The 63,019-nt window shown below is 34.5% G+C and overlaps 3 protein-coding genes and 1 long non-coding RNA gene across 4 annotated transcripts; all 4 read left to right on the top strand.

The window, feature by feature from the left end:
- The first annotated feature begins 3,549 nt into the window (after positions 1-3,549).
- On the top strand, positions 3,550-4,548 carry LOC131622795 (uncharacterized). The gene is made up of 3 exons (XM_058893829.1): positions 3,550-3,655; positions 3,796-3,954; positions 4,044-4,548. Exons 2-3 carry the CDS (start codon positions 3,819-3,821, stop codon positions 4,238-4,240), a joined length of 333 nt encoding a protein of 110 aa, XP_058749812.1. The 5' UTR covers positions 3,550-3,655; positions 3,796-3,818; the 3' UTR covers positions 4,241-4,548.
- Positions 4,549-6,771: 2,223 nt separating this feature from the next.
- LOC131622766 (uncharacterized) lies at positions 6,772-12,426 on the top strand. The gene is made up of 9 exons (XM_058893810.1): positions 6,772-7,106; positions 7,186-7,365; positions 7,455-7,536; positions 7,626-7,739; positions 7,833-7,994; positions 8,109-8,312; positions 10,497-10,894; positions 11,071-11,361; positions 12,009-12,426. Exons 1-9 carry the CDS (start codon positions 6,816-6,818, stop codon positions 12,216-12,218), a joined length of 1,932 nt encoding a protein of 643 aa, XP_058749793.1. The 5' UTR covers positions 6,772-6,815; the 3' UTR covers positions 12,219-12,426.
- A 6,168-nt stretch (positions 12,427-18,594) lies between these two features.
- Positions 18,595-19,305, top strand: LOC131622794 (uncharacterized). Its single transcript, XR_009290007.1, has 3 exons — positions 18,595-18,667; positions 18,754-18,849; positions 18,936-19,305. It is a non-coding gene; the product is annotated as an uncharacterized LOC131622794 (long non-coding RNA).
- Positions 19,306-26,179: 6,874 nt separating this feature from the next.
- Positions 26,180-27,917, top strand: LOC131622793 (uncharacterized). The gene is made up of 2 exons (XM_058893828.1): positions 26,180-26,640; positions 26,741-27,917. The coding sequence occupies exons 1-2, from the start codon at positions 26,223-26,225 to the stop codon at positions 27,076-27,078; spliced, it is 756 nt and encodes a 251-aa protein (XP_058749811.1). The 5' UTR covers positions 26,180-26,222; the 3' UTR covers positions 27,079-27,917.
- The last annotated feature ends 35,102 nt before the right edge of the window (positions 27,918-63,019 follow it).

Here is a 63,019-nt window from a genome sequence, read left to right as displayed (position 1 = left end):
GCCCTGTTTACTGTTCTAGATATTTTTGTAATACGTGTAGTCCGCTCAGCGAGGTTTGGCCGCTAAGCGGCCGTAGCAGAAATTGTGTTTATATTTCTTCATTTGTAACATTTCTAGGGCATGGTTTTGGAGAGTTTTTGGTTCCAACTCCATCATTTTCATTCTTAGATCAAGATTAGCTTAGAAAATAACACCGGGTCATGCACTTGGAAGATCGGAGGTGGATTTCTCTTCAACCGGAGCTGACAACCCGCGAGATGTTTGGTTTATCTCTTCTATTCTCTGTCTATTTCTTTTGTGTTGGGTTTTGTTTGTATAGTTACTCGAATCTTATGTATATTTACCGATTATAATGTTATATTTAACTTGCTTTACATATCTGTGTTGATGTTATCCTGGATTTTTGCTCTATGCTGGGGATTTAGGTTGCTTTAGAGATAAACTTCTTGAATCTTTATCTAGGATGATAATCTGTTGGTTCTGAACTCTAGAGATAGATTTAGAGCTAGCATTCACTGTTTGTATCTGTTCTTAATGCTTTCGTGTTTGAGCGGCGCGCGAGAGATCGCCGACGCGAGAATACAGATGTTCTCGCAGCTTCGCGTTAGAGATAACCTTAGTTGTGAGATGATCTCGTTTGTGCTCCATAGATGGACGCTTATGTGAGAGATACGTGATGACATAGATGAGTATCATAGGTTGAGTATAACGGGTTGGTAAGTGTATGTTTGTTAAGAGTGAATATATTTACATTCTTGATAAGTTCTTTCTCTTCTAAGAATGTGTTTATTCTTTTACTGTCTATATCTTTGTTTACTTTTTGCTCATTCAATCCCGAGCTCGAAACCATAGAAACTATTGAATGACATCTCTCCATCTCTGTGGACGATAATTCCTGGATCAATATTTCCAAATCTTTTTTGTTGCTTGCCCTATAATGCATTCAACAGCATCTCTTAGGTCTAAGAAAAAAATTGTTTTGCCTGTTGCTTCAAGTGGGATTGCAAGTTTGTTGTTACCAAGTGGAAGAACAACTCATTCTAGATTTAAGATTCTTGTACCTACCTTAGAAACTTCTATTTGCAACATTGAAAAACAAGATGATCTTGCTGAGCTTCTAAAGATGACAGATCTTATCATATGGGATGAGGCTCCTATGGCTAACAAGTTTTGCTTCGAATCACTTGACAAGTCCTTAAAAGATATTATGAGTGGAACCACACATGCATCTAAGAGAATCTTTGGAGGTAAGGTCGTTGTGTTTGGTGGTGACTTCCGACAAATCCTCCCTGTTATACCAAGAGGTACTAGATTTGATATTATCCATGCAACAATCAATGCTTCTTATATTTGGGATCATTGTAGAGTATTGAGGCTTACAAAGAACATGTGCTTGCAAACTGGTCAACCTACTTCAACAAATGATGAGATAAGGAATTTTTCCGAGTGGATTTTAAAAATTGGGGATGGGACCATGTGTTAGCCAAATGATGGTTATGCTGATATTCCTATTCCAGATGAGTTCTTAATTACTAGCTTCACAGATCCCATTAAAGCAATTGTTGAAGATACGTACCCTGATCTCATGGATAACTATCTTGATTCCAATTATCTTCAAAGTCGTGCGATCTTAGCTTCAACAATCGAAGTTGTTGATGATATCAACCAATATATAACAAACCTTCTTCCATGTATTAAATTGCACTTATTTCAATTTATTTCGGATAATAATAGAGACATTTTTTATACGTTATAAGACTATTGTTGCCAAAATATATGGACTAAATTTAGCTATTTTTCAATGCATGTAGGAGAAGAGAAAGAGTACTTTAGTAGTGATTCTATTGATAGATCTAATGCAAACAGCTTTGATGCATTCGAGCATGTGACACCTAAGTTCCTAAATGCCCTTAAAACTTCGGGGTTGCCTAACCATTCAATCAGGTTGAAAGTTGAGGCCACTATTATGTTAATGCGCAACCTAGATCAGTTTGAAGGTTTGTGCAATGGTACAAGGGCTCACTGTTACCATGCTTGCTCCTCATGTCATTGAAGCCAAGATAATTTCTAGAAAAAATATTGGTAACTTATTTTATATTCCTAGAATGTCTTTGTCCCCTTCACAATCACCATGGCCATTCAAATTGGTCAGACGCCAATTTCCAATTATTGTTTCATTTGCCATGACTATTAACAAGTCTCAGGGCCAATCACTTGACAATGTGGGTTTGTACTTGCCAAAAGAAGTTTTTAGCCATGGCCAATTATATGTCGCTATCTCAAGAGTTAAATCCAAAAAGGGGTTAAGGATTCTTATTCATGACAAAGAGAAACAACCTATGATCTCAACAACTAATGTTGTATTCAAAGAAGTCTTCCATAACATTTGAAAGGTGTGCTTTTATAAATAGAAGCTTATTATGTCGTTAACAAAATAATAGGCCTTATTGTTGTTTGGTACATCTCCCATATATAATTTCTTTTGATTTCCTTGCTATTTCAGGTCCAAACATCCTCTTGATTTTGGAGATTCATGTTGCAAAGATGTTTTATTTTATTAGCCTTTGTTACATATTTTGTAATCTCAGTCAGCTTCATATGCAAAAACAAGTGTTGTGACTTTAACACTCCTATTGTAATGATTTGACTTTATCAATTTCAAATTTCTTGGTTTACCGTTTTTGCGTATGAAATCTTAGGTGTTTTAATTATCAGCTTATTAAATTAATTAGTTTTTTCCATGAATTAACAAAACATATCAATATTACCCGTGCGACAGCACGGATTTGTTACTAGTTTTAAGGTTAAAAATGCATTATTGTATGGAATACTAGAAAATGAGGTCTCACGTCTAAATATATGTGTGGATTAAAGAAGACCTTATACAAACATAAAGAGTTATCTCAAACAATGATTTCTAAGATTCACAAAAGTATTAGTGTCTTTGAATTATAAGCAAAATCAAAGAGATTATACCTTTTTTTTCTTGAAACATAAGTTTTTTTATATGTGAAATTAGTTTTGTTTTCTTCTTCGTATAATACTCCCCCCGGTCCTATTTATAAGAGACATTTGACTTTTTAGATACATTCAATAATTAATGTATTTGGTTTATATGTAGTCCAGATACATTAATTATTGAATGTATCTAATAAGTGAATTGTCTCTTATAAATAGGACCAGAGAGAGTAATAGATTAGTAATCGGTTGGAGGCTTTATATTGACCAATGATCATAAGTTGACTGAGTAGTCAGGGGGGAAACGTCAGCATATGAGTGTAAGAATCAAAGGATACTGACTTACTACAATTTCACAACACTATTAAGAAGAAAAGTAGTATGGCCTAATAGATGATGTCTTAACTTTATTAATTTTCAGATTCACGGAGGTTCAAGTGGAATCGGTACATTCGCAATTCAGATAGCCAAGTACCGAGGATCAAGAGTATTTGTTACTGCAGGTTCACTATTTCTTTCCAATGAAATTTACACTATTGAAATTTCAAGTGATGTTTGCAGAAATTTTATTCTAGATAATACTAAGCAGGTAGTGAGGAGAAGCTAGCTTATTGCAAGAGTATTGGAGCCGATGTTGGCATCAATTACAAAACAGAAGACTTTGTTGCAAGGGTGAAGGAAGAAACTGGTGGTCAAGGTATTACCTCTAGGAAGCACGGTGCAAATTCCCAGCACTCTTAAACATTATATGAATTCTATAGCAGGACTTGATATCTTTGTTTTTTAATCGGTTGCATAGAGATGCATCGGGTAATATTATCATTAATGCGGTTGCAGGTGTTGACGTTATACTTGATTGTATGGGAGCATCCTACTTTCAAAAAAATCTTGATAGCTTAAATTTTGATGGAAGACTTTTTATTATCGGCTTTCAAGGGGGCGTGTCTACTGAGGTAGATCTACGTGCTTTATTTGGCAAGCGTCTCACTGTACAAGGTATTGTAATCTTTCGATTATACCTTTTTAAATAGATATTTCTCTTCAAGTTTAGTTTTCGGCATGTTAGATTGGTGGATTATGTGCAGGGGCTGCTTTGCGTATTCGAAGTCCTGAAAATAAAACTGTGATCATTAGTGAAGTGAAGAAGAATGTTTGGCCTGCAATTGCAGAAGGAAAGGTTAAGCCTGTGATCTACAAAACTTTCTCTCTTTTGGAAGCTGCGGAGGCTCACCGGCTTATGGAAAGCAGTCAGCATATTGGAAAGATATTGCTCCTGCCATGAAATTGGCTTATGGAAAGCAGTCAGCATATTGGAAAGATATTGCTCCTGCCATGAAATTTGTGGTAAACACTCGACAGATGCACCCCAGTCCCACAACATACTTGTGGATCATTTGAGTTTAGATCTTTGTGTGTTCTGCTTCAGTGTTAAATATAGTTGTTGTTTAGATTATTATTATTATAATGATGTCTGGATTTGAGATTATATGAATGTACCATTCAACCACATATGGACCCAATGAAAATTATAGTACCTCTAAAATAAACTTGATAAACTTGATACCTTTATGAATGAATCCTTTCAAGAAGCGTCATAACATATTTGGAACTCATTATTTCTTCCTAGAAACCACCTAAACTTGATACCTTTATGAATGAATCCTTTCAAGAAGCATCATAAGTTATTTAAAGAACTTTATTAAGTAATGTAACAAATAACATAACAAACACACTACCTTATATATTTATACATCAATAGATATACAAATCAATATCATGATTCAAAAGAAAAATCAATCAACATATATTAGTTTGGTAGGCTAACTTTCAACAATGACTTTAGTGACACTTAAAATGATTGGCCAATTAATCTCATTGTATTTGGTGCGTTCATGAAGACCGAGTTAATGATCAAAGAGGTTTTACCTTTTTTATCTAAATTACTCTAAAACGAGTTAATGATCAAAGAGGTTTTACCTTTTTTTATCTAAATTACTCTAAAAAAATTGTTTTAAGTTTTATGCAAGTTTCAAGTATTTTTCTTCAGTTGCGTTTTGCTATTGTTGTTGTACTCTTGGATCGAAAGTCTCCTTTTGGAGAATTATTAATTTCATATTTGCTTACTTTATTCTAGGTTCCATTTTTCCATTTTTATTATGAATTTTATGTTGTTTTAACATTAATTATGTTTAAGTAGATTTTGCGTAGAGTCTGAGACACGAGGATCTTCATATCGACGAACCTCATGCGAATTTCTTGAATAATAATTGTAATGAGATAGATGTAATTTTTTTGTAATTTATGTTTTAAAAAATAAATAAGTTTTCCATGAAAGTAGAAGCATGAAGATACCGTTTACGAACCAAAAGGGAGAATACTGTATCCAACTTAGTAAGTCAAATGATAGGTTATGATACTTGCGAGAGCGAATCATAATTGATCGAGAGAATACTTTTGATTTCTATTTTTTTTCTTCTAAAATTTCATGTTGCAAAAACAGAGGTTTTACAAGTTTTAAAGTTCAATGGACGTGCCAACGAAAGTGGGCATTACCACTAATTTTGATATTTTTTATAAAATTTAAAATTTTCACTATGATTAATATGACAATTTGTATGAGTAAAGTCACGAGATAAGAATCATTTTCTTAGACTCTTGTTTTAATATTAAAGAAGACAACTATTTTGTAATTTTGTATACTTAAACTAGTTTCACGAAAAACTTTAGATACATATAATAGAAAAAGGTATTTTGATCGTTTAATCTTTGTAGACCCGATAATTTTTATACTACTCGATATAGTCGTTTAATCTTTGGCGCCCGGGACCATTTTTTTTCAATATCATAACCCATTTTTTCTCCGTTTAGACTAAGGCACCTTTTAGTTTTTATTAATTTTTCTCGTTTCCGGTTGTATGCAAAGAGCTTGGAGTTTAGGGAATCTCGTTAATTTGATTAACGAAATCGGGCATTATCTCCATGAGATACATCGATTAATTCGAGTCCAATATGCGATGACCGATGACGATAATCGCCCGCTTAAATAATTCGCTGTATCCTCGAATGAAGAACCACAATCGAGCATTGTTCGTGCTTCCATAGAAGCGAATAATTTTGATTTGAAACCTTATCTACTGCACATGGTGTAGTAGAAACGTTTTTCTGGTTCTCCAACTGACAACCTAAATTTGCACCTTTCCATCTCTAAAATGCAATGGATTAGATCTTCAAATCTTAGTCTTATTTTAAAATAAATATATTACTTACAAGATTTTAGATGTCAAGTAATAAGCGTGAAAAATGAATTCCCACATGACACTCTCATTTTTCATTTTTAGAATTAATCTTTTCCTTTTAATTATCATTAGTTACAAAGTGAGGACTAATAACTAACTTAAAAGACTTGCTTCTTCCATTTTTCTCATCTCCGAAACCAATGAATTAAAGTCGTGACATGCACAAATTAAAATACACGTGTCAATAGTTAAATCAATACATTTTAATTAAATTAAAATTTTAATTTTTAAGTGAGTTTAATATTTCGTCGATAATAACATTATTGTTGTGTCAAAAAAAACAATACATAACATGATGATAACTAACTAATAACTAACTGCATAGCTAGACACAGTTGTCAATAACTAACTAATAACTAACTTGCATAACAAGACACAGTTGTCAGTAACTAACTTTCGAAAGTTCTAGAATCCATTCAACTTGGTAAGAGTCGGAAAATTCTAGAATCCTTTCAAGTTCACACATTCATAAAGTATAATACTGTACTTGTGTTGTAGTAACATTCAGAAACCGAAATTACAAGAAACTGTTGATCGTAACAAACACCAAGAAAACCGAAAATGAACGTTCCAACATTCTCAACTCCAGGAAAACCGAAAATGAAGGCTGTTGCTGTTCACAACCCAGGTCCTCCTCGAGTTCTGCATGTTCTAGAAATCGACCAACCTCGTCTCAGAAACGATGAAGTTCTCATCAAAGTCAAATTCGCCGCCGTTAACCCAGACGACATTTCTCTCCGACAAGGCGCTTTCCCTTTCCCCAAAGCTGCAACTCTTTTCCTAGGTTTTGAATGTTCCGGAATCATCGAAGCTGTCGGTAAAAAAGTCTCCAAATGGAAAATCGGTGATCAGGTATGTATATACATTCATGATTCATCTTTTCATTATTCAATTGTTGATTTCATTCATGTTGATCGTGAAATTTTGATAGGTTTGTGCTCTTCTGAATGGAGGTGGATATGCTGAGAAAGTAACTGTTCGTGAGGGACAAGTTCTTCCGATTCCAAACGGGGTTTCTATGAAGGATGCAGCTAGTCTCCCCTTCGCTGCATGCACTGTCTGGTTAAGTATCTTTATCACCAGCAGATTATCTAGAGGAGAAACCTTGTTGGTAAGCATGGTTCTTGCCTTCTTTAGATCTGTTATCTTCGTGTTGCGTAATGGACTAATAGTTGATGTGTTAACTTTATGAATTATCAGATTCATGGAGGTTCTGGTGGAATTGACGCATTTGCGATTCAGGCAGCGAAATTGTGTGGAGCAAGAGTAATTGTTGTTGCAGGTTCACTATTTCTTTTCATCTTATTGAGTTTTTTTTACTCAGTTTCCGTGTCCTTAAGCAGAAATTTTATTCAAGATATTACTATGCAGATGATCAAGAGAGGCTATTTTATTGCGATAGTCTTAAACTTAAAGCAGATGTCTGCATCAATTGCAGAATTGAGGACTTTGCTGCAAGGGTAGAGAAAGAAACTGGTGGTCGAGGTATATATGAATTAAGCATGGTGTAAATAAATTCTTGATATCTTTGTTTTTTTGATTGGTTGCTTAGAGAGAGACTCGTCGATGTGGTTGCAGGTGTTGATGTGATTCTTGATTGTATTGGAACACCTTTCTTTCAAAAGAATATTGATTGCTTAAACTTCAATGGAAGGCTTTTCGTGATCGGCACTCTAGGGGCGACGTTGTATACTCAGATGGATCTAAAGGATATAGTTACCAAGCGTCTCACTGTCCACGGTATTACAATCTTCATGTATAGTTTCATACTTGTGTTCGAAATGGAAGTATTTTGCGCGCACGATTCAAGTAAAAACATGGGTTGATGAATATGATTTGGTGGATTGTGTGCAGGGGGTTACTTGCATAATAGGAGTTATAGGAGTAAGCAATTGATCATTGAAGATGTGAAGAAGAATCTCTGGCCTAGAATTGGATATCGAGATGGAGAGATAAATCCTTTGGTCCACCAATGTTTCACTTTTTCTGATGCAGGTGAGGCTCACAAGCTTCTGGAAACTGGTGACCATATTGGGAAGATATTGCTTGAGCCATCATGCTGAATACTAGATAGATGTACATGAAACAACATATTTTGGATCATTTGTTTGATTGATGTACATGAAACAACATTGTTTTGGATCATTTGAGTTTAGACTTTTGTTTGATTGATGTACATGAGACAACATTGTTTTGGATCATTTGAGTTTAGACCTTTGTGTGATTGATGTAACATGAAACAACATATTGTTTGGATCATTTGAGTTTAGACCTTTGTGTATTCTGGTTTCTGTTAAATAAAGTCATGGTTTACAATTTTGAGCTTAATGTGTTACTAAATGTAGGAATCATATGTGAATTTCTATGTTCTGTTTTTTATTTTCTTAGTTGCTTATCCATCTTTCATTGATTACTTGAAAATTGAATGCTTTGATAGCAAATTTGTGTGAGAGGAAATAGTCTAAACGATGTTGATTAGTAGATTATAAATATTGAGTGAATAAAAGGACATGGAGAATTGTACAAGATAGTTGGTTGTTTATCTCCATTCTATATTTGTTCATAAATAAAGTCAGGCTCTATGTTTAAAAATCTCAAATTGATTTTGATATGTTATGTTGTTTTTAAATAAAATTGATTTTGTTTTTTAAATTCATTTTAAAATGAATTTAGAATTTATAGCTTTTTAATATTATAACATTGAATTTATTTGTGTAACTTATTTTTATATAAATATACTTTAGCATAAATTACTTTATATTTTTCTTATTTTTATGTTTAATAAAATTAATTTTATTAAATCAATTTTGTTTTTTTTGCAAAATCTAATATACCAAATTTATGTCGGCTGAACTTATAGACAAAATTCAAGAAGATATTTGAAGTGACAAATTTTTGATGAAATATCTAGTTGCCACTTTTTTCCACACTATATTTCAAGTCGGTACTATAAATAATTAAATATATTGTATGAATTTATACTTTCAAAATTATTTTTGTTTAAAAGAGTATTAAAAATAGAAGTTAATGGAAATACAGCATTTTTATATTGTTAATGAAATCATAATTTTTTACTGTTTCTTTAAATTATCTATAAATTTTTTTATTTTTTTAATTGTGATGGGTAGTGACCGTATAAAATATTTTACAATGATAATGTACTATTTTAAACTCTTAAAAATATTCATTTATAAATACACTTTTATATTAAGCATTATTATCTACAAAAGTGAAAATAAAGATTAACATTGAGATGACACTTAAAATAACCACCATCTTTTTATGAAGAAATAACCATATTTTGTATGCCACAAGTTAATTTTATAAAATTAAAAAATACAGTACATAGTTATTCACATTTCATAAAAAATTTCTTAAATTATTTTTAAAATTAAATATATTTAGAATTTCAAATAGGATTTTTCATAACATCTTTACATTTATAAATCTTTACTAAAAAAAATACATAGTTATCCAATAACATTTCATAAAATTATTTCTTAAATTATTTTTAAAATTAAATATATTTATAATTTCAAATAGAATTTCACAACATCTTTACATTTATAAATATTTACTAAAAAAAATTCATAGTTATCCAAACATATTTCATAAAATTATTTCTTAAATTAAAATTAAATATATTTATAATTTCAAATAGAATTTCATAACATCTTTACATTTATGAATATTTACTAAAATAAACCTTTAACCTTTTCATAACTTCTTTAAAATTATTAAATTGAATAACATTTCTTTTGTAGAGTCAAAATTCAAAAAATAGTAGAAAATATATTCAACTCATTTTTTTGGTATAGAACTCAAATTTTGTTATTATGTTAAACTCATTCCAAAATCAATTTTTCTACTTAGCTTAATTAACATTAATCACATCTTGTTAATTTCAATTAGTCCTGGTTGCTACAACACGTGGAGGTTTATTTTGATATAGATTACTTAGACATCAATTATTGACCATTTCCCTCACTTGTGGTTCAATTGAAACATTGAAACAAGGTTTTGAGTCAAACAAACAACCTCAGCGGCGATTACATTAAGGTTAGTGTTTCAATCCTTATTCCTCACGAACTACGTTGTTATGTTCAGTTGTCAATCACAAATGTTTTTTTTTTTGTTTTTCATATTGTTAATGAAATTAGAGTGACCCATTAAGCCCAAACGAAATAATCATCACTGAATTTTCCTTTACAGGTTGAAAGATTGAAGCTTTTGTCAATTGAGTTGTGTTTGTGATGGATCTAACTCAACTCAGTCCTGCACAGATAACTGTGTATGGATCTGCATTCTGTGTCATGCTCTCTATGCATTTCACTCTGCAGTTACTGTCTCAGCATCTTTTCTATTGGAAGAATCCAAAAGAACAAAAGGCTATTGTGATTATAATCCTCATGGCTCCTATTTATGCTATTGTTTCCTTTGTGGGTCTCTTGGATATTAGAGGGAGTAAAGAGTTTTTCACTCTTTTGGAGTCTGTTAAAGAATGCTATGAAGCTCTTGTCATTGCTAAGTTCTTGGCTTTGATGTATAGTTACTTGAATATCTCTATTAGTAGGAATATTGTGCCTGATGAAATTAAAGGAAGGGAAATTCATCACTCATTTCCTATGACACTTTTTCAGGTATGGCCTGATGTGTTGATTTTGTTCTACTTGCATGTATCTTTGATGTTCGGTTATTATACGAGTGAATCAACGATTTAGTCTTTGAAATGATAGGCCTAAGACAATTCGGTATCTGTTATTGAGGTTATGATGGTGTATTGATTCATATTAGTGTTGTTAATTGATTTTTGCAGCCTCATTCGGTTCGGCTGAACCACCATACTCTGAAGCTTCTGAAGTATTGGACATGGCAGTTTGTTTTTACCCGTCCGGTGTGTTCTATTTTGATGATTACGTTTCAGCTACTTGGGATCTATCCGAATTGGTTGAGCTGGATCTTCACCATCATTCTCAATGTTTCTGTTTCGTTGGCATTGTATTCTTTGGTGATCTTTTACCATGTGTTTGCTAAAGAACTTGAACCACATAAACCTCTAGCGAAGTTTCTGTGCATCAAAGGAATCGTTTTCTTCTGCTTTTGGCAGGTAAACTTATTATCATTTATATAATCATAGGCTATGAAGCACGGATACAGACACGGACACGACACTAACACGTTGACACCGATAATAGTTTGAAAAAATGAATAAATTGAACGTAAGTTCTGATACTAACACTCACACACGGACACACCGGTGTCAGTGTTAAAGAGATCATAGGACGAGCTGAATACAGTTATGACGTATAGAAAAGTTAGAGCAAGAAATTTACAGACTACTTTCTGTTAGGCGTAGATATATACTCTTAACGTATAAACAATCCAATTAAGTTAGTCTTTCAAGTGATTCTCAACTTTGTTTTCTTTCTTTTAACTTTTTTTGTGATAACACGTCTTGATCAGATTAAAGTTTATATGATTTGGCCCATAATCTGAGCATCTTGTTCTTTGGAGACTAATGATGACACAAAATCTTGAGACTGCTGAGGTTTTTTGCTAGCTAGTAACATGTCAAGCCAAAACTTTTTCCATTTTCTGAGTTTTATTTCGGATATTTTTTTAAGAAACGAAGCGTCTTGTTATGTCTCAAATTTTACACACGAAAGAGTTTTGGATTTAAATGTTGGTATCATACTAGTTACAATTTATTAGGATTTTTCTGACGGCAACTTTGTTTGGGCTGTTGTTATACAGGGAATGGTGCTGGACGGTTTAGTAGCAGCTGGCGTGATTCAATCTCGTCATTTGAAATTAGACGTAGAGCACATCGAGGAAGCAATGCAGAACATTTTGGTTTGCATAGAGATGGTGGTATTTTCGGTTCTTCAACAATATGCTTATCATGCTTCACCATATAGCGGAGAAGTTGAAAAAATGCTTAAACAAAACAAGAAAAATGAATGATACCACCATCTAGAAACATGAAACATGAAAACATTGATGCTATATTGCTATGTGGATGTGTTGTTTTGATGAAGAGTATTATTATTATTATTATTATGTATAATTGTACTGTACTAGGCTGTTCATACTCCACTGCCATAAACTCGCCTTCGTTTTGGTGACTGTAATTTTTCAGCTCTACTAAAGAAATTTGGCTTATATTTGATCACTTGATATCTACTGTCATGTCTGTTCATAGGATGATAGTTTCTGTTTAGAGATGTAACTCTCATATTGTGTGCGGTATTATTTCAAATTTTACTTCTATGCTCGAATTTGGTGTCATTGAAATTTGATTCTATTATCAACCTCAAACACAAATGGTGGTTTCTCAAGTTCTCTTATACATGGTGAATCTCCAAATTCTACCACCAACCAATTCAGAGTTTCAAGAAATTTACTGTTGCATAGATTTCAGATGAATCAGCTGCAGATTTTTGCTTCTTCGTCTGACACCAGCCATTTATGGCTATTTACACAATTTGAATGCTTTATCTGGTTCTTTTCATGTTGGTAATGGGTCAGTTAGACTTATTGATTTGGATGGATTATTGTCTTAGTTCAGTTTTGTCCTTATGGATGAGTTGAGAATTGGGGTGGATTCTATTAGCTTTTGGGTGAGAACCCGACCAAAATCACTGAAATATACAGTCTCTCAAGCATGAACTGTGTAAAGCGAAATGCTTTTAGGAGTAGTGACCGATTGAGAAATCGTAATGCACACATCAATGGGGAAAAATGCTTCGAGTGAAGGGTTTTGCAATACAATGTCACCTTCGCGATTAGAGGAGTTGTTATTATTGAGAATGTAATTCTTTGTGTCAAAACACTATTTTGACAAATGCTTTGTGTTTCGAAATTGTATTGATGTCAAAATGTCGAAAGAGTTAGCTTCGACATAATTTCTACTTGACATTATTTTAGTTAGTTTGTTAGAGATTAATCTCAGTCTATAAATAGGGAGGTATCCTATCATTTGAAATGAGTGAAGAAAAGTTGAATAAAATTTCAGTTTTAAATACAGAGAAAAATTCTGCAAAAATATTCTTCTTCCCCTTTTCTCTCAAATCCTAATTTCTATTTTCTTCCCCAAATCATTTTTTCTTTTCTTCTCTCATAATCATTGTGCAGCGGAATCATCTTGCAACTAAGGTGTGTCGGGTTCACTCGAGTGAAGAGTGAAGAACAAGAGGCGGAATCAATCAAAAGAATTGATTTTATTCATTAAGATTGATTCAGAATTCTTCAAGTTTTGGAAGTAATTTCAACAGTTATGATCTATGATCATCCTCTGTTGAATTGGCAATGTAAAATGAGAGGGCACCATTTCTTTTATAATTACAAGCTTAACGTATCATGATCGAGGTTTGTTGGAGATCGCAGGTATGAAGTTGTCAACCAAAAGAACTATCAATTTTTAATTAAAAATGAGTTTTGTTTGACAAGATATACCAACTCACTAGACCTCCAATAGAATGAGATTTTAGGTTCGACTATCTAATTTGTCTCAACTCTTCTCATAAAGTTTTTTCAAAAAATTTAAATGAGGTGAGTCTAAATCGAACGAATGACTTATTTTACTACCTTTACATTTTTGTTTCAAGAAAATGCCACAGCAAATTCTTTTCTACCTTTAATTTTTTAGGTGCCATAAATTTAGTTGAAGTTTTAAATTTATATTATAAAAGTAAATAAAATATAAAAAAATATAATATTAAATAATTAAATATCAATTCAAATAGTAAGAAATCTCTTTCCACTTAACCATAAGTTTTGAAGTTAAAGAGTGTTTAGATGAGATGATAAGAGATCTCTTTTAATTTAATCAGAAGTTCTGAGTTCGAACTCAGTTTTATACATAAAACAATGTTAATTATCTTGAGAGAGAGTTTTACAATTTATTATAGTCATATCTGACTCGAGAAATTAGACTTACGTGCAAATGACCGATTTCTATAAGAAAAAAATTTAATATCAAATACATATCCAACTGAATTCTAAAATAACAAAATGTTGACCAACACTGTATAACATTCAATTCAAAGATATTAAACTTAAAAATATTTTTCATTATATTTGATAATATCCATTAAACAAATACAAAGATGTGTTTTAGAAGAAAGTAGTAATTAAAAAGACCTGACATCATTAGTTAGAACCTTATTCAACTACTAAACAGATAAGGTTTATTGTTACCTATTTAAAAAGTTTGTCTTGTTATCTCTTTATCCTTATGTTAAGGGGTGTGTGGTCGAATAATATCACTTATTTGTGATCTTTATCAATTTTCATTTTCTGAGTTCATTTTGAACAGTCAAGCACTCTAAGTACATGTGTGAATTGGTTGATTGCCGACACATAGCTGCTGGAATTATTTCACCTATTTTCCACCAAATACGCGTTATTGTGTTATATTTTATTTTTTTTAAATAAAAAACTTGATATGAATTTATAAAAAATAAAAATAAAATAATTATCTTTTCAAATATAAAACCGAAATCGCAATTAATATTTTTTGGAATATCAAAGATCTTATTGTTCTAAGTTTCCTTTTCCTTGCCTTAAGAGATAATTTCCATCATTTATATTTGAGTTTTTGTCTCATCTTTTGAAGCAATTGCAAGGTGATTTCGTCATTTAGACCAACTAGACAAGACAATTTTATAGATAAAGTTAACAAAACTCTTAATTTTGTAGTAGCTTTTTGTTTTTTTATGGAACCGACAATTTTATCCCTTGGCTAGAGTAGAATTCAGATAATTTTTGTAGTAGCTTCTTAATTGGTGGTTATATTAGACTCTATTTTGTTAAAAATAACGGTTGACTGATAAACTATTTGATAGCTGATAATTTATGATTGATAACTGATAGTTTGTAGTTTATAACTAATGACTGTAGCTTATAGTTTATAATTAATGACGGATGACTTATAGCTGATAAGCTAATTGACGTGTTTGGTAAAATTAGCGGCCCAACTAACTGATTAATTAAAATGACATAAAAGACATTTAATATGTAATTGTTTTATTTTAAATTAAAATAAATTATAAAGGATAAAAGTGAATTTTAGTTAAAATAATAAGGATAAAATTGAAAGAAAAAATGATAAGTTATAAGTTATAAATGAAAACGTTATTTAAAATAGTGTATGAAAAATAAGTTATAAAATAGTAAAATAAACTATAAATTTGTGATAAAAAAACAGTTACTAAATAAGTCTTTTATTATTATATAAATATATATTATAAGCTATAAACTCAAAAAAGCGCCTGTCAAACGGAGCTTTAGTTTAATTATAATTTTGTAATTTTAAAATATATAGTTTGTTTTTTAAAACAATAATATCTCTTAATTAATCCAAATTTTTTAGATAGTTTTTCCTTGAAAATTGTCAAAATGTCCTTTTCTCATTATATTATATTACACACAATTAACCTTAAAAAAATAAGTTATTATCTTTATCTTCTTTTCTAGGATTTGGAAATTTACAGTACACCTTTCTTACTCCTATCTAAAAAGATTCATACTAAAATATCTTTTCAATTTTTATTTATCCTCTTTTTCTTTTCTATGATGTTAAATATGATCCACATGTCATGTCACCCATATCCATCCATGCCTAAGATATATTTACTATAAGAATATGATTATATGATATTGAGTGTCATGTATACCAAACCTATAACTATATCAAATAAATCCACATGTCCTAGGCATGTTCCCTAACTACAAGTCAATATTCTTTATACTGACTTTATTTTGCATTCAAATTATAGTGTACCTACATGTCCAATTTTGTTAGGTCACAAATGTTTAAGGCTTTACGCCACATACATGAAAGAGGGATGTCCCAAAAATATTATATATATTATATATAGTGAATCATTTGCATGGTTTAGACGGAATTGATTATTTATTATGTTCTTAAATCTTTCTCAGAAGTATGAGCATTAGCTATTTTTTAATGTTTATAACTAATATACACAACCAAATTGATGTAATGCATATGCACTTGCAATGGTTGACCTAAGCATTATGAAACCTACATAAATAATTAAAAAGTTCTATTTTGTGAATTAATAGATATAAACACAAAAATATGGATGTGCAAAATATGAGATTAGATATTTCGTTGATTTGATGTATCTTTCATGGATGTAGATCCTCTCCTTCTCTTTCTCTCATGCTTCGATTCTGCTACAATCTTGACCATTCATTTGTCTTGTTTATTTGTCATTTATGAACATTATTTTTCTATGTAGATCTCTCAACCATTGGATCATAAAAAAGAGGGATGGTTGAACTGAAAAAACAGGAGATGATTCATTCTCATCCCTCATCTAACTCACACTCTGAATATACTAAATACGAGTTTAGATGTAACGTCGGTTTGATGTATCTTTTATTCATCTCTAATATTCAGTTGGATATATGTAGTTGTTGAAAATATATTGCAATAGAGAAATAAAAAATGTATTGATAAAGATTGAATTTAGAAAATTCAAAACGTGTGAATTCACACTAATTTTTAGGTTCAATTTACCCCACCAATTATTATATATTAGATATAATAGAGATTAATAGCGAATTTCCTTCATAATACTTTGAATACTTTAATTGAATTGTACAAACACACTAAATTTATCTTTTGATAATATGTTATAGAAAATATTTCTACACTTTGCTCATACATTGATAAAGTAAATGATAATTTAAAATAGACATGATTATTCACGAAGTCCCTTAAATTAATTTAATGTTTCAGTTTAGTCTCGTAACAAAAAAATTTACATGTTAGTCCCCTTAAAAACACTTCCGTTAGTTGAGTTAGTCTTTTCCGTTAAATTTTATGGAAAAAACGTTAACTTATGATGATGTGAAATGACAACAAAATAATTAATGCAAATCTGAGTTAACATTTGTATTAAAAAACGTGATTTAAACCATAGAAATTTTGTTTTTGGAGGTTAAAAATCCTTACAAATCATTAGTAATGTGTAAAAAAACACAACTCTTCATGTTCTCGTGGAGAATCAAACCTACATATTGAATAAAGCCACTCTAAAGGCTAAAACACTTCCGTAAATGACAAACACATAGATCAAACAAATATCTAAAATCAAACAGATAGATAAAATTAGAACAAGAGAGTGAGAAGAAAAATTTTATTCTTAATTCTACCAACTAAAAATCTACTATTATTTTCTTCATCATATATAAACGTTCACTAGTGCAAAAAACACATTTTAAATCAAACATTTTAAATCATATGTTTTCCACTTGATTTAAAAATTTGAAAAAAGTAGGACACGGGATATATATATTAAAGAGAATAATATTTAAATCAGTTAATCTGATTTAAAAAGAATTTTTTATAATTAAAAAAACTAGTTAAAAGACAAAGCCCAATGCATCTATTGTTTAAAGAATGTATTTCCAATTTAAGGCTTCTATGTGCTTTTTATAAATTTGAATTCTGATTTGATTTGATTTTCTATGTGGGATTTGAACTTCTGGCTTTTGTATGCTTTATGTGAAAGTTTGTTTTGCTATATTTAGAATTTGGAAAGTGCAGCCTTTTGTATGCTTTATGTGAAAATGCAAATTCTGTCCTTGTATGCAAATTATAAGTGCTAATTCACTTAGGATATTTTACTAATAAAGCTTGTAATAATGTTGATTTGAGATCCGAGGATTAATGCAGTATCTTTAAGTGGAGGTGGAAATGGATTTTGGGAAATTGTTCATTGGAGGGTTGAATTTGATTGTTAGCCACTTTTTTATGCTGTGCCTTTATTCCATGTTGATATGTTATTGATCCAAATTTGGTGCTTGGCTTTAGGTATATAAAACACCTTTGTAGTCAGTTGGACAAGACTGACTTGTATGGTTTCATTGATCCATATTTCATTCAACCACAAAATGACCGAGCTAGTTCTTAGTCTTATATAACTGAAAAGCTGTTTGAGAATGACAAAGACTGTTTTTTTATACCATACCTCAACAAGTAAGTGTATTTGATCTTCATAATAATTTTTACTAAATTAGTTTTGTTAGGTAATCACATATATTAGAAAGAATTGAAGTTGATTCATTTAATTTTTGTTTCCATTGAAGTTGACTCGTTTAATTTTTGTTTCCCATGGAATGTAGTCATCATTGGCAATTACTCATTATTGAGCCAAAAACACAAAATGTAGTATTTCTATGTTCGATGGGGTTGAAGCCAGATAAAAACATTGTTTTTATTGTTGATTCGTAAGTATAATTTATTTCCTTACATATAATTTACGATGTTTTAGAAGACAAATTTAATGATTATATTTTATTATCGTAGAGCCATAGATGGATATAATAGGTTGAAAGGTTCGAGAAAACAGAGAAAGCCAACATGGACCATTAATCTCAAAGTAAGTTAACAATTTCATAAATAATTTAAATTTTATTAATAATTTTTGTATATGGTATTTACTTACTATAATTTATTGTATTGTAGTGCCAAAGACAATCTTTCCATTTTGAGTGTGGCTATTATGTTATGATACATATGTTGAATATTGTATCAGCTGGGATTGTTAATACATGGAATCAAGTATGTAATACATTTTTTTAATTATGTGTCAATTGTCTTCTTTAATGTTAATACAATATTCTAATATTTTTTTAATATTTATTCAGATATTTGGAGATTCAACGCCATTTCATGATGATGAAGTTACGAATGTTCAAGAACGTTGTGCAAATTTTATTTTAGAATCCATTTGAAGTAACTTGGTTAGGTAAAAAATGGCAATCATGGGCCGGTGCCATTTGTTTTTGTGCTTCTTTGTAGGCATCATAGTTTGTTTAGTTTTGCTTAGACTAGCTAGTATTTTGATACTACTTTAATTAGGTTTTGGCAAGAGTTATTTTGTTTGTGGTACTGTTTGTGACATCATTTCTTGAATATTTTAAAATTGATGGAATTTATTTAAAACATTGTTCCATGGTACTATTTGTATTAATGATTGTGTATGAAGTACTGGATTAGTATTTGGTTGTGATGAAATTTTGTATTATTCAGAATGTATTGTACCATGTTGACGAAGAAACAAGAATTAAAACACTAAGTCGATTTAAAAACATGATTAATTAGAATGTATTGTATTATTCAGAATGATAATTAGTTAAAAAAAACAAAATTTTGATTTTAAATCAGATTAATTGATTTAAAATAACTTTACTAAATCACGTGATTCGATTTAAATTTGAGATTTTAAATCGGATCATATAGATTTAAAAAACTGCGATATTTTTTGGATTATTTTTTAAATGTGTCAAACCGATTTAAATAAATATTTTTAAATCATATTAACCGATTTAATAAAATATTTTAAATCGGCTGATAACCGATTTAAAAATGAAAAACTTTCTAAATCGGTCAGTATTAAATCGGAGCATTAACCAATTTAAAAAGTCATTTTTACCCGATTTAAAAAGTAGTTTTTGTACTAGTGGTTGGAAGTTTTCTCAATTCTTTATTGTCCGCTCCAGCTAGTATCTGGCTTCTCTACATGGTTCATAATACAAAAGTCAAAGATAATACATTTTCTAATAATCTAAGAACTCGTTAAACAAACTAACAAGTTAGAGTAGCATGTAAAAGTGTCTCCATCTACAATAATTTGTAGTTCTTTAACTTGAAAAGAAGTTTCAAAAAGTATCTATCATGCCACATAAAAGGAAAAGAGTTAAACATGGATAATGTTGTTTGTGCAAAACATACCTTAGGTTCATAAACACAAGCCAATGCTCCAACAATTAGGCTCCCTAATACAAATCCACCAACAAAAATACTTTCACTATTTTAATGAACTATTATGGTGTTACCCCACTATTTTTATTTTTATGCTTGTATGCATAATACTGATGTAAATGCACCATAAAGATATGTACTATTTTCTATCTTGCTCGAACTATATAAGAGACGAAGACTTACGTGATGCTTTAGCTCTAATATAGGAACCTAGAAAAGCTTTAGTGGAGCTCATTTTCAAGAAGTATGTATCACCTGGCTTCAACATGGATCCGAAATTAAATAAATTTGAATATCATATTTCTAGAAAATTGTTAAGAAATGTGGTTGGGCCTAACTCAACCTTACAAAACCGACTTTGTAGGGTGAAGATTGCCCTTACTTATAAGAACATGTTCAGGCCATATATTGCCCGATGTGTGGTTGGGCGTAACTCAACCCTACAAAACCGACTTTGTAGAGTGAGGATCGTCCTCACTTATAAGGACATGTTCAGCCATATATTATCCGATGTGAGACTCTTAACAAAAATCAACAAAAACCATAGCACTGAATATGTTAAACTTTTATAAAAACTAAATCTTTACAAAAAAAATCATGAACAAGAACAAGACCTATTTGCAAAATCTGAAGAAAAACTCATAAAAACTGAAACTTTTAAGAAAAAGGAATAACAACAAGACCCATTTGCTAGATTTGACGAAAAATTCATAAAAGTGAAACTTTACAAAAAAGCGCGAACAAGAACAAGACTCATTTACTAGATATGAAGAAAAACCCAAAAAAATAGAAATTTTAAAATCCAAACTAGTCAGAGACCCGTGCTGTCGCACGGCTGCATTATTTATGGTATAGTATTTTTTGAATGATATGAAAAAACTATGAAATAAAAAGTTTGACCAAATTGTATATATAAAATAGAAATTAACCATTAGAAAAAAAAATTAATTTCAACAACATATATTTTGAGGATGGATAAATTAATTATGATATTGTGTAAATAACTAAAAAAATATGTAGTAATTTAGAATCTTCAAATAATAATCATAAATATATTTGGGGGCGACCGTTGTTGAACTGTCGCAATTTTCTTTTAAGGGCAGTTGGGCCTACAACCGTCGTAAAATGTTTCAGATTTCAAAAAAATTATGTCGCAGCCTAAATGTCGCAAAAAAAAAATTCTTGTAGTGTGAGATGGAGAAAAAATTAATATTTAAAAATAAAGATTTTGTCTCTTGAATTAAAATAATGATTGATTAACTAAAATAAATATTGTCTTGTTAGTGACCCGTGAGATAAATACATTTTTTATCATGCTAATTAAATTAAAAAAATACATTATACAAATAAATCTAAAATGAATTACTTAATTATTAAATAATTATACAAAGAAAAAATTGAGCCATGAGACGGAAAGAGAATAAAAAGAATTTTAACATTTGAAAAAATAAATAAAATATGTATTATGTTGATAGTGACCCGTAAACCACAACATAATATCATTTAAATTTATTTAATATTGTATCATATATATTTAAAAACATATAAATTTAAAATGAACGATTCAATTATAAATGAATAATAATCATAAATATGCAACTATATTATATTTTCAATTGAAATTGTACTTTATAAAGAGAAAGAGAATGAGATAGTGTATTATGTTTTTAAAATTAAAAAAATAAAATATTCAAATAAATTTAAAATGAATTACTTAATTATTAAATAATTAAGCAAAGAAAAAAATCGATCCATGAGATGGAAAAAGAATAAAAAGAATTTTAACATTTGAAAAAATAAATAAAATATGTATTATGTTGATAGTGACCCGTAAACTACAACATAATATCATGTAAATTTATTTAATATTGTATCATATATATTTAAAAACATATAAATTTAAAATGAACGATTCAATTATAAATGAATAATAATCATAAATATGCAACTATATTATATTTTCAATTGAAATTGTACTTTATAAGGAGAAAGCGAATGAGGTAGTGTATTATGTTTTTAAAATTAAAAAAATAAAATATACAAATAAATTTAAAATGAATTAATTAATTATTAAATAATTAAGCAAAGAAAAAAATTGATCCATGAGATGGAAAAAGAATAAAATGAATTTTAACATTTGAAAAAATAAATAAAATATGTGTTATGTTGATAGTGACCCATAAACTACAACCTAATATCATGTAAATTATAAATGAATAATAATCATAAATATGCAACTATATTTTATTTTCAATTGAAATTGTACTTTATAAGGAGAGAGAAAATGAGGTAGTGTATTATGTTGTAGAAAGTTGGTAGACCAATGAGAGTGGAACACTTGGTGCAAAAGGTAAAAAGGTGAAGAGTCATTTACTAGATATGAAGAAAAACCCAAAAAAATAGAAATTTTAAAATCCAAACAAGATATTTCATCTGGGCTTTGGAGATACACTGATTTAGTTTCAAGTAAAAAAGTGTATAGTATTATATGCTAACATTAACTTTTTTAGGAATTCATTCAATTTAAAACTCAATTTCCAAAATAAATGAAAAGTGAGGAAGGAACTCATTCAATATCACCGGCATTTCCTTCCATATTTATATACATGTTAATTGTAAGAATATTATCTCCTTCCTCTATAAAAAACAGGCTTAAAGCATGTTGCTGACAGAATGTATTATTCAATATATGGAATCAAAAAATGGTTTCATATATTGAATAAGCCAAAAAAGTCAGGTAAGATATTAAAAATCCATCAAGAGTGTCACATAGGTAAAAGTTAACGTTTTTTAGAAAATTTAACGAAAATGACCAATTTGACTAACAGAACAATTTTTACAGGAATACTATGTAACATTTTTTAGTTAAGGGACTAAAGAGAAATATTAAATTAAGTTAATGGACTAAAATATGCATTAAACCTTTAAAATAATTCTAATCAGTGGCGGAGCCAGCGCCCTGCGAGGTAGGGCAGCTGCCCAGGCTCCGCCGCCACACTTCAAGTAGTTCTCCCGTTCACAGTGGCCACGACACAGACAAGTTACGATTCATTCTTCATCACGACGACCACTGCATGGAAAGACTAAGATTTATTATCGATCACGACGACCACCGCACAGACAGGGTAAAGTTCATTCTCAATCACAGTAACTAGCGCATTAGCAAGGTGAGATTCGTTCTCGATCTCGACGGCTTCCACACAGTTTACCAACACCGTCATGGTATTTCCTTGTGTTCTCCTCATTGTCAGTCACTTTTGGGATGGAGCAACTCAATTATTTATCTACAAAAGTAAGTTCTTTGTCGCCTTCTCATTAATTTAGGGTTAGTGTTCCAACTCTATTTGATTCTTGATATGAAACCCCCAATTTTTTATCAAACTCTAACCTCAATTTTACCATATTTTAGCTATAGCTTTTATTTTTGGTTGGTTAAATCAAGGATTTTTATGATTTAATGATTAAAGGTATTGTTAGTTTGTATGGAGAATTGAAAATTGCTGGAATATTGACATCTTGTATTTCCTTTAAATGTTGTTAGTCTCTGCTGAAAATGTGTTTTAATGACTACATCTTGAGCTATGAGTTAGAAGATGTTTCACAAGAAGTACCAATTTTCTTCCAATTCATTTATACTTTTTGTTATATATATATATATATATATATATATATATATATATATATATATATATATATATATATATATATATATATATATATATATATATATATATATATATATATATATATATATATTGCCAATTGTTTAATTTAACTTTAACTATGTCATCAAAACTATTGTTGCTCTGCTGTTTGTCAGTTATTTATATCCCTCAATGGAGGTTAGAGCTCATTGACAAGTATTGTAAGGGATGGATGCCTCTTACAGCACTTCTAGAATTTATCTAATGATTCAAATCAAAAGGCAATCATAGAAAAACCTAAAAAAAGGATTTTGGTTGTTCCATGTGGAAAGAAAGAAAAAGAAATATACAAACATAGGTCCTTCCATGTTTTATGTTTCTTATTGCACAACACATACTATTTCTTCTACTTTATTTTCAATCGAAATGACATGTTTCAATGTGATTTTCTATTGAAGGTGTGGCAGGCAATTTGCTGAGGAGGTATTCTCTTAGCTCTATCTTTTACTCACCGAAGAACCACCTCTTGATGAGCCAAGAACTAATGATTTATGTGTTATTTTCGGGGTAGACAAAATTTCAACCCTTGGAAAAAGCAAAGAGGATGACGAAGACGCGTTAATTGATTCGGATGATCAACTACAATTTCCTCGCGAAGAGAAACAAATTGACATTTCAAAAAACATAGGAGACAAGGTGCATGTCAATATCAACATAGGTTCAATTTGTGATTATGAGTGCAAAGGTATGTGCATGAAATGCGGTAAAAACCTTAACACTGGGAATTGCAGTTGTAGCAAAGAGGATGTAAAAGAAGAAAGCTTCGGCCCGTTTCGAAATTTAAGAGAAGATGCAAATGAAAAAAAATCATGAAGTTCATGTTTAAGATTTATAACGGTGTTAGATAAAACATTATTGCGAAAGTTGATTTCTACATATGACCTCAGTTAGTGGGATAAGACTTGGTCGAAAATTATGAGGTCAGTGGCGGAGCCAGTGAAAACTTGCCCAAGCTTCATACTGTGGGTACCTCGACCGCACGATGCACGATGACATCAATTGGAGGCCATTCAGCGACAACACTGTTGTTGTCGCCTTTGACAGCATCTCGTTATATTCACGTTGGTTGGCATGCGGGACCAACACCATGGTGAGGTATCTCCCTGAGCAGTGCATGCAGCAGTTTGGATTTGTGCAGATGATACCAAGGTCACCTTTTGAGGCTGCTCCCGACACAGTTACCCGAGTGCAGCTCACTGCCATATTTGCGGATTGGGAGTGTCATGTGGTCCCGGAGGAGTATCGTCGCATGCAGGTCACCCAGGACTGGCACAGTGTGGAGGGGTATGTCACATGGTTCTATCGGGTGTCACATCCTCTAATGACATCCGACGCTCCCGGCGCTCCTAGGCCATCATACGAGGAGATCCTGGAGAACCAGCAGGCCGAGGATGACGATGCCATTAATCTCCTGCCGATCTGCCAGTAGATAGAGCTGCTTGGGCGGGACGCGTTGGATCGAGGTATCATTGATTAGGGCGGTTCAGAGGCAGTCGTCGTGGTGGAGAGGATCGTCGGTGATGCGGGCCGTGCGGCGGCATACAGGAGGCAGAGGAGGTCCCAGGGAGAGAGGGTTAGGCATACCCAGTAGGGGTTCGGGTTTATTTTTATTGTATTCGGATTGTATATTTCGCACACTATGACTCGGTCTGTATATATTATTTGGATTTTATTTATTATATTAGTATTTTACGTTGATATGTCGTTTGTTTTGTTCGGCGTTTTCGTTTTGTATATATTACTCGTTTTGTATATATTTTGTACGGGACTGTTAGAAAAAGCATAAAAAAAGATAAACTTCTGCATAATTCGGAAATGCACATTCGAAACTCCCCAAAATGTGAAAAAATGTGTTTTCGGAAGTGCATCTCCGAAAACACCTCCATTTGATGTTTTCGGAGATGCACTTCCGCAGTCTGGAAAAATTTTAAAAAAAAATACTTCAAAGATGCATCTCCGAAGCAGAGATAAGTTGAGGTTTTTGCTAGGAGTGACTCGAAAAGGTGGATAAAGAAATAATGTTATATGTTTGCAAATCCATCCTACACAACCGTACTGGAACAACTTATACCATCACATCAAAAATCGGTGTACAAATAGTTATGATTTCCCTTTACTCTTATTTTTAATTATAAAAATTTGCCTTCAATCACTTCTAATAGAAGAGAAATACACATACAATATGCTAGGTTGACAACATGACAAATAAGTTCATTATATATTTATAGTAAAAAATAATTTGTTGAAAAATGGATTCAAACAAAAATATATACTAGTTGGTCACCAGTCACGACGTCACTATGTAGTTAATATGAGAACAAAATGAGAAGCAGTCGGCCCCACGCGTAAATCAAATGGCTGACATTGAATGTAGATTCTTGTCCGTACACTACATTCCCTCTCTATAAATTCCGTTCCCAACTTCACTCCTTCAACACTGTGCTCTCTTCTTCAAACTCAACAACAATGCTTTCTCTCAAACTTCTCCTAATTTCCACCGCCGTTATTTTCACTGCCTTGGGATTCAAATCCTCTCTTCCACTAGCCACCACAAACCTCCATCTCCTATGGACTTTCTTCCTTCTCTGCTTAACTCCTCCATATCTCTTCTTTACCGTCAACACCATCATCATCCTCATCCTTGTTTCCTCCAAATTCCATCATTCCAACGCCCAACCAAACCATCCAATTCTGGACCCCACCATTCCTGACCATTCATCCACGTCCAAAGATCAACAAGTTGGAGAAGTGACGAAAGAAATCGACCTCGGAAATTCGCTACCGGAGATGATAAACTCGCCGGATAATCTACCACCGATGATCAATAAACCTCTCGTTTCATCGAGGTGCATTCACCGGAAGCCTCTTAAATTTAACCCCGAAGGTATGAACAATTTCTTTATAATTTTATTTTTATAAAATAAGAAAAGAAAAAAAAAATTGTTGTCGTTTTTGTAAAGTGCATGGCGTTTACTTTGTTATAGGTGGGAAAGCGTTGAAGGTGGCGGCGAAGCAAAAACGGCACGAGACGTTGGAGAACACGTGGAAAACGATAACGGAGGGTCGGTCAATGCCGTTAAGTAGACACGTGAAGAAGTCTGACACGTGGCAAAACCGTTATGAAGTGGACCCGCATCAACCAGAAGATTCTGTTAGAGATTTCAACTTGAACAAGACTACTGTGAGGTTGAGAAAAGAACCGTCGCTGAGTCAAGACGAGTTGAACAAACGAGTGGAAGCGTTTATAAGAAACTTCAATCACCAAATGAGGTTGCAAAGAGAAGAATCGTTATTAAATAAATCACTACCAGAATATGATTAACCGTGGTGCAAGTTAAATTAACCTATATGTTTAAAAAATACAGGAAAAAAACGTGTAAATTTTATAATAGTAGGGGATTTCATTTAGAGTAATATTACATCGTATTCGTATTTATATCTAGGCATTTTTTATTTTTTATTTTGTTGTGCATGTGAGTTTAGGTAAGATAATAGTCAAAGTGTTTATACCTTATGGTTCACGTGAGATGAACGTGGATAAAGTTCCAGCATGTATATTTCTGTCAAGAAACAAAATACAGAATGTTTTTAGGGACATCGGAATAATTGTTGTTCGTGTTTGTCTCTAGTTAATTGAATGAATGGAAGACTGTGATTATGAATGCAAGAACCGGAGGATCAGTAGCACGTCCACCACACAAAACATTCAATATTATGAGATCATGTTAATTAAAATAGTTTTTTTTATCAATTAATTAAAATAAAGTTAAAATTGGATAAAGTCGCTATTTTCTCTTTCAAACAAAATAAAGATAATTTTATCAATTTTGACATGGTGAGGACTAGGTTACCCCATCAAAACTAAGGGTAAATTACCCATATTTAGATAGACAAATAAGATTATGCCATTTGTATTTCTTTTTAAATATTAATAATAATAATAATTTTATCAGATATTTTAATTATATATTTTTAATTGTTTTTATCTTTAATATTATTATACTTTGTCTATTTTACCCTTTAATTTAAATAAAAAAAGAGTTAAGATCTTCTATTTTGTATTGATTGAAAATCAAATGCGTTAACTTTTTCCCCCTTCCACCATGTTACCGATTGAAAATCCCTAACAACCTCTCCTTCCACTGTGTTTCCAATCTGAAATCCCAAGAAATATCAAGTGAGAGCATTTTTTAAATGAGAGATGAGAGGAAGAAATATCAACCATTAGATTCATCAAGAGAGAGAATGTTAATACATTAATGAGGCTATTAATTTCTCTCTCTTGATGAATCCAATGATTGATATTTCTTCCTCTCATCTCTCATTTAAAAATGCTCTCACTTGATATGCTCCCTATATATATATATATATATATGTATATATATATATATATGTATATATATATATATATATATATATATGTATATATATATATATATATATATATATATATATATATATATATATATATATATATATATATATATATATATATATATATAAAGTGAGATATTATTATTCTAAGAAAGTGTAGAAGAGACTGAAGAGTTACTCCTAATCTTAACAATTGATGTTTATTAATCTAAACTTTAATTGATCATTTAATTTAATTATTTTTAGAAATATTTTTTTATATAAAAAAATTAATTAAAATTGTTAGACTAATGAAAATCAATTATTAAGATTTGGAAGAACTCTTCTACACTTACTTTTGGAGTAAGAATATCCCATATATATATATATATATATATATATATATATATATATATATATATATATATATATATATATATATATATATATATATATATATATATATATATATATATATATATATATATATATATATATAAAAGACAGAATCAAATGACACTAAGGTGTCAAACTTAGTAATATGACACCTCTGATAACTCTTCACCTCATGTTCGTATACTAAAATTACCTGTTGGATTGAATAATATTATCATATAGATCATGTCTATAAAATTTAATATCAATCGGAAATCCCAATTATTTAAGATGTTTGCATGGTGCTCACTAAGCCAACTATCAAATTTGAGGTCTATGAAGCCCTTATGTCAATGAAGTAATACAAATCCTTGTGATACAAGAGGAAGCAAGAAAAATGTACAAGTTGCACAAAGCCTTTTATGGTCTCAAACAGACACCTATGACATGGAACAAGAATATTGACTCAGACTTAGTCGAATTGGGATTCGTCAAATGCAAGTTTGAGTATGATGTTTATCTTCATGTTGTGGCACAATATATAACAGTCATTTGCTTATATATCGATGATTTGGTGGTAACTGAATAGCATGGAAAACTTGTCGAAGTTCTAAGAGCTGATGATGAGGGAATTTGAAATGTCGGATCTGGGAAAGTTGTCGTATTTCCTAGGCATAAAATTTCAAATTACCAAACAAGGTGTGATGTTGCATCAGTATGTCAAAGAGATACTAAAGAGATTCAAGATGGATGATTTGAATCCTGCATCTTTGTCTATCGAACCAAATTTGAAATTGGATAAGCATGGAGAGGAGGACAAAGTCAATGTAACTTTACTCAAACAAATTTTATGATCTCTGAAAGCAAAAAAGCTACGATTACTTGCTATTTAGATGTTGATTGGTGTGGAGATAAGGAAGATCAAAGAAGCACAATTGGTTACTTCATTCAAGTATTTGATGCCACAATCTCACGGTGCTCGAGAAAGAAACTTGTCACTACGCCAAATATGATCTTTTGCAGCACCCCTACGAGAGCGCTTTTAGGGAAAAGCGCTCTTATAGATTTCGCTAAAAGCAAAACAAAAAAAACAAGGGAAAAAGCGCTGGTAAATGGTGGGGGTACGAGAGCGCTTTCTAGAAAGCGCTGGTAAAGGGGGGGGGTACGAGAGCGCTTTCTAAAAGCGCTCTTATAGGGGGTGGGTATGAAAGCGCTTTCTAAAAGCGCTCTTATAGGGGGTGGGTATGAAAGCGCTTTTAAAAGCGCTCTTATAGGGGGTAGGTACGAAAGCGCTTTTAGTAATAAAGCGCTGGTATAAAGGGGCATATGAAAGCGCATCTGAAAAGCGCTCTAGTAGCCTTTTTTTAAATTTATATTTCATAAAATTAAAACACCCTATTAGTTTCAGAAAACAAAAAAGGGTCTTCTTCTTCCTCGCTCATCACCCAGTCTCTCACATCTCTCGTTGTCTCTCACAAACCTTTAACTCTCTCTCTACAACACATCTCTCGCCGTCTCTCACAAAACAACTTGCCGCCGCCTCCGTTCGTACTCCCTCCGCCGCCCACTGTTCGTATTCCCTCCGACGGTTGCAGTTGCAGAGCTGCCGTTCGTACTCCCTCCGTCGTCGTACTCCCAAAACAACTAGCCGCCGCCGCCGTTCGTACTCCCTTCGAGAAAAAACGCAGGTTCGAACCCTATCCCTATGAACTGATTTTGGATTTGTGTTTGGTATTTCATACCTTGTTACTTTCTGATGGCAATGTCAAAAAGAAGTTCTGCTATTGTGGTTTTGTGGATTGTACTGCTATTGTGGTTCTGCTATTTTGGATTTGTATTTGGTTTTGTGGATTTGTATTTGTGGATTGTACTGCTATTGTGGTTCTGCTATTTTGGATTATACTGTTTTGGAATTCTTGCTGGCTAGAGTTGGAGGACAGATTTTTGTTTGTTTGAAGGGTAGAGAGTGTTTCTAATGCAGGTTGATTGTTGTTTGTGGTACTGCATTTGGGATAAATTCAATTCTATCTCTTTGCTCACTTATTTCTAATGTTTGCAACTTTTCCTATTTATACTTTAGAGTTGAGCATTTGAGTGCAGTATTTCAGACTTGTCCTCTGTTGTTTTTTCCACTACTTTTAACTCATAAAAATGCTTTGAAATGTGGTTGTACGAAGGTATATAGATGCAGGAATTTTGGTGTTGCTTTAGTGATTGATAATGTGAATTGTATTGCTTATTTGGTGGACATTTGATGCTGGAAATTTCTATGATGGTTGGTGGTGTTGTTAACATGTAAATTGAGAGAATGATGAGTTTCAATGGTGTTGAAATGCTGGAAATTAAATGGACAATTGATAATAGTGTTGTTTTGAGTTCATTGCAACTGGTTAGAGCATGAAAAATGGTAATGACATTAGTGTTTTGGTGCTAATTAGAGCAGGTCGAGCAGCTGAAAATTAATTGGTACCATGTTTATGTGAATTATTGTGCATTTTAAATAATTGAGTTCTAGATTGGGTTTATTTTGATATTTGTTAGTAGTGGTGTATTTAACTGCATCGTGTATATGTTTAATTTTACAGTTACTTTGAAGTCTCTGGTTTCTACTTGTACAACGCCGATTCAAACCTACCCATCTCCCACATCAAGTCTAACTCAGGTTACTATCCCTTTCTTCTTGCTTATAATTTGTTGTTTTCTGCTTAATTTCAATTTCAATTTATATGAGAACCATAACTTGAAGATGATGGATTATTATATTAGAGGGTATTTCTCAACTGTTTCTACTTTTTATTTTTAAAAAAATAATCTTTTATACTATATTACTTTCATATTTTATGATATTTTTGTAGTTTAACAAATATATCATTTTTTTCTTACGCTTTCCATTCAATCATGTAGGAGAGAGAAAGTTCAAACTTTCTTGAAAAACAATATTGATTAGATACTAATTTTAACTAAACAATCGATTTCAATTAAACAAAATTATTATATTGCTTATAAAAAATTATTATTATATCAATTACAACTAAATTAGTTATACAACTATCAATTTCTTCCTATCTAGATTTCCTCTTTTATTTATTTTTATAGATTTTTGAGCAAACAATTTGCTTTGGGAGATTTGACCCAGTTTTGACGTATTTTTTGCAATTTAGTGTCTCTCAATCCATTTTTTGGTTTGTGAACTTATATTACCTTGAAATAAGGTAATGTCTTCTTTAAGAAATCGGGTATTCTGATTAGGTATTCTGATTAGGTATTCTATTATTCACACTTTATAGGATCTCACTAGGTATTTTGATCAAGACATAATGATGATAGCTATTTATTATCTTGACAGAATTCCTTAGTACCTGATAGAGAAACCAAGAAGCATTTGTTTAGCTTAATTAAGTCATGGATAAGACATGGATGAGATCAAACCGATTGTCGAAAGAGTACGAGAAAGGGGTATGGAAATTCGTTGAGTTTGCGGTTGCGCACTCCGAAGACCCGCTTCGAATGCCGTGTCCTTGCTTGGGTTGCTGTTATGGGGATAAGGTTGACGGGAAAAAGTTGGGATCCCATTTACTACGGTTTGGAATTGATAGAAGTTATACATGTTGGACAATGCATGGTGAGAAAAGTAACGGGAATGCTGGGTCGAGTTGTAATAGGAAGTATGCTTCAAACGACGATTGCACAGACACATACGATTGCGATCGAGTCGAAGAGATTGCAGAAGCGCTTGAAGAAGATCTTGCGGATTGTCCCAAAATGTTTGAGAGGTTGGTAAGCGATGCAGAGAAACCGTTGTATGATGGTTGTTCAAAATTCACAAGATTGTCTGCGGTGTTAAAGTTGTACAACTTAAAGGCGGACAATGGATGGTCGGATAAAAGTTTCACAGAGTTATTAGCCCTTATGAAAGATATGCTACCAGAGGATAATGTTCTTCCCAATCGAACGTATGAAGACAAAAAGATGTTGTCCTCTATTGGCATGAGCTATGATAAGATACATGCATGTCCAAACGATTGCGTTTTGTTTCGAAACGAGTATGCAGCGTTGAATGAGTGTCCTAAATGTGGTGCCCCTCGATATAAGAAAAAGTTGTCTCCTGCTAAAGTCTTATGGTATTTTCCTATAATTCCGAGATTTAGACGCATGTATCGTAGTGAGACCGATTCAAGACACTTGACTTGGCATGCAGATGAAAGAATTATTGATGGAAAGTTGCGACATCCGGCAGACTCACCACAATGGATGAAAGTTGATACTGAATATCCTGAATTTGGAAAAGAAGCAAGAAACCTTCGGTTGTCATTGTCTACTGATGGAATGAACCCGCATGGTATTCAAAGTATCTCGCATAGCACATGGCCTGTGATTCTTATGATCTATAACCTACCTCCGTGGCTATGTATGAAGCGTAAGTACATGATGTTATCTATGCTAATTTCTGGGCCTAAACAACCAGGGAATGACATAGATGTATACTTGGCACCCTTAATCGAAGATTTAAAGTTTTTGTGGGAGAACGGTGTGGAGGTTTACGATGGGTATAGGAAGGAAAGTTTCAACTTGAGGGCGATGTTGTTTGGAACAATTAATGATTTTCCAGCATACGGAAATCTATCCGGGTACAGCAATAAAGGTCAAAAGGCGTGTCCCGTTTGTGAAGATGAAACCGATACGACACGATTGGAGCTTTGTCAGAAGAATGTCTTTCTCGGCCATCGTAGATTCTTAAATTCTAATCATCACTACCGTGGGTGGAGAAAAGCATTCAACGGAAAGGCCGAACACGGTACAGCCCCGCCTTTTTTGTCAGGTGATCAAATTTTTGAAAAGGTGAAAGATGTGAGCACTCAGTTTGGCAAGCCTTTTGCACATTCACTTGTCAAGGGTGGGTGGAAGAAGAAGTCAATTTTTTTTGAACTTCCATATTGGAAGACATTGTACGTAAGACATTTCCTGGATGTTATGCATATTGAAAAAAATGTATTTGACAGCGTCATAGGTACGTTACTCAATATACAAGGAAAGTCTAAGGATGGCCTTAACATAAGGAAGGACATGGTAAACATGGGAATGAGAACTGAATTGGGACCCGTGACGAAAGGAAGACGAACATATCTGCCACCTGCTGTTTACACTTTATCTAGAAAGGAGAAGAAAACATTGTGTAAGTTTCTCAGTGAAGTTAAAGTTCCAGAAGGCTACTCTTCAGATATTAGAAGACTTGTGTCCATGAAAGACCTCAAGTTAAAGAGTTTGAAGACGCATGATTGTCATGTTATAATGGAACATTTTTTACCAATAGGTATACGTTCTATTCTTCCAGAAAAAGTAAGAAGCGCAATAACTAAGCTGTGTTTCTTCTTCAGGTCAATTTGCAGTAAGGTGGTCGATCCCGCGATCTTACCAACATTGCAAAAAGAGATAGTTGTTACTTTATGTGATCTTGAAATGTATTTTCCTCCCTCGTTTTTTGACATAATGGTTCATCTAGTCGTGCATCTTGTGAAAGAGACACAATTGTGCGGACCAGCTTATATGAGATGGATGTACCCTGCTGAACGTTATATGAAAATATTAAAAGGGTACGTGAAAAACAGAAGTCGACCGGAGGGCTGTATTGCGGAACGATACGTTGTTGAAGAAGCGGTTGAGTTTTGTACTGAATATCTGTCAAATGTTCAATCTATTGGACTCCCTAAGTCTCATATTGTCGAAAAAAAAGAAGGAAAAAGGCTAATTGGAAATAAAGTTGTGACAGTATCAATGGTCGAACGGGATCAAGCGCACTTGTATGTTCTGCACAATGAGATTGAGGTTGAGCCGTATGTTGAAATGCACAAGATTGTTCTCCGAGATTTAAATCCAAATAGAAATGAGAACTGGATAGTACGAGAGCACAATCGAAGTTTCATACCGTGGTTTAGGGATCATATTTATTCAAAGTATCGTTCAGATCCTGCTTCAGTAACAGAAAGGTTGAGATGCTTAGCCTATGGTCCAACTGTAATTGTGCTTTCTTATAGCGCATACGCAATTAATGGATACACATTTTATACCAAAGAACAGGATGATAAAAGTACTATGCAAAATAGTGGTGTTACCTTGGTGGCTGAAGCAATGCACATATCAAGTGCGAATGACTTAAATCCGAAATTTGCAAATTTGTCATATTTTGGGGTTATCGAGCGCATTTTGGTGTTTGATTACGCGAAGTTTCAGATTCCTGTATTTGGTTGCAAGTGGGTTGAAAATAATAGTGGCATACGAATGGATAAGTCAGGATTTTTACAAGTGGATCTCAATAGGGTAGGGTACAAAGATGAGCCTTTCATTCTAGCCTCTCAAGCTAAACAAGTGTTCTATGTCAATGATCCTTCAAGTACGAAATGGTCTATAGTGCTTTTATCTAACAAAATAGTTGATGAAAACATTGAAGATCAAGGTGATATTGGTGTTGGCATTGATTCTTGTACAAGAAGCGATCAAAATGAGAATGAATCTTGTACTAGAAATGATCATAATGAGGGTATTTGGATTAATCCAACCGTCCGTGTTGTTAAGAGACGCGTTGAACACAATCCTACCAAGAAAAGAAAGAGACGTTAGTGATAAAGGTAATAGTTTTATTCACTTTGTACCGATTGTTTTATTCAATAGTATAGTACTTATTCAATTTGTTTTATTCAATTTGTACCGATTGTTTTATTCAATTTGTACCGATTATTTTATTCAATTTTTACCGACTAATTTGTTTTGAACCATGTATCCGTTTGTCGACTTCTTTACATGTAAATATACTATTTTGACGACTCCGGAGCTGCTCATGCACTTATCTTTACATTTCGGGACTGTTTTTTTATCGGTTTTGCTTCTGCCCGTAATCAAAAGTCGGGCTTAGGGTCTGAATTTCGGAAAACCGACTTTATTTTTGAGTCCGTGGGGACGTTTTACCATAGCCATGTAAATTTCGTTCAATTCCGACAACTTTATTTTTTGACGCTTATTTTGATTTGTACCGATTTCGTTTCCGATTTACTTGTACATGCATGGTTTGACTTCCATTTTACTTGTATAGATTGTTAGCTTATTAATAGTGTACTAATGTGCTTTAGTTTGTTTGATACAGGTTAAATGGCTCCGGATAGAGATGCTCCACCTGAAAACTCACAAGAAAGAGATGCTCAAGAAAGAGATGCCACGGATACAAATGCTCCACCTGATACTGAAGCAAAAGAAGTTGCACGAGGCATCACTATCATGAAGGGAATCGTTCGACATAGAGACCAAGGATTAGTATACCGATTGGAATGGAATTCTGATAAACAAGCAATTGGTCCTAATTCTCCAAAGTTGACAAGTTATATTGGTACACTTGTTCGTATGCATATTCCGGTCTCCGTAGCTAGATGGAATATGAAAAGCAAAGACTTGGATGAGAAAAAAGACGCGATTTGGGACGAGCTTCAGGTATATATCATATATGGTTAATTGTTGTTATTATCTTGACGATAAATTGTTTAAATTACTTATACTAACACACTATGCGTATGTTTTTTTGCAGAGGACTTTTGAGATACCAGATGATCGTAGACGCTACATACTTGGTTTGGCCGGCAAAAGATATAGAGGGTGGAAAGCTTTTTTGACAAACACTTATCTTAAGGATAAAGATGGAAACTTTCTTGAAGAGGCACCGGGACGGCCAAAAAAGTATGAGATCTTCATTGGTGAAGAAGATTGGGCTAAGTTTGTAGAGCAAAGAGATGAAGATTTTCGGAAAAGGAGTGCCAAGAATAGTGAGAGAGCATCCAAACCCGCATATCCATACAAAAAAGGGCGTTTGGGATATGCACGCTTGGAGGATAAAATTGTAAGTAAATAGAAATGCGTTTTAATTAATTGTCTAAATGTGTTTTATTTGATGATTTTATCATTTGTGTCAATGCATAGTTAGAGGAGACTAAAAGTGAGGAAACCTCACTTCCTGAACATGTGTTGTGGAGGGAAGCTCGTGTGGGCAAGGATCATGCTGTCGATCCCGAAGTTCAGAGAGTTTTTACTGAATGTGTAAGTATAATACTGTGTCTTTAACTAAATCAAATGTTTTTTAATATATAAATGATTTTTTAATGTAAATGAATTACAGGAGACCTTGTCGCAATCGGCATCCACCGGTGAGGGGAGCATACTTAGTAGAGCACTAGATGCTCCTGAGTATCCCGGTCGGGTGAGGGGTAAGGGTCATGGTGTGACTCCAACCTCTTTTTACAAGAGTCCTAGGAGAAGAAATCCTTCAAATGAAGAAGTGTTGCAAAAGTTGGCGGAATTGCAAGCACAAGTCTCTGAATTGCAAAGAGATAAAGAGGCGTATATGAGAGAAAAGTGCAACACTTCATCGGTGAAAGAAACTAGTGATAAGGCTAGTATCAACTATCAAAGGAAATTTCCCGAGGTAATTATAATTTTTTTTCCTTTTAAATTGTTCTATTTTATTAATGATAATGACTTTATATTTACTATTGGTTTAGGGCATTTCATCTTGCCAACTATACTTATCGGAACCGAGTTATCGACTAGTTGGCAAGGGAAAAGTGCACAACACTTTGGGAGATTTACTTCACCATAGACCGCTCCCGGATGGACACCTGAAAGTATCGGTGGATGTTGTAGTAGATCATGATGCGATGCTACCGGTACCTGACATGGTCTCAGAGACGACATTGCTGCGAGATGCAATAGGATCATTTGTTGCATGGCCCTCGGAGCTCATTACCATTAGTGATGAGGTATATTGAAAACGATTATGAATCATTTAGTTTTCGAATGTCAATTCTAAACCGTTTATTAATTATTTTTTACATTTTAATTTTAGACTGCTCCTATAAAACCCACAGTTAAGGGTAAAGGGATTTTACAGGAGGAGGAGTCCGTTGCATCACTAAAAGAGGTACATTTAAAGTGTTAATAATTAATCTGAATCTAAATCTGCATGATTTTATATTTTACATAACTTATATGATTTTTAGGCATCCGCTCGAGAGTCACAACAAGTGACGCAGCAAGTTCGTACCGTACCACCCACTGGTCCTCCGAAGCCAGCGGGAAAAAAAGGCGGTGCTTTTGTGCCTCGGTACCGGTCGACGCTCGCAACAATGGTTGATATGTCCGATTTGACGGATGGTGCTGCACGTGAAATCGTTATGGATGAGAGTGTCTTCGGTATTGAATTCAAGTCACTTATTACACTTGATGACTTGGAGGAGATTTTTAAGCATGATCAACTAGGCGTCAATAACATACACTCATACATTCGGTAATATTCCCTCATCCGATATATTATTTAATTAGTCCCACAATATAATTTATTTACACATTTCAATGAAAATAATCTAATGTTTATTATGTTTTTATTTAAGGTTGTTGTATGACAGAGTGTTGCGCGGGACTCCGTTGTCTAACAGATTCCGTTTCGTGTCTTCCGCCCACTGCAGCGGAATGGCAATTGATTCGGAACCGGAATCAGTTAGACAGTGCTTAGTAGATAGATTCATGTCCACCGGCAATACAGAATGTCTGCATCTTTGGGCGTATAATACTCGACCAGTAGGGTTAGTTTCTCATTCTTTGTTCATCTAATCTCTGTTTCTTTTGTGTATAGCAAAATTTTCATATAACCTATTGTTTTTATTTATAGAGCACACTGGTTGCTGCTTGCTATCAACCCTATAAGGGAAGTCGTGTATTATCTGAATTCGGTAAATGGTGAATGGACCAATTATCCGGCCATGAAGGACATCGTTGATTTGTAAGTGGGATCGTTCTAAATATATATTCGTGTATATTTATATATATATTTACTTATTTGTGGGATTGATCTAAACATATGCTTTTATATATTTGTTAATTAGATCAATACAAGTGTTCCGAAGTCAACGGGACGCACAGGTATCCCGAACTAAATCTAGCAACATTACTTGGATCCAAGTGCAGGTACATTATTTTTCACAATGTTGCTTATAATATATTTATGCTACTTGATAAAACAATGCACAACTATAGAATCTTATTTGTTTTTCTATGTAGTGCCCGCAACAGAAAAACAGTTACGATTGCGGATACTTTGTATTGAGGTTTATGAAAGAAATCCTTCAGGCAAATCAATTAGAGATTCCGATCACGGTATGAATTTATAACTTAAGATAATTTCATATAATTTATTACATTTAACTAAATGTATCATTCATATTTTGTTTTTGTTTTGTAGTACCTTGACGAATTCCGTGCCACTGGATACCCGAGACTTAAGTTGGAAGAAATAAAAGAGGATTTGTGTCATTTTTATATTAAGCGCTTTTTCATGTAGGATTTGTGTCGAATTGAAGTACTATAATATTATTGATGTTGTAATGATGTATATATATAATATTGGATATTATAATGGTATTATATTAGTATATATATATATATTGTCTTACTGATGGCTGAAATAATATCGTCGAAAATAAATTACAGGTCGAAAATATTACAGGCTGAAAACATATTACAGGTCGAAAATATTACAGGTCGACTGGGAGGATTAAATTACAGGCTGCACATTAAAATACCTCATTTGGCTACTAAAGCGCTTTTTAAAAAAGCGCTCTTAAAGGACAACATACTAAAGCGCTTCTATTTAAAAGCGCTGCCAAAGATTACTAAAAAAGCAAAAAAAAAAAAAAAAAAAACAACATACTAAAGCGCTTTTGTAAAAGCGCTCTTATAGGGGGGGCTATAAGAGCGCTTTTTCTGGAAAAAGCGCTCTTAAAGCCCACCCTATAAGAGCGCTTTTACAAAAGCGCTTTAGTATGTTGCGTTTTTTTTTTAATTTTTTCTCTCACAGGTGGGCCTATCACAGCGCTTTTCTGGAAAAAGCGCACTTAAAGGGGGGCCTACCAGAGCGCTTTTACCTGAAAAGCGCTCTTAAAGGGGGGCCTACAAGAGCGCTTTTTCCAGAAAAGCGCTCTTATAGGGGGGCCTACCAGAGCGCTTTTAAAAGCGCTTTCGTAGCCTATGCCAGCGCTGGCTTTGGCAGCGCTTTAAAGCGCTGTTAAAGGCCAAAAAAAGCGCTTTAAAAGCCCTTCCTCGTTGTAGTGTGTTGTGGCATTATCATCATGTAAAGATGAATATATAGCAGGATCCTATGATGCATCTTAAGCGATCTGGGTCAGATCTATGTTAGAAGATTTGGAGGTCGAAGTAAAGAAATCTCTGGTGCTGCATATCGACAACAAGTCAACCATAAATATCGCAAAGAATCCAGTTCTACATGAAAGGAGTAAGCACGTCAAAGTTAGATTTCACTTTTTAAGGGAGAAGGTAAATCAAGGTGAACTTGAAGTGAGACGTTGCTCAAGTGAAGCAGGCCGACATTTTCATCAAAGGATTGAAGATCGACAGATTCCTAACTTTGAGAAAGAAATTAGAAATAGTTCAGATCGATTATGATTAGCTAGTGCTTAGTAACTTAGATTATAAAGAGTATGTTGATATTATGATTCAAGTTGTGTAACCCAAGCCCAAATTAATAACTTGGTTTTGAAGTTAATCTTTATATATATATATATATATTGTAATTCAGTTTGATACAATAATAATACAACAATCTTTACTCTTTATTTTCTCTCATTCTCATCTCATTGAAAGTGCCTTAAGCACTAATAGCTACGACTAAGTTGGCTTCTCATATTGGAATTCAAGATTTCAATGTGTTGAAAAGTCTCAAGATCTTTATTCAGTCTCCGAATGCGCCTAAAATGTTAGAACAAGATTTGTTCTGATCAATATTCTTAGTTTTGATAATAACAAGGATATGAATTTTGTGTGAGATAATGTGGTACTCTAATACATTGCAATTTCCCTTTCAGGAAATATATAAAAAGAGTATGCACAAATCAGCGCTCAGAAGCTTTGTCTCAGAAGGTTCAGCATGCAACATCAGAACATGGTCTGGCAAGACATCAGAAGATGGTCAAGGCAGAATCAGAACATGGGTCTATGGAAGCATCAGAAGAACTTGAGATCAGAAGCAGAAGCACTGAAGCTCTCATGGTATCACGCTCAGAAGCACTTCAAGGTCAGAAGACAAGAAGATGCAATGCACCAAGCTGTTTGACTCTGATGATATTCAAATATTTTATTCACAAGCATCAGATCAGAAGAAAGTACAAGTGGCAGGCTACGCTGACTGACAAAAGGAACGTTGGAAGCTATTAAAGGCAACGTCAGTAGACACAGCGTGAACAAGGCTCGAGGTAGTTGACAAAAGCGTGAAACATTAAATGCAAAGCTGTACGGAACACACAAAGTATTAAATGCGCCCAACGGTCATCTTCTCAAGTGCCTATAAATATGAAGTTCTGATGTAAAGCAAGGTTGACGATTTGCTAACAATTAACTTGCTGAAACGCTGCTCAAACTCAAAGCTCAGAAACTTCATCATCATCAAAGCTCACTACATTGCTGTTGTAATATATTAGTGAGATTAAGCTTAAACGTTAAGAGAAATATCACTGTTGTGATTATAGCTTTTCAGAAGCATTGTAATACTCTTAGAATTGATTACATTAATTTGTAAGTAACTAGAGTGATCAAGTGTTGATCAGGATACTCTAGGAAGTCTTAGCTTGTGTCTAAGCAGTTGTAATTAGAGTGATCACGTGGTGGTCAGGATACTCTAAGAAAGTCTTAGCTTGTGTCTAAGCATTTGTTCCTAGAGTGATCAGGTTGTGATCAGGATACTCTAGAAGACTTAGTCGTGGGCTAAGTGGAAAACCATTTTAATCTGTTGCGATTAGTGGATTAAATCCTCAGGTGAGGTAAATCACTCCGTGGGGGTGGACTGGAGTAGTTTAGTTAACAACGAAATAACTGTGCAAATTGTTTTTATCTTTCAAGTTTTTAAACTACACTTATTCAAACCCCCCCTTTCTAAGTGTTTTTCTATCCTTCAATTGGCATCAGAGCGCCGGTTCTAAGGTGCAAGCACTTAACCGTGTTTAGAAAAGATTCAGGAAGAGAAAAACGCTTAAGTAAAAGATGGCTGGTGAATCTCAATCAAATCCAACTGCATCTACATCTGGCTCTGCTGAGCAATACAATGGTAACAATGGTTATACTAGACCACCAATATTCGATGGTGAAAACTTTGAATATTGGAAAGATAAACTGGAAAGTTACTTTCTTGGTCTAGATGCTGATCTATGGGATCTTCTGTTGGATGGTTACAAACATCCTGTTAAAGCTACTGGTGTAAGGCTCACGAGAAGCGAAATGACTGATGATCAAAAGAAAGATTTCAAAAATCATCACAAATGCAGGACTGTTTTGCTGAATGCTATCTCTCATGCTGAGTATGAAAAGATATCTAACAGGGAAGGAAATGCTCAAGTAAAGGAGACTAAAGCTCTTGCTCTAATCCAGAAATATGAAGCCTTCAAGATGGAGGATGATGAAGACATTGAGAAGATGTTCTCAAGATTTCAAACTCTGACTGCTGGATTAAGAGTTCTGGACAAAGGCTACACCAAGGCTGATCATGTAAAGAAGATCATCAGAAGCTTACCCAGAAGTTGGGGTCCAATGGTGACTGCATTCAAGATTGCCAAGAATCTGAATGAAGTTTCTTTGGAAGAGCTTATCAGTGCCTTGAGAAGCCATGAAATAGAGCTGGATGCAAACGAGCCTCAGAAGAAAGGTAAGTCTATTGCATTAAAATCTAATGTTAAAAAATGCACTAACGCTTTTCAGGCTAGAGAAGAAGATCCTGAAGAATCAGAATCTGAAGAAGAAGATGAACTGTCCATGATCTCCAGAAGGGTAAACCAACTCTGGAAGAGCAAGCAAAGGAAGTTCAGAGGCTTCAGAAGTTCAAAGAGATTTGAACGTGGAGAATCTTCTGGTGACAGAAGATCTGACAAGAAGAAGGCCGTCTGCTATGAGTGCAATGAGCCTGGACATTACAAGAACGAGTGTCCAAAACTTCAGAAGGAAAATCCCAAGAAGAAGTTTCATAAGAAGAAAGGTCTTATGGCAACATGGAATGATTCTGAATCAGAATCAGAATCAGACTCTGAAGGAGAGCAGGCCAACTTCGCGCTGATGGCTACAGAAGATGATGGATCAGAATCTACATCAGAATAAGATTCTGAAGAGGTATTTTCTGAACTATCTAGAGAAGATTTAGTTTCCAGTTTAACAGAACTTTTGGAACTCAAGGCTCATCTTAGTATCAAATACAAAAAGCTGAAAAAGCAGTTTGAATTTGAAACTAAGAAGCTGGAATTGGAAAATTCTGAACTGAAGGAAAAAGTTTTAAATCTATCCAAAGATAGTGGATCTCCTTCTGAAACAGAAAAATCCATTCCTAGCATGAATCTTATTCTGAAAGAATATGACTCGAGCTTCAGAAAGTTCTTATCTAGAAGTATTGGCAGAAGTCATCTTGCTTCTATGATATATGGTGTTTCTGGAAACAGAAGGTTTGGTTTTGGCTATGAGGGTGATACCTCACATAAATTTGAACCTATTGATGATCTAAAGATCACATACAAGCCTTTGTATGATCAGTTCAAATATGGCCATGCACATGATATTAGGCTCATTTCACATGCACAGAAGTTTAACACTGTTCACACCAAGAAGCTTGTGACACATCCTAAGAAATATCATGCTGACAAACCTAAAGAATATCATGCTGTTCCTCCTGTTAAATATTTTGCTAAACCCAAGTTCAATCAGAACTTGAGGAGAACTAACAAGAAAGGACCCAAGAAATTGTGGGTACCTAAGGAGAAGATAATTTCTGTTGCAGATATCCTTGGCGGCAAAGAGGACAGAAAGCAAAATGTCATGGCACCTGGACTCTGGATGCTCGCGACACATGACGGGAAGAAGGTCTACATTCCAAGACCTGGTGCTTAAACCAGGTGGAGAAGTCAAGTTTGGAGGAGATCAGAAGGGCAAAATCATTGGCTCTGGAACCATAAGTCTTGGTAACTCTCCTTCCATAACTAATGTACTTCTTGTTGAAGGATTAACGCATAACTTATTGTCCATAAGTCAATTAAGTGACAATGGTTATGATATAATCTTCAATCAAAAGTCTTGCAAGGCTGTAAGTCAGAAGGATGGCTCAATCCTATTTACAGGCAAGAGGAAGAACAACATTTATAAGATTGATCTTTCTGATCTTGAAAAGCAGAAGGTGACTTGTCTTATGTCTGTTTCTGAAGAGCAATGGGTCTGGCACAGAAGATTAGGTCATGCTAGTTTGAGAAAGATTTCTCAGATTAACAAACTAAATCTGGTCAGAGGACTCCCAAATCTGAAATTCAAATCAGATGCTCTTTGTGAAGCATGTCAGAAGGGCAAGTTCTCCATACCTGCATTCAAGTCTAAGAATGTTGTTTCTACCTCAAGGCCATTAGAACTCTTGCATATTGATCTGTTTGGCCCAGTCAAAACAGCATCTGTCAGAGGGAAGAAATATGGATTAGTCATCGTTGATGATTATAGCCGCTGGACATGGGTAAAGTTCTTGAAACACAAGGATGAGTCTCATTCAGTGTTCTTTGAATTCTGCACTCAGATCCAATCTGAGAAAGAGTGTAAAATCATAAAGGTCAGAAGTGATCATGGTGGTGAATTTGAGAACAAATTCTTTGAGGAGTTCTTCAAAGAAAATGGTATTGCCCATGATTTCTCTTGCCCTAGAACTCCACAGCAAAATGGAGTTGTAGAGCGAAAGAATAGGACTCTACAAGAAATGGCCAGGACCATGATCAATGAAACCAATATGGCTAAGCATTTCTGGGCAGAAGCAATAAACACTGCGTGTTATATTCAGAATAGAATCTCTATAAGACCTATTCTAAATAAGACTCCTTATGAATTGTGGAAGAACAGAAAGCCCAACATTTCATATTTACATCCTTTTGGATGTGTATGTTTTATTCTGAATACTAAAGATCATCTTGGTAAGTTTGATTCTAAAGCTCAAAAGTGTTTCCTTCTTGGATATTCTGAACGCTCTAAAGGCTACAGAGTATACAATACTGAAACATTGATTGTAGAAGAATCAATCAATATCAGGTTTGATGATAAGCTTGGTCTTGAAAAACCAAAGCAGTTTGAGAATTTTGCAGATTTTGATATTGATATATCAGAAGCAATAGAACCAAGAAGCAATGCTGCAGAAGCTGGCAGTCTCAGAAACAATGGATCAGAAGATCAAGTTGCTGCATCTTTAGAGAATCTCAGGATTTCTGAAGAACCAACAGTCAGAAGATCACCTAGACTTGCATCAGCTCACTCAGAAGATGTGATCCTTGGGAAGAAAGATGATCCCATCAGAACAAGGGCATTCCTTAAGAACAATGCAGAATGTCAATTAGGTCTTGTTTCTTTGATTGAGCCAACTTCTGTTGATCAAGCTATTGAAGATCCAGACTGGATAATTTCCATGCAAGAAGAACTAAATCAGTTTACAAGGAATGATGTATGGGACTTGGTTCCTAAACCAAAAGGATTTAACATCATCGGCACTAAGTGGGTGTTCAGAAACAAGCTAAGCGAGAAGGGAGAAGTGGTAAGAAACAAAGCCAGACTGGTTGTTCAAGGTTATAGTCAGCAAGAAGGAATTGACTACACAAAAACCTTTGCACTAGTGGCCAGGTTAGAATCTATTCGTCTATTAATTTCTTTTGCCACTCAACATAACATCACTCTTTATCAGATGGATGTCAAGAGTGCCTTCTTAAATGGTTATATAGATGAAGAAGTTTATGTCCATCAACCTCCTGGTTTTGAAGACTCTATGTCTCCAAATCATGTTTTTAAATTAAAGAAATCATTATACGGATTGAAACAAGCTCCTAGAGCTTGGTATGAACGTTTGAGTTCTTTCCTTCTGGAAAATGGTTTCACTAGAGGAAAAGTGGACACTACTCTCCTTTGTAAAACATTTAAAAAGGATATTTTAATTTGTCAAATATATGTTGATGATATTATCTTTGGAACATCTAATGCTACACTTGGAAAGGAGTTTGCTGAGTCTATGCAGGCTGAATTTGAAATGAGCATGATGGGAGAACTCAAGTATTTTCTTGGGATTCAAATCAACCAAACTTCTGATGGAACCTATGTTCATCAAACGAAGTATGTGAAAGAACTTCTGAAGAAGTTTAATCTTTTAGAAAGCAAAGAAGCCAAAACTCCTATGCATCCAACATGTGTCCTAGGTAAGGATGAGGTAAGTAAGAAGGTAGATCAGAAGTTGTACAGAGGTATGATTGGATCTCTTCTATACCTAACTGCTTCTAGACCTGACATTCTCTTTAGTGTTTGCTTGTGTGCTAGATTCCAATCAGATCCGAGAGAATCTCATTTAACTGCGGTTAAGAGAATTCTGAGGTATCTGAAAGGTACTACTAATGTTGGTTTGGTTTACAGAAGATCCAAAGAATACAACTTAGTAGGATTCTGTGATGCTGACTATGCTGGAGATAGAATTGAAAGGAAAAGTACTTCTGGAAGCTGTCAATTTCTTGGAAGTCATCTGATCTCATGGTACAGCAAGAAGCAAGCTACAATTGCCCTCTCAACAACAGAAGCAGAATATGTTGCTGCTGCTGGATGTAGCACACAAATGCTCTGGATGAGAAGTCAGCTAGAAGATTATCAGATATATGAGAGTAACATTCCTATTTTCTGTGATAATACTTCTGCTATATGTTTATCTAAGAATCCTATCTTACATTCAAAAGCTAAACATATTGAGATTAAACATCATTTCATAAGGGACTATGTTCAGAAGGGTGTTATGTCTTTAAACTTTGTGGATACAGACCATCAATAGGCTGATATCTTTACAAAACCCCTTGCTGAAGATAGGTTTAAGTTCATTCTAAAGAATATCAGTATGGATTTATGCCCAGAATGAGAAGATGAGAAGATCTTATGTATGAGTATCTTCTGAAATGAGACTGGATTAGTCTTTTATAAGAAGCTCTGTTTGTAATCAATTAGAAGTAGTGATTCAGTTATTACTAACGTTTCATTGTCTAAGTTGATTCAGAATCTCTTTAAAAGTAAAACAGCTGTAACTGGCTATCCATATGGTAAACACGTGTTCACTATTTCTGGACAAACATGCGTGCAGTTGAGGGGACGTCTACTTAGGTAACTGTGCTAATCACTTCTTTTGTCATTATTATCTCTCCTCACGTCATGTAACATTAAATGCCATTCATCATTTCTTTTATTGTACTTTTTCGTTTTTTCATACCCGTCAAACGTTTCCCTTCCCTAGAACGTTTCCTTCCCCACATTCCCTCTATTTATTTCTCCATTCCCTTGCATTCTTCAATCAATCTTTGCGCTCTCTCTCCTTTCTCTCACTTTTCTATGAATTTTTTTTCATAAACCTTAGTTTATTCATCTTCAACCTAGCATTCATCATGAATCCGCCTTCAAGTTTCTCTCAAGAGGTTTCTCCACTGATAACTTGCTTCAGTCCTTCATCTGTAATGGAAGTGTGGACGCTGATGATTTGGGTGCTTATGGTTTCAACCAAGATGCAAAGGCGAAGGCTCAAGGGTGGTCGTTCTATTTGAATAGAACTGTTGGAAGGGTTGTCTGGTTCAAGGTTGAGAAACAAATCTCGGGGATCACTAACATTGATTTCAAGACGGATCTCTCAGGATTCCAAGAAGTCTCAAGTCAGATCTCTTCTGTGATGCTGTTATCAACATTTATCCAAATGAAGAAGACCTTCTTGAGATATTGGATGATGTTAAGGATCATGTTCTTAACTTCTATGTTAAGGGAAAGCCCCGTTTGAGACATTAGCTCTCCTCCTGTGAACTGTCTCTCACTTCCTCCTTGAATTCATGCATCTCTCCTACAGTGGAGGTTCTAGTCTGCTCAGGCATGAAGAATTTCAAGCTTTCATGGCTGAACAAACTGAGAAGACCGCAGGGATTCATGATATGTGTAATACGGTGAACTGACTTTTTATCAATCGAAATGTCGCGGTAAGCAAGAGTCGCCACCGACTTTTATTTTATCCAAACAAATTCGGAAAGGCAAAAAGAAACAGAAAAAAACCTTTTTAAAGAAATCTAAGTTCGGGGGGTAATTTATGCAAAGGGAAGGTGTAAGGCACCCTTTGCATCCATGGTTTTCCATGGGCTCTTAATTGCTTTGCTTGCTCGTTTTCAGAAAATGTACATGAAAGAGGAAAAAATGGACTTTAGCTCGTAAAATGAGCGTAGCCAGTTTTTTTGAAGAATTTTGAGAAAGAATATAGAAAATAGAGCATAGCAAGGCAATTAGGGGCAATTACCTTAAACTCAGATGATAGGTCTCTTTTTAGCCTTTCAGAATGAAAGGGTCAATCCTTGCCATAAGAGGGCAGGAAGCCTTTCGTTTGGAGGTAGAAGGGTCATCGAGTTATCATTCGCTCAAAGACTGACCCATGCCATAGAGAGGCAGGTAGTCTAAGAGGAAGGATCAGAATAGCCTTTCGTAGGCAACCAGAAGATACCTCAGCCTTTTCCGTAGGCAACTTTCGAGGGTCGAGGTCATGTTAGTGTATCGAAGGCAGCATCATTAGGGACCATGACCTTTAATCGAGGCAACATGGCTGAGGTATCCTCGTATTCGAGGGACTGGCTATTCTGCACAAAATACAAGGCAACAAGACAACAGGCAACAGGCAACAGAGAGGGTTACCCAAAAGTGTGCGTGTGTGCACCAATCATGTGATTATATTCGAATATATTATCTTGTAAATTTAATGATTCTATGTTCAATTCAAAGGTTGCACTCCCTAGGGTTACTAACCACGCATTTAAATAGTATAATCAAAACAGATATGGGGGAGGGAAATTGTAACCAGCGGATCCCTTAATAGGGTGTGACATAAGTAATAATAAAAGACAGAAAATATCAGGGTTAAGGTTTGGGGTTACCGATACTCGTAGCTTTGGCAATTTGACAAACCCTGAAAATTTGACAAGAAAGAAATAAACAGAAGAGTGAGTGCATTATCGGTTCGGTGTCAATTGGGATTAACCCTAATAAAAATAAAAGATAAAGAAATTAAGAATAGATAAATAAAAGGGGTACTTAGCTTTTCGATTGGCATGGCAGCTTTTGGACGTTAGATCTGGATTATTGGAGATCTCGTGGCGAGAGTGAGGATGAAAACCCTGAAAAGCTGGATGCTAGAGTCCGGTGTGGTCGAATCTCGAAGGTTACCAAGGAACTGCAGGCTCTGAAGCGTTGGATTGCTCACGGTGGCAATACCTCGCAAAATTTAAGAGAAGGGTAGAAAGCAACACCAAATAATGTATGAGAAAAAATATAAGCATACACGGACCAAAATTAAAAAAAAGAAAATCTAAGTAATAATCATATCAAAAAAACTTAATAGTAATTTTTTGAATAAAGAAACTAACTAACACGATTAAAATATTTCTTAGACTACTTCTAATATTTTTTCTAATCAACTATCTAATTTAATTACATGACTAAACCTAATGAATTGAAAGAGACTTATTCTTCGATATTTAACGTTTTTTACTATTTTCTTTATAACTTAAAAAGGAGACATACTGTCTTTGTTTATCAATTAGAAATTATCTAACTCATACTCTAAGAGTTCTATAAAAACAATTTAACATTACTAACTAAGTCAAATAAATAGGAATACACATTCAGTAAAAACAATGGGGCGGTATTACCTGCCAATGTTGATCCACTGATTATCTCCTCATACCTACTACTAGCCACACAAATTATGACAAGTGGCAAGAAAAAAAATAAGAGAAAAAAATATATATGTAAACCGCCTGGAATCAGTATGCCCACACCAACTACACACACATACCTCATCTCCTTCTCTTTTCCATCTATTCAACCGTTTTTTATTCACACAAATCTTTTGAACAAAACTCAGATTTCATACAAACCACAAGCCAAATCTCAAACAAAAGACCAGCAATCAATTCCATGAATTAATCAAAAGCAAGAAGTGTAAGACGAACCGAAAGAGCATTTTCCGATGGCGGCCGCGATTCGACGAGAGCGGAGGTGGCAGCGTTTGCATGGTGCGCGGTTGGTGGTGTTGCTGGTCGTGTCCTGCTTCGTATCGTGGTGGCAAGATGTGGCTGAATCGACGGCAGACAGTGGCTACGCGTAGGAATCTGGAGTAGCGGCGGTGCTGGTGCGGTGATTGTCGATTCCGAGTTCTTCTCTTTATTGACAGATACGAATCGATGCCGAAGTGTGAAGTTTGCGGTTTGTTGAAAGTTTCGATTGAGATTCACAAGACTGTTGCGTCGTAGGTTCAATGGGGGTTGTCGCTTGAATCGATGATGATAAGTTGGAGAATGAACTGGGTGTTGAGTCGTGGTTTCCGCGCGGGATTCATGGAACTCTCTGTTCTAATTATCACATCTGGTATCTTCTAATTCTAACAGCCTGCAAGCAAAAACTGGAAGAACAACAATAGGAATGCAAGAAAGAGCTACACCGTCCGTCGACGGAGCGATTTGATTCCTCTTTGAAAGTTGTTAGTAAGAACAAGGTTTGTGAGGAGGGTTAGAAAAATTGGTGAAAAGTCAATGAATGAGTGAAAACTTAATGTAATTGTTAGTGTAAAAAATTGTGAAAGAGGTTTGACTCAAGGAAGAAATAGAACTTGTGGTATGGGAACCGCTATTGTGTGTATGAAATTGTAGAGAAAATAAGGGTTACTGTACGCGTAGATGCCCTTTAGGTTAGTATTTTGTACCTATATATAACATAAAAAAATAAAATTAGGTTAGGAATAGATGAAAAAATAAAGCCCATAATTAACAAAATAATAAAAGTCCAAAAATCAAATATTTTTGATTGAGAATTATAATTATTTTAATTAATCATGGTCCTCTTCTAAAATATGACAAAGGTTTATTTTTGAATATTTTATGATAAAAATGCAAGAAGTGGAAAAAGTAATATGCATGAAAATATTAATTAATTACATAAAAAAAATTATTTTTGTTATTTTTGAATATTTTGAGGATTTTTTTGATTTTTTTTGATAAAAATGAAATTAGAAATAGAAAACTAAAAAAAGGGAAAAGTGTTAGAAGTGGGATTCGGCCCCAGGACATCTGGGTCGTGCGTCTTTTGCCATCAAATTCTCACCAACTGCGCTATATCAGTTTATCGAAATAAAATGACACTCGCAATTATAAGAGGGCAAATTTTGGGGTATGACAGCTGCCCCTGTTCAATTATCTTGAACCTGAAGATGTAGATTGGTTTGTGTGCCAGTCGGTATCTGAAGGTGGAAGATGATTGAACACTAGAATACCGAGAAATTTGCCATAGCTGAAGTAGGGACTTTTGTCGGAGATGGGCTTAAAGATGCCATCCAGGCCTTTGAGAGAAAGTTTATTGGAGATTGATCATGTCAGCATCGTTCGTAGTAACTGAATTAGATCTAAGTCTTTTGAACTATTCATGTAGGATGCTCGAAACTAAGTATCAGAACTAAATCATCGTCTTGATTATTTCTGAACTATCTTCGAAATAATTGTCATAATTAAATCTCTATCTTGATTATCTCTGAACTATCTTTGGAGGATACCCAAAATTAAGTGTCAGAATTAAATAACTATCTTGATTATCTCTGAACTATCTTTGGAGGATACCCAAAATTAAGTGTCAGAATTAAATCTTCGTCTTGATCATTTCTGAACTATCTCTGGAAGATATCCAAAATTAAGTGTCAGAATTAAATCTTCGTCTTGATCATTTTTGAACTATCTTTGGAAGATATCCAAAACTAAGTACCAGAATTTAGATATATGTGTTGATTATCTCTGAACTATCTTTGGAAGATATCCAAAATTAAGTATCAGAACTAAATCTTCATCTTGAATGAGCGTCAGAATTAAATCTTTGACTTGATTATCTCTGCACTATATCTAGAAGACAATGTTTATTTGATTGTAGAAGTAGGCTGAAAAAGGAACATTAGTTTTATGCAATGTTGTGATGCATGTATTGTAAAGTTTATGAATGAAAGTGTTATGCATAGGCAATGAGGCGTATGTATGTTATGTATGAATTTACTATGACACATGATGTATGAAAATGATTTATGCTATTTGGAGTATCTTGAGCAAATAAATCTCTGTATCATTGTGATTTTGTCGTTTGATTTTGTCTTGAAGAAGTACAGCCGGGGATTTATGATTCTTGCTTGGGGATGATCAGTAACTTGATGTACCCTGATTGGGAATAAAGACATTAATAAACCAAGTTGGCAAGAGCAAAGTGTTGGAGAAACGACAGTGTTGAAGATGTAAACTCTGTTGGGGATCCATATCTGTGTCGAGAGTGTTTGAAGATATCTTCTTAATGATTACTCTGTGGGGATATGATCTTATGAACCTGGCTCTGTGGGGAGATGTGGGTGTCTTGAAAGTTGCCCCCAGTATCATAGTAACTTACTACTCGATTCAGGACACGCCACTGAGTATTGATCAAGATGTTGAACTGGACTTGCATAGATCTGCCCCTGCTAGTGAGGACTTTATGAAGTGTATATTGTAGATGACATGCCCCTAGTAATCGTAAACTTAGGATGATGCCCCTGACTGTTTGGCTTTTGAGAGATTCTTGGAATCTTGACTTGATTGGCCCAGATTGATTGGGAAAAACGTGTCATGCCCCTTGTATACATAGGGGACATTGCTTTTTGGAGTAATATTGTCTGTCGGGATAACTTTCAGTCATTAGTTGTACCCTGTGCAAATTCTTTCTGTTGCTAACATTTGAAATTATGTAGCAGAATATGTTTAATAATGTATTCATGAAATGCAATGCATACGTTTGTCTTGAGTTTTTGGAAACACATTAAAACAAGAGATGTAAAAGCGTGATATTTGTAAAAACATGATATTTGTAACAACGTGATGTTTGTAAAATGAAATATCAACTCAGCATTTTTGTAATCCTTAAGGAGTCAGGATACCCTTTTGGTGACAATATGCTTTTGAACTAATCATGCTTCAATTAGGACTTTCAAGGGTTGTAACGTGGCTTGGTTCACGGTTTAAGAAACAAAGGATAATGGCTCAAAGTTTATTTATACCCATCCCCTTCTTCGTGATGTTCTTCAGTCCTAAGCTCAGTTAATTCAACTTATGCATTCAGGTTCCAAGAGATCTATGGATTTGCGCCTTCGATAATGTTGATAGTTCACAAGTAATGAGAACTTCTGATATGGCAGTCATTTTTTTCCTTTTGGTAGTCACAACTTTGAGTTTGTTCAAGAATTTATTGACTTCTCCTTTTTCATCTTTTTGATATCCCTAACTTTTGTCTGAACTGTCTATTGTGAGCTTACAGTCAGCGGGATGCCTCGATTTTTGCCTAAGTCATCTTTTTGATTTTTGACTTAGCAGGCTTTTCTTTGTATATATGTTTTTTTTTTCATTTTTTTTTTCTTTTTGAAAGATATTGACTGTCTTGCTTAATGATTGGTGAACCATCATTGGCTTTTGATTGACATCTCCAACACTTCTTTGATGTGTGCGGCTGAACGCTTGTGATTGAAACCTTTGTTGAAAGGTGTACTGAATGATTCTCTTAAAATAGAACGCACAACAAATTAACTGAGAACTACCCTGCCCCAGGTTATAATCAAGGGTTTTATTTAGTACAAGAAAGAAACTTCTACTTCTTAGGCTCAAAAGGGGTTGACGAGGGATTAACATCCTTATATCTCCACTGTTTAGGAATTGAAACAATGCCTGTACATTGTTAACATAGTCCGTCCAAAAGCATACTGTATGAGATTGCGGTATCGTTTTCGTCATCCTCCCTCAAAAGGCTTACAGCTTAGCAGGAGTTGAATAAACACAAAACATATGCAAAGTAAATACGCAATTTAAAATGAGTGATAACGAAATAATGTATTCAAGATAAACATATGCAATGCACTGATGATGATTGTTAAAACAGATAATGTCTATCATAATTTTAATGTTTAAACAAACAGAGAAGAAACTTGCAAATGAAAGTAGATCTAATGATCCAAAAGTTCGTCCGTCTAGACGTCAATTAGTCTTGTCATGACTGGGCATAGGAGTGGTGGTCACCACATGAGCTTCGGGAGGGTTGAATTAGATTTCCCTGTTATCAATTAGATCTTGAACCTTATTCCTCAATGTCCAGCAATGGTTTTTTGTAATGTCCAGGAATGTTGGAATGGTACGCGCACCTTGCATTAAGTTTATAGCCAGAGGTGTTAGAATTCTTAGGAGCATCCCTCAGAGTAATCAATATGATCTTCAACAGATGTTTGTAATGTTTGAGCCGACGACATATTGATTTTAGTGAATTGACGCTTAGGTGCATTTGGCTTGCGTCGTTGTTGTAGAACTGGTGTAGAGATTCAGAGTATCCGGGGTTCGAGCTTCCGGAATGTATATCTGATTGGAATGTTTCAGAAGTCTGGGGGTCAAGCTTCCAAAGTGTTCATCTGATTGGAACTTTCAGAATGTCCGAGGTTCGAGCTTCCGGAATGTATATCTGATTGGAATGTTTCAGAAGTCTGGGGGTCAAGCTTCCAGAGTGTTCATCTGATTGGAACTTTCAGAATGTCCGGGGTTCGAGCTTCCGGAATGTATATCTGATTGGAATGTTTCAGAAGTCTGGGGGTCAAGCTTCCAGAGTGTTCATCTGATTGGAACTTTCAGAATGTCCGGGGTTCGAGCTTCCGGAATGTATATCTGATTGGAATGTTTCAGAAGTCTGGGGGTCAAGCTTCCAGAGTGTTCATCTGATAGAGATTGATTTGTTGATGGTATCTGTCTGACCAGTTGGTCGACCTGAAAGGAAAAGTTAGTTCTATGTGATGTTATGAATGCAAATGCAATCTTTTCAAGGATCTTTAAGAATTTAGTTAGCAACATCAGAAAGTGATTTGGTCACGTCTTTGTCTGAAGAATTCTGAATTTCGTCTTTGAACATCCTTCTTTGAGAATCGAGCTCACCATATCGAGTGGGTCATCGCCTCTGATTCGGGATACTTCTGAATTTTGAAGATACATGGCTAGAGGAAAATAAATCCTCTTGCCCCTAGATAGGTATTCAGACCTTGATAAGAGCACCTGAAATTGTGCGCCCTAAATACCTAAGATCCTTGAAAGGGTTAGTTAAATCATGTTATGCCTATGATGTCATGATGTCATGAATGTTATGCGAATGCAGTTCATTAGGCACAGTGTGAGATAGTAAGGACAAACAAGTCCTTTCAACAAAACCTGCGAGGAAACGGAGGTTAGTAGCAAACACAAGTAAGTCGCACAAGTCACATAAGTCACACAAGTCACAAGATTTTGCCTTAAGGTTAGGCTTGCATGTAGTCCAGAGGTGCGTACCCTCCCCCTAAAGTTTAGTTGGTTCAAACCTGTCCTATATAAAGATCGGGTTCTAGGGAGCTCATATCATTGACCTTTCTCGAAGGCGCTTATCTCAGTTTGGCAATCGAATCGCCAACCGAAAAGGTCCTGAAAGTCCAGTCCATATGAGTGTAGCTTCGAGTATCAACCAACTTCGGTCGGAACCAAAGCCAGCCACCTCGCTACTTTCTAATAGGCCAAAGTCCAGTTCGACTATGGTTCTAAGGGCAAATTAGTGCTTAATGACACCACGCGGCAGCCAAGCATTTCCTCAGGTCGGATCCCAAGGAACACCAGGACAAACCAATGTGTCACACTAACGATGGCCATCAGATCAACCACATCAGTATACGCTGTGCAGTCTCCTTGATCTCATGCCATATACCTAAGGTACTCAGATCCGGGTTAGGATCTTTCACACAGCAGAATACCCAAAACAGCCCTGCAAAATTAAAGCAAACAAAGCAAACAATAGAAAACATTTAAAATGAATCCTAAACTCTTAAGGTAACCCCTCTTTTATCGAAATTTATCCCCAGCAGAGTCGCCAGTTCTGTAATACGGTGAACTGACTTTTTATCAATCGAAATGTCGCGGTAAGCAAGAGTCGCCACCGACTTTTATTTTATCCAAACAAATTCGGAAAGGCAAAAAGAAACAGAAAAAAACCTTTTTAAAGAAATCTAAGTTCGGGGGGTAATTTATGCAAAGGGAAGGTGTAAGGCACCCTTTGCATCCATGGTTTTCCATGGGCTCTTAATTGCTTTGCTTGCTCGTTTTCAGAAAATGTAGATGAAAGAGGAAAAAATGGACTTTAGCTCGTAAAATGAGCGTAGCCAGTTTTTTTGAAGAATTTTGAGAAAGAATATAGAAAATAGAGCATAGCAAGGCAATTAGGGCAATTACCTTAAACTCATATGATAGGTCTCTTTTTAGCCTTTCAGAATGAAAGGGTCAATCCTTGCCATAAGAGGGCAGGAAGCCTTTCGTTTGGAGGTAGAAGGGTCATCGATTTATCATTCGCTCAAAGACTGACCCATGCCATAGAGAGGCAGGTAGTCTAAGAGGAAGGATCAGAATAGCCTTTCGTAGGCAACCAGAAGATACCTCAGCCTTTTCCGTAGGCAACTTTCGAGGGTCGAGGTCATGTTAGTGTATCGAAGGCAGCATCATTAGGGACCATGACCTTTAATCGAGGCAACATGGCTGAGGTATCCTCGTATTCGAGGGACTGGCTATTCTGCACAAAATACAAGGCAACAAGACAAAAGGCAACAGGCAACAGAGAGGGTTACCCAAAAGTGTGCGTGTGTGCACCAATCATGTGATTATATTCGAATATATTATCTTGTAAATTTAATGATTCTATGTTCAATTCAAAGGTTGCACTCCCTAGGGTTACTAACCACGCATTTAAATAGTATAATCAAAACAGATATGGGGGAGGGAAATTGTAACCAGCGGATCCCTTAATAGGGTGTGACATAAGTAATAATAAAAGACAGAAAATATCAGGGTTAAGGTTTGGGGTTACCGATACTCGTAGCTTTGGCAATTTGACAAACCCTGAAAATTTGACAAGAAAGAAATAAACAGAAGAGTGAGTGCATTATCGGTTCGGTGTCAATTGGGATTAACCCTAATAAAAATAAAAGATAAAGAAATTAAGAATAGATAAATAAAAGGGGTACTTAGCTTTTCGATTGGCATGGCAGCTTTTGGACGTTAGATCTGGATTATTGGAGATCTCGTGGCGAGAGTGAGGATGAAAACCCTGAAAAGCTGGATGCTAGAGTCCGGTGTGGTCGAATCTCGAAGGTTACCAAGGAACTGCAGGCTCTGAAGCGTTGGATTGCTCACGGTGGCAATACCTCGCAAAATTTAAGAGAAGGGTAGAAAGCAACACCAAATAATGTATGAGAAAAAATATAAGCATACACGGACCAAAATTAAAAAAAAGAAAATCTAAGTAATAATCATATCAAAAAAACTTAATAGTAATTTTTTGAATAAAGAAACTAACTAACACGATTAAAATATTTCTTAGACTACTTCTAATATTTTTTCTAATCAACTATCTAATTTAATTACATGACTAAACCTAATGAATTGAAAGAGACTTATTCTTCGATATTTAACGTTTTTTACTATTTTCTTTATAACTTAAAAAGGAGACATACTGTCTTTGTTTATCAATTAGAAATTATCTAACTCATACTCTAAGAATTCTATAAAAACAATTTAACATTACTAACTAAGTCAAATAAATAGGAATACACATTCAGTAAAAACAATGGGGCGATATTACCTGCCAATGTTGATCCACTGATTATCTCCTCATACCTACTACTAGCCACACAAATTATGACAAGTGGCAAGAAAAAAAATAAGAGAAAAAAATATATATGTAAACCGCCTGGAATCAGTATGCCCACACCAACTACACACACATACCTCATCTCCTTCTCTTTTCCATCTATTCAACCGTTTTTTATTCACACAAATCTTTTGAACAAAACTCAGATTTCATACAAACCACAAGCCAAATCTCAAACAAAAGACCAGCAATCAATTCCATGAATTAATCAAAAGCAAGAAGTGTAAGACGAACCGAAAGAGCATTTTCCGATGGCGGCCGCGATTCGACGAGAGCGGAGGTGGCAGCGTTTGCATGGTGCGCGGTTGGTGGTGTTGCTGGTCGTGTCCTGCTTCGTATCGTGGTGGCAAGATGTGGCTGAATCGACGGCAGACAGTGGCTACGCGTAGGAATCTGGAGTAGCGGCGGTGCTGGTGCGGTGATTGTCGATTCCGAGTTCTTCTCTTTATTGACAGATACGAATCGATGCCGAAGTGTGAAGTTTGCGGTTTGTTGAAAGTTTTGATTGAGATTCACAAGACTGTTGCGTCGTAGGTTCAATGGGGGTTGTCGCTTGAATCGATGATGATAAGTTGGAGAATGAACTGGGTGTTGAGTCGTGGTTTCCGCGCGGGATTCATGGAACTCTCTGTTCTAATTATCACATCTGGTATCTTCTAATTCTAACAGCCTGCAAGCAAAAACGGGAAGAACAACAATAGGAATGCAAGAAAGAGCTACACCGTCCGTCGACGGAGCGATTTGATTCCTCTTTGAAAGTTGTTAGTAAGAACAAGGTTTGTGAGGAGGGTTAGAAAAATTGGTGAAAAGTCAATGAATGAGTGAAAACTTAATGTAATTGTTAGTGTAAAAAATTGTGAAAGAGGTTTGACTCAAGGAAGAAATAGAACTTGTGGTATGGGAACGGCTATTGTGTGTATGAAATTGTAGAGAAAATAAGGGTTACTGTACGCGTAGATGCTCTTTAGGTTAGTATTTTGTACCTATATATAACATAAAAAAATAAAATTAGGTTAGGAATAGATGAAAAAATAAAGCCCATAATTAACAAAATAATAAAAGTCCAAAAATCAAATATTTTTGATTGAGAATTATAATTATTTTAATTAATCATGGTCCTCTTCTAAAATATGACAAAGGTTTATTTTTGAATATTTTATGATAAAAATGCAAGAAGTGGAAAAAGTAATATGCATGAAAATATTAATTAATTACATAAAAAAAATTATTTTTGTTATTTTTGAATATTTTGAGGATTTTTTTGATTTTTTTTGATAAAAATGAAATTAGAAATAGAAAACTAAAAAAAGGGAAAAGTGTTAGAAGTGGGATTCGGCCCCAGGACATCTGGGTCGTGCGTCTTTTGCCATCAAATTCTCACCAACTGCGCTATATCAGTTTATCAAAATAAAATGACACTCGCAATTATAAGAGGGCAAATTTTGGGGTATGACAATATGTTAGCTAAGATTGTCTAGGCTAGGGTCTTAGTCGTTAGTCTTTGTAGTTTTCCTTCCTTGTTGCATCTGTTTTTTCTGCATACATCTTTTGTAATCCTGTTTGTTTAATCAATGAAAAGTTTATTTCTGTTTCTTTCCTTTGTTGTTTTCTACATCTGAATCTTTTTTATTCTTTTTGATGTTATGACAAAAAGGGGGAGAGAATATATGATAAATGATTTGATTAATATTATCAGTTACTGGGTAAAAAGGCCCCACATTTCTAACAGAACTTGCAAAGTTCTATGTTTTTAAGTTGTGTTGTTGCAGGAATCGAAGATTCAAGATCAACATAAGAAGCAACAAGATGAATCAAGCTCTTGGATTCTTGAAGCAAGCTGAGTGCTATGAAGCTTCAGAATTAGAAGCAAGAAGGAAGAATGTTCAGATATTCTGATGACAGAATATGATCTGAAACATTATGTCTATTTGTTCTGATACATTTTATATGGATCTGATACAGTCTATATAGCCTATATGGCTCTGATACATATTATATGTTCTGATACATATTTTGTGTTCTGATTCATTCATGCTGACTTTTGTCGTTTAGTTTTGTTCTGTAACATTTCAGGATGTAGAGATGCTCTGATGAAGCTCTGGTACATTCAACAATGTTCTGATACAATCTAGCATGAAGTGATGTAAGAAGAAATTCAAGCTCTGAAGCTGTCCCAATGGAAGCAAAAATCAGACGTTGTGAATGTTCGGAAGATCAAAGAAATTCAAGTTCTGAAGCTGTCCGATGGAAGCAAGAATCAGAAGCTGTGAATGTTCTGAAGATCAAAGAAATTCAAGTTCTGAAGCTGTCCGATGGAAGCAAAAGTCAGAAGCTGTGAATGTTCTGAAGATCAAAGAAATTCAAGTTCTGAAGCTGTCCGATGGAAGCAAAAGTCAGAAGCTGTGAATGTTCTGAAGATCAAAGAAATTCAAGTTCTGAAGCTGTCCGATGGAAGCAAAAGTCAGAAGCTGTGAATGTTCTGAGGATCTAAAGAAATTCACTGTTTTGAAGCTGTCCTATGGAAGTAGAAATCAGAAGTAATGAATGTTCTGAAGATCAAGCACTGTGAACGTCTCTACCGAAATAATCAGGGAAGTCTTTTATTATTAAAATTCTTCTAGTATTAATTTCAGGGGGAGATTATTCATCTCAGGGGGAGATTGTTAATCTCAGGGGGAGACATATTCACATGCTTATGCTATATCTGTGTAATTTGTCTTTAGCCGTCTGCTCTTTCTGATCGCAAATTCATATCATTTATATATGTTTTTGTCATCATCAAAAAGGGGGAGATTGTTAGAACAAGATTTGTTCTGATCAATATTCTTAGTTTTGATGATAACAAGGATATGAATTTTGTGTGAGATAATGTGGTACTCTAATACATTGCAATTTCCCTTTCAGGAAATATATAAAAAGAGTATGCACAAATCAGCGCTCAGAAGCTTTGTCTCAGAAGGTTCAGCATGCAACATAAGAACATGGTCTAGCAAGACATCATAAGATGGTCAAGGCAGAATCAAAACATGGGTCTATGGAGGCATCAGAAGAACTTGAGATCAGAAGCAGAAGCACTGAAGCTCTCATGGTATCACGCTCAGAAGCACTTCAAGGTCAGAAGACAAGAAGATGCAATGCACCAAGCTGTTTGACTCTGATGATATTCAAATATTTTATTCACAAGCATCAGATCAGAAGAAAGTACAGGTGGCAGGCTACGCTGACTGACAAAAGGAACGTTGGAAGCTATTAAAGGCAACGTCAGTAGACACAGCGTTGTCATACCCCAAATTTGTCCTACCCCTTTATTTCTAACTGGCTTAGGCCTTGCATTCATGTACATACTCTCCATTAGGTCATTTGCATAAACTTTGCATTCATCCATTTAATAAGACATCTAAAAATATGGGATCAAGGGTCACGAAGCAATTGGAAGTCTCACAGAAGTCTTGGCATAAAGGCTTATTTATCAAGAAAAGAAAGAGGTGTTTGATACTTATTCAGAGGGTTATGACTGGCTGAGTTTTCTTGGAAGGGCATTTTATCAGATGATTCTTATCTACGTAGGGTTCTTGACCTAAGGTTTATTTCCTTAGACGGGTGGTGCTCACAAACCTCAGAGGATCAGGGTTTGTAATCCATTGTTGAAGCTTAATCATGGTCATCAATTGAGGATGCGATCAGGGTTCATGTTAAGGCTATTTTGGCCATACTTTTTCCATAAGTTCTGCATTCGTTCTCAAGGAGTTCTCAAACATGCTCATCATTGATAACATGAGTCAATTAGTGTTCGAACATTAAAGCTGAGGTTTTCGTCAAAAATGGAAGATTATGGTGGGGTGCCCACTCAAGTTACCTAAAGGCATCAAATTCACTCGTCCTTAATTCAACATTTTTCACGTTCATCCAAAGTTCAAAGTTCAAGTATATTCAAATTGTCATCATCATTCAAAGTTCATCTTCAGACAAGGTCATCTTCAAAAGTGGTTTGCGCCAAACAAAGCCTATCATTCAACCACAAGTTACAAATACAAAGAGTAAAATATTTGAAAGTCAACATTCATATGAAATGTCAACCCATTCGAATTCCATTACATCCCTTATTCCCTTGCCAAGTGTCCATTACAATATTCCCTCAAAGAAAGTTACAAAAAAATATACATTTTTACAAGAGTTGACTTTTGGGTCAACCGTTGACTTTTAGTCAACTGTTGACCATTGACCCTGTTGACCAAACCATGAACTGTTGACCTTTGGACTTCTAACTAAACATCCCTCCTCGAACTTGTTTTCCAAGAGTCCGCCACTTCTGCTTTTGTTTGTACACCAACGTCAAGTTGTTAAGTTGTCATGAAGATACACCCCAAGAGAACTTGCTGCTATCTACCTGCAAATGAACATATACAGAGCATGCATAAACCTTTAGCATAACATCAACAAAAACTCCACTTACCGGCATTTTACTAACGGTTCAGCATTGACGATTCAACATAATTACACCATACAAACTCTTTAAACTCAGACCATGATCCCATATCCGTGAGTTGCTGCCACAAAAATCAGCCCTGCACATGAACAAAAACCAAAAAGAAGACCGGTTCAGACTAACAGAATTCCCAAAGAAATCGACAATTGAGAAGGGATTGAGAGCAAACAGCAGCATAACAGAAGTTGCGATAAATCCCTAACCTCATCAAAGCCAAACAACGTCACTATGCTGACAGATCCATCAAACCTGCGTCAAAACAAGGGAAAATCTGACAAGCCTGCACCCATATCCGAGTGACCCTGCACAGATAAACCGAAAAAATCCAAACTGCATCAGTACCATATATAGCCAGAACAAATATTCTAAACTAACCTTCCATCAATTCTCATACTTGCCAAACCCATACAGTATTGCAGCACGATCCACCAATCCGTTTTCATTAAAAAAGGCAGCCAACTCAGAATCCAAACATTTGCTAATTCAAGGATAGAAATAGTCTAGTGCAGTTCCATGAGTCATGTTCACTTCAAGCCAGTTCAGATTCACTACCTATAACTAACCACCTTACCAAACAAAATCTCTTATCTCCTAACTGCCAGCTCACACATAACAGAATCTTAAACTAACTTAACCATCTACTAACAGAATTTCTAACCAACATTCTAACCAACTTCTAGCAAGTAACAAACTTTCGGCAGATAACTAACTTCTTCTAACCACTAGTAACCAACTTCAACCAATTTCATAACAGCCTAACAGATTCAGTTACAAAACCTAGCATCATCTAACAGAATCAGTTACTCATACATAGCAGAGGCATTAGAATCAGAAAAGGAGAACTGAGCTAACCTGAAACTCTATATAACCATTCTTCACTCACCTCCACAATGGATCATCTTCATTCCTCTCATTCTTCCCCAGAATTCTTCAAACTTTCTTCATCATTCGTCATCTTCACTTCACATCTATCACTTCCATTCTTCTACTCCATACAGAACCTCACCTGCAATCTCTCCCACTTCATTCATCATCATCATCATCATCATCTCTGCTCCACCACTCTTATTCATCTCATCAATCTCTTCATCCCTTCACATTTCAAATCACTGAAAGTTCATAGTTCTTCTTCAATCAAGAAACCTGTAACATGAGCAAT

The sequence above is a fragment of the Vicia villosa genome, unplaced genomic scaffold (genome assembly GCF_029867415.1).
Source record: "Vicia villosa cultivar HV-30 ecotype Madison, WI unplaced genomic scaffold, Vvil1.0 ctg.000044F_1_1, whole genome shotgun sequence".
Lineage (NCBI taxonomy): Eukaryota > Viridiplantae > Streptophyta > Magnoliopsida > Fabales > Fabaceae > Vicia > Vicia villosa.
Note: the sequence above shows the minus strand (reverse complement) of the source record. Positions and strands in the feature narration are given on the sequence as shown.

Bases quoted from the DNA above. Each gene is read 5' to 3' on its own strand.
- LOC131622795 (XM_058893829.1), top strand. From the start codon at position 3,819: ATGGGAGCATCCTACTTTCAAAAAAATCTTGATAGCTTAAATTTTGAT. The intron at 3,955-4,043 runs GTATTGTAATCT...GATTATGTGCAG, and splicing joins CAAGCGTCTCACTGTACAAG to GGGCTGCTTTGCGTATTCGA.
- LOC131622766 (XM_058893810.1), top strand. From the start codon at position 6,816: ATGAACGTTCCAACATTCTCAACTCCAGGAAAACCGAAAATGAAGGCT. The intron at 7,366-7,454 runs GTAAGCATGGTT...ATGAATTATCAG, and splicing joins CTAGAGGAGAAACCTTGTTG to ATTCATGGAGGTTCTGGTGG. The intron at 10,895-11,070 runs GTATGGCCTGAT...TGATTTTTGCAG, and splicing joins TTCCTATGACACTTTTTCAG to CCTCATTCGGTTCGGCTGAA.
- LOC131622793 (XM_058893828.1), top strand. From the start codon at position 26,223: ATGCTTTCTCTCAAACTTCTCCTAATTTCCACCGCCGTTATTTTCACT. The intron at 26,641-26,740 runs GTATGAACAATT...ACTTTGTTATAG, and splicing joins TCTTAAATTTAACCCCGAAG to GTGGGAAAGCGTTGAAGGTG.